The 72,089-nt window shown below is 33.9% G+C and overlaps 2 long non-coding RNA genes across 2 annotated transcripts; one reads left to right on the forward strand and one right to left on the reverse strand.

Moving 5' to 3' along the window:
• Positions 1-4,722: 4,722 nt before the first annotated feature.
• Positions 4,723-18,056, reverse strand: LOC110346277 (uncharacterized). The gene is made up of 3 exons (XR_002390214.2): positions 17,868-18,056; positions 15,525-15,608; positions 4,723-5,315 (listed from the first exon to the last, which is right to left on the reverse strand). It is a non-coding gene; the product is annotated as an uncharacterized LOC110346277 (long non-coding RNA).
• Positions 18,057-18,153: 97 nt separating this feature from the next.
• LOC110346272 (uncharacterized) lies at positions 18,154-46,663 on the forward strand. Its single transcript, XR_015453411.1, has 8 exons — positions 18,154-18,310; positions 19,299-19,555; positions 24,591-24,714; positions 25,366-25,455; positions 27,102-27,213; positions 35,514-35,588; positions 44,777-44,813; positions 46,491-46,663. It is a non-coding gene; the product is annotated as an uncharacterized LOC110346272 (long non-coding RNA).
• The last annotated feature ends 25,426 nt before the right edge of the window (positions 46,664-72,089 follow it).

Below are 72,089 nucleotides of genomic sequence, written 5' to 3' on the forward strand. Positions count from 1 at the left end.
AAATTAAACTTTGAAATGAAACAAGAATTGGTTTTACGGGTTGTATCTGCAAAGATCCCTAGAAAAATTACTAATTCCCTTCAGGAGACAATAATAATAGCCTCTTGTACCCCTTAAACTTTTCTATTTCATAAACTTGGTGGATATGAGGAAGGGGGGGAGAAAATAAATGATTATATTATAATACAAAATTTTAAGAGCAAAGCAGATAAATTTAGGGAAATTGAAATGGAGAAGAGCAATAGAAGGAGAAAGAAACTTAAAGTCAAGGGATGGGGGCAAAAGTAGTGATTGGCAGTAAAAATAACTAACTTTCCCTTCACACTATTGAAAAGTTCTTGGCATTCTGTGAGCCTTGCGTAGAAAGTGGGTTCGATAAACAGTAACTACTTCTTAGACTGTGTTCTCCCCACAGCAGTCAAGTTTGAAAATCATATTAAATTATCTAGGAAGATGGATCCAGAAAGACCAAAGAATGGAGAGAGCCCAAGAGAGAAGAGTTTTTGCACCTTTCATGGGTCAGGATATGTGATAAGTCCTGAGAAATTTGTAGCTTAGACTTGGAAGAAAAAAAGAAAACAAACGGTCAGGGGAGAAAAAGAACACTAGAAAGTGAGCTATCAGTAGGGACTAGGGAAATTAATTTGAGTTCTAAGGTAGGAGAAGTAATTTATTGTTTGATAAAAGTAACATATTTAAGGAAATTTTACTTTGTACTAAGGATGTGCACATTGCTTTATAAGTCTATTTTACATACTCAAAATAACAATCTTGTGAGTTGTGATATTGTCATCTCTGTTTTACAGATGAAGAAACTGAAGTGTGGAAGTTTGTTTTTGTGAGATTCTGTTAATGTGCTAGTAGTCTTTCTGTTGCTATAATGGAATATTGGAGGCCAAATAAAGGAAAACAAGTTTATTAAGCTCATGATTCTTGCACTTTAAGGCCATAACACTGGCATCAGCTCAGCTGTGGTGAGGACTTCAAGTAGATGGAAACCAATGACAAGGCATGTGTGAAAGGAAGAGATCACATTCCCAAACAGGAAGTTGGAGGGTGGTTCAGGGACTCCAGCTCAGATCCCTGCAATTTACTATCTTAAAAACTAACTCTGTCCCAGAAGAACCACCCTAGTCCCCTCCCAAAGCAACAATCCCAGTGATCTCCCATTAGACTGTATCTTTTGAAGGTCCTTCCACCTTTATACCACTACATGGACAACCAAGCCTCCAAAACACAAATCTCAGTGAGACAAACTACATCCAAACTGTAGCAGTTGATTTATATTAAGCACTAGTTATTCTGTTTTAGCAGTTCTGATATTTCTATATATGCCTTTCCATTAAGAGTTCTTGCTTCACATTCCAGATACCACTACAATTTTGGCAAGCAGTGAAGGGATGTTACACTCTGACAACATTCTGAAAGTACTAACAGTGGGAAAGTACATGAGCAATTTAACAAATATGAGTTATACACATTTTGAAGGCAAATGAAAGGGAAATTCATAAATACATAGGAAGTGCCATAGTTTGAATGTGTCCCTAAGGGTTTCAGTGTTGGGCCTGGTCCTCAGTGTGGTGATATTGAGACTTCAAACCTTTAAAATTTGGGACTTAGTGCAAGCTTAGTAAGAAACTGGAGGCTCTGCCCTTGGATAGGATTGACACTGGTAATATGCAGTAAGTTGGTTCCTGAGAGAGAAAATTGTTATGAAAGAGCAATGCAGGCCAGGTGCTGTGGTACACACCTGTAATCCCAGTAATCCAGGAGGCTCAATTAGGAAGGTTGCAAGTTCTAAACCAGTGTGGGAAATTCAGCAATTTAGTGAGATGCTGTCTCAAAGTAAAAATAGAAAATATAGTTGAATATAGTTCAGCACAAAGACCTTCCTAATAAGGAAAAAAACAAATAGGACAATACAGGCTCCTCTCTGCTCTGTTTGGCTTCCTATCTCACAATGTGATCTCTCTTGTGTGTGTGCTCCTGCCACTGTTCTGTCATCCACCATGAATCTATCAGAAACAAACAGAAGCCAGCACCATGACCTTGAACCTCTGGAACTACTGTAAGATAAATAAGCCTCTTTTCTATACATATGATGCATCATAACTTATTTTGTTAGCACAAAAGAAAATGTGTTAACTCAGGTAAATGTAGCCCATCAAAAATTTTGCGTCATATTAAAATGACTATCTCTAAACAATGTTTGGACTGTAATATTAGTTAAATTACTCTATTCAAAGAAATGTTAGCCTTTTAAATCAATTCACTCTCCAGTAGAAGAAATCAAGAGAAAGAGAAACACATTAACTTTCTTGATCCGTAGCCATTTATACAAGTGATGGTATGCATGAGTATAGTTACCTGTGGCCTGCATTGAACTTCCAGTATTAGAACTGGAAGGCTACTCTCATCTCTTTTCAGACATGATCAATGAGTCAGGATCTTCTTTCCTCCTAATATCAGGTTGCACTTCAAAAATTCTGGAATTAGCCCACCAAAATGCCATGATCTATCAGTAAGATATAGTTGATAAAAGAGTTGATTTTTATTTCTTGCCCATGTGATAGGAGACTCTGAAGCAAGGCTTTTTTCCTCTCAGACATGCATTTAAGTTTTCATATACTGCTGACAAATTATTATATACCCTTTCAGCAGAATATTGCTGTAATGGACACAATGTCAGCTGCCCTCAGTATTTGTGAAAGCCACTTCAACCACAAGAAGTCTGAAATCAATGATTTATTTAATTCTGAGACTTCAAGCATGTTTCATTCAAATTTTGACAGCTTGGTTTAAGTTTTAACTCTGACAAGAATAAAGTCTCAAGTGGAGGAAAGACAGGAGACAGCTTTCATTGAAAATGTTTTTGACAAATAATGCTGATGCCCAAAAAGAAGAAAACAGACTGTGCAGAATAAATTCCTTGTTCTATATCTGCTTCATTTGCAAATTGTAAACCATTCAAATCATTGATATAGAAATTTGCTTGTTTTGATTATCCACCTTGTTGTGTTTTCTGCAAGTAAATGTTTATGTCTTATGAAAAGTACAGAATATGGGTTATGTAACAGAGTGTCAAATCCTCCCAGTGAATGCATTACATTGCCGATTTTATAAGGCACTACTAAGTCGCTGAGAAGAAAAAATTACATTTGGTTGAGTGTAAACTAATGTTGGATGAATAATTATATCTCCATCTTTTAATATATTGAGTACAGAACATGTACAACACAGTTTTGAAAGTCAACCCCTTTAGCTATGGTTTCATCAAGAAGAAAAAATCTATTGTACTTGTCATGCTGCTCTGAAGGCTAATAACTAGCTTTATTGGAAACACTGTGGCACATTTATATTCCCACTGTTGAAGTGTGGTCACTGAAATGCAGCTGAGGGAATCACAAATGAGCACTCTAAAACAGAGCAAGCTTCCAGCCTTGACTTTCAATTACTCAATTTGTAGCTGATCTGAGTTTTCTGTTTCTGTTTCTCTGAGCTTTTATATGCGTAACCTCCAGAGGAAAGGAATATCAGATTTTTAATATGGCTACTTCAATGTAGGATTTGATCGAGTAGTAGTTTACAAATATGGTACAAATGAGATTTCTGATTATTTGTAGACTTCCATCAGTCAGTCTCCCTGTCCTGCAGACATGTGAAATGGCTGTATACTGCTTATGGCATTTCAGGTAGTATTCTATTCACATTTTAAATAAAATTTACAATGGAAAAAACCACAGTCATTGGTCATATTTACATAATTTGGATTTATATGACCAGTTCTTTATAAAATGTGTACAATAATTTAGCAGCTTGATAATGTGGGTCATACTTTATCTTGAATGGAATGAGATTCAAAACCCTTTTCTTCCCATTTAAAAGGTCCAGAACACACACTGTTTACCTTGGGGCCATTTATACTCTTAATTAAAATCAGTTTTCCTATAAAAACTGCCACTATATTTCACCTTAGTATTGTACTAAATTAATCATCATTGTAGAAAACCTTTCAACAGTTATTTTTATCTAATGCTTATCTTAATGCACATACTTTGAGTCTATACAATTTATTTTTTTAAACACTTGATGCTGTCAGATTTACTCAGTGAGTTCTTTTGACATTTATAAATAAGTGAAAGTAACACAACATTGTAACTCTAGAATCTTAAATGACAGGACTGAAAATAACTGTATAACTCATTTGTGCAGAATTTATAAAATTACTCGTTTTCCAACATAATTATATTTATTCTCTAAAAGTCTTTCAGTTTGTCAATATTGTTGTTCTCCCAGCTAGAAGTTACCAAGAATAGTGTTCTATTATCACCTGGCAATGATGTAAAACCAAACTGGCAAACGTTTTTGGCCCGTGAGGCTGCCCATCTACTGGATTATGTAAGGTATTCAGCCAATATGTCAGTGTGCCTTAGTTTTATAAGGCATTAGGGTAGATGAAATGTAAAGATAACTCACTCCCCCAAACAAAACAAGAATCCCTGAATAAACTATCAAAACAAAATGAAACAAAACAAAAATACTTTAGTAAATTAACTTTTACCATAAAAAATCAACAGAGTGGCAGTAGTATGAGTAAACAATTTTAGAGACTTTAAGAACTGGTAATGAAGACGTTTATATAGTCTCAGTCTCCTTTATACCCTTGGAGGCAGATCCGAAACAGTCATAATAATTGTTAGGAGCAATGGACATATTTTAAGGTCAGTTTTTTATGATGATTTGTGTATTAACATTTATCACATTTTTTTGTGAATACATTCACTCTATGGACATTTTCTTAGGCATATACATGAGTCAGAGGAGACACATACTGAGCAGCTCATATTCATTAAGGCTCTTGCCACTGGCGGCAAAACTTTTTAGAGTCATTTCTTTTGTGAAAAATCATTTTGAATAGCAAGTTGTTTTTCTCTGTGGTTAACCACCATGCCTGAGATTTGTGGTAGTACAAAACCCGTTTAGGCACTGCCAAAGCACTCAGAGAGGGTTCCAACTTCCTGGTCTGGGGAAGGTGCAAAGGGTTGATTTACATAAAGAAACAACTGTTCAGAGGCCACAAGATTAAGGAACTTTTTGATGAAGTCAAGGAGTCCTAGATAGGAGTGTTTCCACAGCATTTAGAAGGATGTCACTTTTTTTCTTGTCGCTGGCCGGTTCTTCTGTTCCCAGCCAAACTGCAGCAGAAGAAGGGTACTCTGGTGTGGCTGTTGCAGGGCAGAGTTTCACAAGTCCGTTGCCTCCTGCAGCCACTGCTGGAGTGAACTGAAGCGTGGACCAGCTCCGCTGGCATCTTGCTGAATGGGTATACAATTTATATTTTAGTATGATTTTCTGAAGACTACATTTTGATCAAGTTTAGCCATATTATTGTTCTTAGCTAATTCTTATTAGCATTACAGTTCAGTCCAATAAAAGCCACTTAATCAGAAATTGGAAATACACTTCAAACAAATCTACTATAGTCAGTTCTTTTCTGCTGACAATAAAGTAGAAGCCCAATTTTCAAGAGCAGAACAAATTAGCTCTATGTATTAATGACTTTATAATAAGTTTGATATGATTTAAAGCATAAATTTAAAAACCAGCTGATGAACTTAATCGAAAGTAAAAGTGTTATGGTTTGCTTATAAGGGGAATATTTTTCGGTAAATTAAATGATCAATGACTCCAGTCTCCTTAAATATTTTGTCCACTATTGCAATTTAAATAAGAAGCCTCATATATCCAAATGTTAATTTAAAATAATGACTAAATACTTATTTTTATGCTAAGTACTTTTACATCTGTAAAAACCCGTTTTCCCAGCACCATTTATTAAAGAGCCCATCTTTCTAGTTTTCTGAGCTCCAACCAGAATCATCTATCAGGGTTTGCTTATTATATTCTAAAGTTTCTCTAGCCTGTACCTCTAAATCTTTTCAAATTCCTACTTCAAACCATTCCAAAATCTTATAAACCACATTGTGATGTAGAGTGACAGAAAAAAAAATAAACTACTCTTCTTTTACCAATTTTTTATATTACTCAGCTTTCCCATTGCTTGACACAGTAGAGGACACCCACAAATTAAGAGGAAAGACACTTGGCTTATGATTACAGAGGATTCAGTCTATGGTCAGCAGGCTCTGAGTTAGTAACATCATGGCAGAAAGACACGATGGAGCAAAGATGATCAATTCATGGGCTGGGGATTCAGTTCAGTGGTTCTGCCCCCTGCCTCACAAGCACAAGGTCCTGAGTTCAATCCCTGGTACCAAAAAAAAAAAAATCAGTTCGACAGCCAGGAAGCACAAGCAGGGGAATACTTCCAGAAAGAAAGGGAAGAAGGATGAGATGTGCCTCCGTGACACACACAGAAATGTACCCCCCCAATAAGCCCCCTATACAGATCCCAACACCAATCAAGTTGACACTCCATCCTAATAATAACAGTTGTATTGGCAGGAAGAAGTGAGTTGCAATTTTCCATAGCATGACCTTACTTGAAAAAGTTATTCTGAATAAAAATGGTGGAGGAACAATGACTATATATGAAGGGGACTTATTTTTGATAGTAGAAATAGCAATTGCAAAGATGCTGACATATTTCCTGTATTCGTTAACTTTCTCATGATTGAGCCAAAATACTTGAAACTTGTAATTTAAAGGAAGAAAGATTTATTTTGGCTCACAGTGCATTCAATGCTAGAAATAAGGCAGAAATGGCATGTGAACAGCTTGGTTAGCTATATACTCATAGTTGGACTAATTCATTAATTATTATATTGGTCCCATGACCTAATCTCCTTCCCAAAATCTCAATGCTGAACTCAAGACTTTTGGGGGGACATTTTAGGTCTAAACAATAACAGTTTATCTCTCATTTCAAGAAATAGAAATGTGGCCTGGAGAAAAGGAAATATCACTGATTGGGATGAACCTAATAGATGAGGTCAGAAAGTCAACAGTGTTTGATCACATAGGGTATTGACATGAAGATGTGAACTTTTATTCTTAAAGATACAGAAGCTATTATAAAGTTTTGACTCAAGAATGAATGGTCCTATATTTTTATAATATCTATCTTACTAAAAAGTCAGTTAAAAAGTAATTTCAATAACTTAATGTAAAGAAGATAGTGTCTTGAACTAGAGTGGTGGGTTAAATATAACCAGAAATGGTTTGATACTATTTTAAAAAAATAATTGAAGTAAAATGTGCATACCATAAAATTAACATTCTAAAATGTATGATTCCATATTTAGTATATTCTCTTCTGCCTATCTTCAAGACATTTTACATAATCCAAAAGAAAATCCCATACCCCTTGTATGGTAACTTCCTGTAACTTCTTCTTCTTCATTTCCGGTCACCATTAATCTGCTTTTTACCTCTACAGATTTCCCTGTTTAGGAAATTTCATGTAAACTGAATAACTGTTAAAATAAAAACTTTAGGCAATTTAAATTAAATGATTTATTTGTATAATGTATGATCTATGTGTTGGGCTATACTTAGAACAAGAAGTTCACAGAGCTCCACTCACGATCATGAGTAGTGACATTTTATAGTCTGAGCAGGGAAACAAAGAAAATAAATCATTCTGATTGACTATGACTAAACATTTTCTTCATTTGGACATTATATCATTGATTGGCTACCTGTAACTAAGTGAAACTTGCCTGTTTATGATTGGCTGACACTTGGTTGTTTGTTTAAAAAGTATACTCCTAAATTAAGTATTAGTGTATTATGTAAGAAATCAAGTATGGATGCAGCCACAGCACAATGGCCTCCTGCTTATGTAGCTCAATAAACAATGTGTGATCTTTATGCCTGGGTTTTTTTTTTTTTTTTACGTAGAATAATATTTTCATGTTCTCCATATTAGAGCATGCAGCAGTACTTTGTTCATTTTCATAAATGAATAATATTCTATTGTTTGGATATACTACATTTTGTTTATCCATTCATCAATTGATGGGCAATACATTGTTTTCATTTTTTGACTATTGTGGATACATTTTAAAGATTTGCTAATAACTCAAATACAGAATATAAAAGAAAAAGAAGAGTCTGGGTTAATGCCAGGATCTCTGGGCTGAGCAGTGTAAAGAAACAGTAACCATTACCAGAAAAGAGGAAGGCAAAGTAGGGTTTTATATGGGGTTGTTGATTGAATAGTCATAATACATTTGGGATCTAATAATTGAAGAACATCAAATCAAAGTGAAGAATCAAATAAGCATTGAATATATGCGTTTGGAGTTTAGAGAAGTGTCATTAGGTGACAGCAAAAGCCTGAAAAGAAACACTTGGATCATGCAAGGACTTATTTTAGAGAAAAGAAGAAAAAAATTTAAAATTAAATTGAAAGGGAATAATATAAAAAGTACACAAAAGTGATCAGAATAAGGAAAGCAGAGCCCGTGGGAGTAACAATTTACCATAGATTATGACAATATATTTTGGCAACTGTGCCATACAAATTATTATATTAATTTGGTGAAATATATTGTTTTACATTTGTCACATGTCTTTTGGTACCTTTGGTAAATTTTTAAATTGCTGATGATTTATTGATAGGATAATGGATAAAAATGCTGTTGCTTTATTTAATTTAATTGTGTCTATATTGATACTTTAAATTTTATTATAAAACATAATGTTTAAATATGAAAAGAAACACACAAAGAAATCGATTTGACTAGTTTTAGTACTTGTTAAAAGTTCCTTCTTTCAACCACACTTCAGCTGTTGAATTGTCAAAGAGGGTGCAAACATACATGTCATATGAAGTAAAGATGCTCCAAACATAGGCAAATGGGATCTACTACACAGAAAGGAAAAATGGTGCTTTAGTCAATCCAATGGAGCCTGAGTTAATCCACTGCTTTTACCTGATAATTACATTACTGACAAAGTTAGAATCAATCCAATTTTGTTCTAATATTTTAAGAAGAAAGCACCAAAGACACGTAAGCACATGAGTTGCTGGCAAAGAGGATGACTAGTAGCCAGATTTGTTCTGAATAGTTCCAATTTACAGTTTTAAGTTCATCTTGACAACTAACAGCTCTCCCTTTTAACTCAAAAGCATCCCAATTTGAAAGACAAATGTTTATACTCTTTGTAATGAAACAATCTCATCTGTATAAAGATATGCAACTCATTCTTAAATATCAAATTATTGGATATAACCCACACTTTAAATAGTCAAGATGATGGTGATGATGATAATGATGATGATGATGATGATGATGATGACAGCGATGACAACGACTTGCAGTACTGAGGATAGAACCCAGAACCTCTGCACTGAGCTTCGTCCCCTGTCCTTCATTTATTATTTTGAGACAAGGTCTCCTTACGTCCCTAAGTTGGCTTGAACTTGTGATCCTCCTGCCTTAGCCCCCCAGAGTGTTGGAATTACAGTCATGTGCCACCATGCCTGGCTTGTTAAGGAATTATTTTTTAGGCTTATTCTTTCCAAAAGTTCCCTCATAATTAAAACTTCTTTTTCTTTGGAAGAATATCTATCACCAAAACTATGACATATTGGGCTATTCATCTGCCAGTATTAAATCATCATTGATACAAATGACAAATCCACATAGTGTACTAATCCATCAAAAATACATATGTGTGTGATTTATTATTATTTATTTATGTTTGGTGCTGGGAATCGAGCTCTGGACCTTGTGCTTGTGAGGCAGGAGGCAGAACCACTGAGCTAATCCCTGGTGCTGATTTATTATATCTCCTACTAAACTTAAGTTCAACTACCCTCCCTTACACAGATATAACTCCCTCTTTTTGCAAATGGGAGGTTTAGTCAAGACTATATATACTTCTTTCAGTCTAACATATAGGCAGATATGTTTTCTTTAATTGAGTTACTTTGCCTGTGAATATATGAGTGAAACTTTCTAGTCACTAAAAATATAATGGTATCACTCCAAATAATACATCCACAAACTTTATTCTTCTTGGAGTACCTGGAGTGTAGAATAAATGAGCTCCCTACATGTAAAAGTTGCCTCAAATCCAGAGGGCTCATGTAAACATCCCCTAAGAAATGTGTCTGTCTGGGTGAGAAATAACCCCAAAGAGCAACCACAGAGCAAGAAAGAGAGAGAAATGAATGGCTAACCAGTAAGGCTATACCTTTGCCTCTAGTGCCTATGAAGACTTTGCAAAGCTATATTTTTGTGACCATCTTGTAAGTGGAGACACTTAGAGATATATTTTCCAGATGGAGGGACAAGATAGAAGAGTTAAAATATCAACTAATAGATGGAGGTGAAGAAGCTACAACTGCAAAATCTGGCCAATGTGATGTCAAAGTTTGTTTTCTTCTGAACCATGTCATGTTTTGTGGTAAATTATAGTTACAGCTATTAAACATTTGTCAAATAATAAGTTGCAATTTCCAATGAATTCCCCAGTCATCTATAACCATATTTGAATTTTTTGTATGGCAAGATGTGTAGGATGTGAAAGAAATGACACTACAAAGCAATATTTTCTCCAACTCTCATTTCTGCCTATGTACTAGAGGAAATAAAAATTGGTGCCATCCACTATAACTTTTTTTATTATCCAGAAGAACACAAAACACTGATTACTTTGATACTGAAGGGACAATGTGCCCAAATAAGTATTGGTGAAGGACATCCAGTTTCACTAAGAAACGTCTCCCATTAGAAAAGCAGTTCTGATAGAATTGAAAATTTATGACTTTGAGCTTGATAGACACATTTCAAGAATGCCTACCTAGATAACCCAAGTGACTGTTGTATCAATCACATAATCCACTCCTCTTTGCTTTGCTATTTGGTTTATATCTAGATGTCTTTCTTCCCCAAACCTTGTGCCTCATAGGTAGTGTTCTTAGGAAATGACTGGATCATAGGGGTGATACTCAGTGAATTAGTCCACTGATGAATTTGTAGCTATAAGTGTTGTAGGGAGATAAAGTCTAGTTGGAGAAGGTGGGACACTGGGGGCAAGGCCTAGAAGGGTCTCTCTCCCTCACTGCTCCCTTGATCTCGCTCTGCTTCCTTGATTTCTCTCTCTGCTTCCTGCTGCCATGCTATGCACTGTTTCTCTTCTGCCATGCCCCATTGCCTTGCTGCCCTGTGTTGGAGCCAGCTGATAATGGACTGGCACTTTAAACAGTGAGCCAAAATAAACCTCTCTTTAACTTTTGTGTGTCAGGTATTTTCTCTCAGCAATGAGGAAGTAACTAAGACACCTGCCAAGGTTATCTCTGTCATTTGGAAACTATCACAGTTTCCACAGTTCATGTGGAAATGCTTTTTACTGAATTTTTAAACACAATATGCAGCTGTGAATTACATCTGCACATACACAGACTGCTATGTAAGCTAGTCTCAGTATTGAGTTAATCCAGTGATTGTTCTCTATTCTATCCATGTTACTTGGTATTTATTATATTCCTGTCATAGAATTTGAAGCTGGGATAGACTTAATAATAATGAAGGCACCATCCTATCAGTTCTCAGAAGTTCCAGTCCAACTGAAAAGGAGAAACTGGTAACAATATAAAAGGATATCTTAAAATTGTATAAAAATTTCCACAGGAGCCTGTAGGAGGAAATACCAAAAGTATTTTCGAATGTTAATATGTCAAATTAGGTTTGTAAGATAAAAATTTGAGATAAGAAAATATTAACATTTATTTAAGTATTTTAATATGCAAATAAGTATACATTGAATCAATATATGGTGTGTGGATTTATGTTGACATATTAAGTCCTTAAATCATGTGATATCATGTTAGTCTCACTTCACACATGGTGCCACATGTGTACTTAAGGAATTATGAAAACTCCAAATGAGTGCTGCTCTAATATATTCATTTGCATTTTAAGGAGATAATGTTAATTTACAGTTTTCATACCTAGTTAAACAGGTTTGTAGATCACATTATCTGATTGAAAGGCAACTAGCCCACACAAAAAGCAAAGGCTTTACAAAGATTGTTCCAAACAGTGACCAAATTAAAGATAATACTATTTAAAAAATAAGCAAAGAATAAAAACAAAATTGCAGAGTTTGTGTTTCTCCTCCATGGAGTATATTCAATCAAATTAGGAGGTGAAAACAACAATGATGGATCAACCAGTGCATTAAAAGTGAAAAAAAAAAAACAAAACTTGAAAATATTTAGGAACTTAAAATTTTCCAATAATAGATTATTTGAAATATTTATTAACATCTACTTCTTTAGCAGTGAATATCAGCTCAACTTTATATGGTGCCTTGAGATATTAGTAAGTATAAAAATATCATTATACCTAAAATGTACCAATAAAATTAATTAAAAATAAAAATATCAGCATTTGAATAATCTTTAATGAGCATTAAAAAAAAAAGAAAATAATCCTCCACAATTTTAAGTGATATTTTAAGTCACTCAATACCCAATTAGGACTTCACAAAATTTTATTAAGCTTAAGGATAATGCTAAAATACTCTCTTGAGGATATATATGTGTATATATATATATATATATATATATATATACATGTATGTATTTATTGAGACAGGGTCTCACTTTGTAGTAGAAGCTTGCCTTGAACTCACTATGGAGCTTCAAACTGGTGTCAATCCTCCTTCCTCAGCCTTCTGAGTCCTGAGATTACAGGCATGCACTACCATAACTGGCTTTGAGGTTTCTTTTTAAAATAAAGAAATAGAATACTGCTTTGAATTAAATTCTTCCTGTTATAGTAATATATATGAACCCATATGGTGACATGGTAACATTTTGAAGACAAATACATTATTAAAGATTTGAAGAAACTTGTAATAAGACAAATTACAATCACAGATTGTACTGTGTTTGCTATACAGATGGACAAAACTGCAGCCTTTCTAACCACTCTAAACTAATAGGGTTTCGTAGCTTCTGTTTCAATAATGAAATACACTGAAAAAATACATTTTTGCCCTTGCCCTGAAAGCAAAGATGTTTTGAAGAAAATTTGGTCTCTAGAGTAAAAAACTTGTTAAGAAAATGAAAACCAAATAATATTTCAGCACAAAATTGTGCAGGCAAAACTTCCATCAGAACAGCTGCTTTGAGTAAAATATGGTACAGAAAGAGCCACAAATGATCTCCAATCATTCTATCAATCATAAGCTAAAAACTGAAGCAAAAAAGTAGAAGTCTGGAAGGCTACTGAATATTCCTGCTATGAGTACTTTTGAAAAAGCAGTTCTAGAAACAGTAGAGAATATTTCACTATAATTTAATTAGCTAAAAATGACCTGGCATCATGTTTTCCGTGAAAAGTATTTATAGAGATTTTTTGGTTCCTGAATAAAATGCAATTTATTTTTATATGATTTTGTACCCACAAAGTTGATATAAAATTTTATTGTGAATGTTTACTTTGTATTTTGCCATAATCAACTTATGACAATAATGAACACTGTGTTCCTTCCTTTCCATTAGTTACAATTCTGTACTTATTTTTCTTCTTTTACTAAGCTAGCTAGAATATTTAGTGCTTTGTTAAATAAAATTGGTAATATCAGGAAACTTATATTGTTCCTAGACAGAGGGATTACTCTCTTCTTTTCTCTACTAACTATTCTGTTAGCTATAGATTTATCATTTATGTTTAAAAGAAGTTTAATTCTGATTGCTAAGAATTGATTTGGGGGGCTGGGGATTTAGCTCAGTGGTTCTGGCACCTGCCTCGCAAGCGCAAGGACCCGAGTTTGATCCCTGGTACCAAAAAAAAAAAAGAATTGATTTGGATGAATGGGTACTTTTCTTCATAGTTGATATGATAATAGAGTCTTTTTAGTTTTTAATGGGCAAACTTCATTTTTTTCTTATGTCAAAGTCACTCTCACGTTTCTGGGATGGCTTTATTATTGTTGTATGAGTGTATTATTGTTGCATGTTTGTGTATTTGTGTATGTCACTCATTCACAGAGATCCTAACTAGTAACAACAAAAAAAATTAGACTGGCATTAGTACTGTAGCACCATTTAGTGCCAAAAGACAAGAGATAAAATACCACAATGTTTTAGAGGAAAAGAGTATGTTACTAGAGAGTATTTTGCCTAACCAAGTTTTTATTTTTTTTGCTTAAATTCTTTTATTGGTACATTTTAGGTATACAATACGTTTACATTTATCACTGGGTGCTTGCACCTGTACATGATGTATCTTGGTTCTTATTTTTTCCCCATTACTTGTGTGACCTTCACCCCTTCCACCCTTCCCTATTTACTTAGACTTTGTTTCTTTTTTTTCTTTTCTCATAATTTTTCCTTTCCCTTCTTTCCTTTCCCCTTCCCCTCCCACTTCCCCTACCCCTTTGTATTTTTTTTATGGAGAGAGGTAGCAGGCAGGCCTTCTCAAATATGAAAAAACTTATGCAATATATTACCTGCTAAGTATTTCTAAGAAAAACAAAACTCCATATTAAAATTTAATTGGTAAGAGCAACAATAATAATTCACCACATTTGGTAATGAGACCCTTTAGAGAATTTAGGGATGGTGCCATTGTTACAGACATAGTGATTATCAACCACTCCACTTAAGTCTACTATGAATATGTGAAAATAGTGGCAGAAGAAAATATAAGTGCTATGAATTTTGTAATGTTAAATCATTGATACAATTTACAAAAGTAAGGAGGTAAATGGAAGTGAGAACAGCAAGAATACCAAGGCTTTTAACTATGGATCAGGTGGTATCTAAATTTAAAAGATATAGTTTATGACAAATGACTGAAGGCCCTTGTTGTAAATATTATTTATTTTTACCCTTGGAAGGATATTCTCAGAAAAGACTATTTCCTCTGATTAGGAAATTAGTATTTAAATTTCAGCAGTTTTACTGAAATTCTATATTACCGAAATTCTATTTTACCAGAGATTTTTCTATTAAATTAAAACAACTCCAATTTAATATTATTAAAGCAGCATAAATTATATAATCACATTAAAAATGTCTTTTTACCTTATTCCTTTTACCTACATATGTTGTATCTCATTCAGGGTTTAGCTCAAAAAGTGGAGTTCATGCCAGGTAATCCAAAAGAAGGACTCGAATATGGTAGCAATTTGCAAAGATATTTGCAGAGCTAAAAGGCAGGTAGGTACATTAAGGAAATCTACAGATTAACAGCACCAAAAATCTGGTGGTGTCCCTCTCCCTGGAGGGTGGGATGAGAGATGTAGTGGTTCCCTAACCAAAAGCTGATGTCTGCAGATTGGGGTGTAGTTGTTCACATGAAAGTTACATGGCAATAACCTGAGCCAAAGATGCAGGCACTGCCCATGGTGAGCTGGAGCCATGAGGAGGGGCAGCAATTGCCAGAAAAGCAGTTCAGTATAGAACTAAGTAGGTGGAATACCTCTGTTTCTGCTTCCTATCTTCATAACGCTATCAGTCCTCACAATAACTAAATCTAGCCCTAAACCAGCAATCAAGGGTGTCTAGAATATTGGGAGAAGGGTGGAAAACATACCTGAGCAAGTGCTAACAGCTTGTACAGGTCCAGGAAAGGGGTGGAGAACATATCTGAGTACACATGTGCTAGCAGCTAGAACATCTGCAGAGCAAAACAAGCAAGTTGATGATTATGCTTTGCTTAACAGTGATAAATTCTAAATATTGGAGTTTTTGATGATTTTGTTTTTCCTTTTTATTGCTTCTGAATTATAGAAAACTTCTAAATCTTGAGCTCAATATTTGAAAGCAGACTGATCAATGAGAAAAAAACATATATTTAAAGAGTAGTGTACTACAGTTTGGAGAACTGCAACACATTCTGAATGTTCCCATATGTTACCTAGAAGCAGTGAAGGTAGCAGAATGGGAAGATAGTGAGGCATGTATAAAAAAGGAACTTTTCTGCCAAGAAATTTGAGTTTTTCAGATTGTATTGGACCATTGTAGCAGTTAGCAATTAAGAACAAAACACAATCACAGATGTATTTTAGATCTATATCCAGAGAGCAGCTACAGAATGCAGTGGAGGAGAATATAACTTCAGACAATATTGCCCAAGTCCATATTATAGTTAAGGAATAGTGTATTATAGTATATTTACGGCACACTTATTAGTTAGTAATAATCTTTAAACTTGCTATGATATATATATAGTACCTGGGATTGAACTCGGAACCTTGTGCTTGTGCGGCAGGTACTGGAACTACTGAGCTATATTCTCAGCCCTACTTGCTATGATATTTGATAGGTGATCAACTTAGTCCCAGAAAATTCACTTGTATTCACTTTAGCTTAGGTACTTAATTTAACAGAGATGTTATGGGAATGTAGACTTATAAAATACTTTGAAAACTTTGTTGCTTTTTATATTTGGCAAAATATTCATGCTGAATAGCTGAGCTCTTCATCTCCTAAAACTAGTTAGCCAATTATTCCCTCTTAACTGTCCCCAAATTGCACAATTTTCATGTATTGTTTAATGCCTAGAATGTGTATTTAGTAATAGGTAGCAGAGAGGAAATGTGTGTTTACCCTAATAAATGTGCAAGATAAATGGAAGGTATAATACTATTTAACATTATGTTCATTTATGTTATAAAATCATATATAAAGAAAGGTAAATTCAATAATTGACCCTAGGTATTGTAGAGGCTCAATAGATCTGTATGGTACAGAATAGTTGAAAAAAAGCATGAAGTGAAGAAATCTTGAAATCTCCCAAGCGTTTTATGACTTTTGTTCTTTATTATTCCTAAATGACTAAATATTTCTGCAATATATTGATATGAATGTATTTATTAAGAAATGAAATGCTTGTAATAGTTTTCTTTAGCTCATAAGAGAAGAAATAATTACGATCCAAATGTATTTGGAGTGTCTACATTTGTTTTCCAAATTCTTTCCTCTCATTTTACTTATAATGAGAATATATTCAACAACACATTAAAGCATTGATAACTCAAATTTAGTTTTATTAAACTCATCACATATCCATATATTGAAATATCTCTAAGTCATTACAACTATTAATTAATGAAGTACAGTAGTATAATATTGAAGAATGATGAGTTTTTAGAGAAAACCTTTAGCATAACAGATGATATGCTTTTTTTTTCTGATACCAGGAATTGAACTCAGGACCTTGTGCTTGTGACGCAGGTGTGGCACCACTGAGCTACATCCTGAGCTAGATGATATATTTTTTTCTTATTTATCAGTGAATGAGAAGAAGAATATAAGAAAAAAGAATGAGTCAATTTTACAATAAGATATTTAACCATTATACTTTGAAGTTAAAAAAATGACAGTAGGATTTAGTAGGTTGATTCTGCCTTAAGTTAAAGATGTATTGTTCTGAATTTTAAGGAAAGACATTTAAGTCTTGGTAAGTAAAAAGTTTTCTCTTTTTCTAATTTTAACAGTGTGGTTGATGAATACTATGAATGTTTTTGTTCTTCAATGTCAATCACCATATGTTGGACAGATGCATTCTTTACCTACTAGTTAAAAATTACTGTTAATTGCAGGTACAACCCCATCTCCAGCCCCAAGCAGCTAGCAGTAGACATGCCCTGCCACACTATGTACAGTTGGACAGATGCCACAGACCTGGTCCTATTTCAGTACTATGTGAGTTGTGTAAGCATTATCATGTGAACCTAGCAAAGTAACAGAGTAGTTTATGTAGTATATTTCTATGTGGAGCTGGCAAAGGAAGGCCTCTTTCTTCTCTGAAATAAGATGCAGACTTAGATCTGCAGAAGGTCCTGTCTCCGTCCATGCAGAGGAGTCTGCAGGTAGCCAGCAAGTTGCCTTGACTCAAAATTTCCTGGCTGAATTTATGTTATTCTGAAATTACCATAATTCTGTATCTTTATTCTTTGAGCAATTGCAGAGTCTTTCCACGGATATCCTCTTTTACTTAAGTTAATCTGAGCTTATTTAGAAGTAAAAGTCTGCTACATCTCTTCATCATGACAGTATGTGGGGTGGAGGGAGAAAAGCAAACATTTCCTTCTACATCTTTAAGGACGGAGATGGTTCAGAATTTACCATTGTCAAGTAAAATTCCATGGCTGTCAAGGCAGCACTCTGAAGTTAAACTCATTAAGATTTCTATTGTGACATGAATGAATATCTACATACTACATGGGATTAAAAAGGGCTCTGAATGTCCTGATATCGATTCAGGTCAGTTTTGTTTTCAAATGAGTTTCGACATTAAATGCAGGGAAACTTGTTTTCAGGGCTCTTTGAATTTTGGAATTGCAGAAAGGAGTGGATAGCTGATACTATTGAATGGTAAGTCCTCTTTTGATTTTAGTGATACAATGTAAAGAACCTTCTTTAGTGCAAGTTCCTAATAAGTACCCATTTCTAGCCTCCAGCTACTCTTTCCCTCCCAAATGGAAGTTCTCCCCAGTAAGCCATTATGGTTATGTTTTGAAGAAAAGTTGGCTGTCAGAATTCAGGAACACCAGAGCTTAATTTCTGCAGGAACAGCACTTTGATTTGGAATGGCTAAAAGTCTACTTTTCAGTGAGAGATGAAATATACATAGGAATAAGAACTATCCAGTATAAAATGTCCTGCTGAAAGACAATGGAGAAGATATTCTTTTGGACAGTAGAGTTTATCTGTTCAGTCCCCATGACAAAAATATTATAGACCCATGTTAATTTTGTTTAGAAAAGGCATTTGGTGAGATAGTAACAAAATTTAATAACACATGTGTCTATTAATTTTGTACTTTTCCTTTTTTCAAGAAATAAATCTTTAAGCAAATTTAAGAAAGAGAAAAATATTCATATAGAGAAAAATGAGAAACTTACATCCCAAAGATCCAGAAGAAATTTGTTTTTGTCTTAATAGTAGCTGAGTCAATAAAATAATCCTTCTTAACAAATATCATAAATATCAAAATCATAAAAGCTAATATCAATAATGAATTTTTTATTCTGTCTTGGCCCTCTAATAACACTTTACACATATTGTTTTCTTCAATCTTCACAATGGCCATATATGAAAGGGTATATAATTCTATTTGTTTTACAAAACAAAATAATTATGATTTAGGACACAGGATTGTCTAAAGCAGCATGTGGTAGGGGTTCCTAATTTCTATTTAAAGGTCTGATAAAATTTGAGTATGAGGTAAAATCTAATTTCACATCTGAAACAGAAATTAGTTGTCTTAAAAAATAAAAACAAAATTAGGCAGAACCAAAAGGTAGAAAAAAAATGGCACCATTGAAAAAATGGAAAATAATTTGGTATGGTTCTTGGACAGGTGACAGATGTTGCAGAGAAGGCAAGAAGAGACACTGGAGAAGTAAGAATCGTCAAATTCAAGCAAAGTATCTACATTAAGAAATTTGACATGATTCTGAAGGCCATGAGGAGCCACTGAAATGCTTATGCTAAAGAACAAACTCTATATCACAGTTTGCATTTGATTTATCTTTCTGGTTGCATTACAAATAATGGGTTTGAAAGGGGCAAAACAGAAGACAAGAAACTCAAATGTATTTGGGAGGAATAACCTAGGTGAGAGATCAGTGGCATAAATTATGGTAGTGGGCAAAATTGGAAGGATTCTAGAAATTTTAATTGCAGAATCTATCAGGACTGATGGTTTGTTGTTTACATAAAGGGTAAGAGGAAGAGGTGAGGTCTATACTGAGGATTTAATCAAGGGTCCAGTACAGGTAGCAGTGCCATTTACTGAGCTCAGAACACAGGAGCAGAGGAGCAACTGAGATGAAGATGAGAAGGCCCTTCTTCTAAAAGGAATGTTGAAGTTGTTTTAAGGCAATCCCTTAAAATACACACCATTTAGAAATGCTGATCCACAGCTCAGGAGAGAGAATAGGCCGAAGCTTCTAACTTAGAAACATTGGCAGATACTAGGACAAGAAATTGTGGGATTAGATAGAGATGGATCACATTCAGTGAAAGGAATGAAACTGCAAACACCAACAGTCCTACAGATGGGACATAGAAGCATTAGAAAAGCCTTTTACCAATTCTCTATAGTGAATGTAATCACTACATTCTGCAAATGTGTACTGATAAAAGTTAAAAAAAAAAAAAAGAAAAGCCAGTGAAAGAGAATGTTTCAAATATCGGGGGTTGCCCGACCACCTGACTGAGGGTACAGTAGAGGATGAAGGAATAATATATAAAGAACAAAGAATAAAGAGCAAACAATTGTTTATTATTGGGGGACAGCATTTGATCTTAGCTGTTCCTGGCTAAGGTCATATTTCCCGACTTGTCAGCACTTACTGTTTACACAATATAGTGGTCAGGGTGCATAAAGGCAGATGTAAGTAACATTGGGCTAAGGCACTAGTGAGCTAGGCTTGTAAAAGGGAGAACTATTTCCAGGAATGAATTTGGGAGTATTGCTTCCCTTTCAATTTCATTGAAGAGTTTAAACAGTAGTGGCAACAGTTCCTCTCTAAATGTCTTGTAGATTTCAGCAGTAAAGCCATCAGGGCCCGGGCTTTTCTTAATTGATACATTTTTAATTACGTTTTCAATTTTATTGGTTGATATTGGGTTGTTCAGAATATTTAGGTCTTCTTCGTTCAACTTTGGTAATTCATATGTATCTAGGAATCAGTCCATTTCTTCTGTGTTGTCCATCTTATTGGCGTACAGGTTCTGGAAGTAGGTATTGATGATCCTCTGGATTTCTGCTGGGTCTGTTGTCATTTCACCCTTTTCATTCCTAATTGCATGGATTTGGGCCTTTTCTTTCCTTTTTCTGATAAGGTTGACTAAGGATTTGTCAATTTTGTTGATTCTTTCTAAGAACCAACTCTTGGCTTCATTGATTTTTTTGTATCATTCTCTTAGTCTCCATTGCATTGATTTCTCCTCTGATCTTTATTATTTTCTCCCTTGTATGAGCTCTGGGGTTGTCCTGCTCTTTTTTTTTCTAGAAGCTTGAGGTGCAGCATCAGGTTGTTTAATCGGGCTCATTCTGTTTTCCTAATATGCATATTCACTGCTATGAATTTCCCTCATAAGACTGCTTTCATTGTGTCCCATAGATTCTGATATGTTGTACTGTCATTGTCATTTAATTGAAGGAAGTGTCTGATTTCTTCTTTAATTTCCTCTGTGACCCATTGGTTATTCAGAAGTATGTTGTTCAATTTCCACATGTTTATGAAATTTTTTGAGTTTCTTTTGCTATGGATCTCCAATTTCATCACACTATGGTCTGATAATATACAGGGGATAACTTCAATTCCTTTGCACTTACTTAAACATGTTCTATGTGTGAGTATGTGGTCTATTTTGGAGAATGACTCATGTGCAGCTGAGAAGAATGTGTATTCTGATTTTGTTGGGCGGAAGACTCTGTAAACATCTGTTAAGTTCATTTGTTCAAGAGTTCGATTCAGTTAAAGTATTTCATTACTTATTTTTTGTCTAGCTGATCTATCTATTTGTGACAGTGGGGTGTTGAGGTCCCCCACTGCAATTGTATTAGTGCATATATGACTTTTCATGTCCATTAGTATTTGTTGTATATAGTTGTGCACACTAGTGTTTGGTTCATAGATATTTATGTTTGTCATCTCTTCCTCTTGGATTCTTCCCTTTACAAGGATGTAGTATCCTTCTTCGTCTCTCTTAATCAGTGTTGGTTTGAAATCTACTTGATCTGCCAAGAGGATAGCTACTCCTGCTTTTTGGGGGGTTCCTGTCACATGGAGTATTGTTTTCCACCCTTTAAATTTCAGTCTATGAGTTTCCTTTTGAATTAAGTGTGTTTCTTGTATACAGCATATTATTGGATTTTGCTTCTTGACCCATTCTGCCAGCCTATTTCTTTTGATTGGTGAATTGAGACCATTAACCTTGATGATTATAACTGAAACATATTGATTTGTCATTGCCATGACTTTTTATTTTTGTTGGGTTCTCCCCCTTTACATTTAATTTCTTGTCATGCCAGATGGATTCATTCTGCTTTGCTTCCTGGGGTTGTGATCCTCAATGTCTGTTCCTAGGACATTGTGTAAAATTCTTTGGAGTGTTGGTTGGGTATTCACGAAGTTCCTAAGGTGCTCTTTGTCAAGAAAGTATTTTATTTCTCCATCAAGTTTGAAAGATAGTTTTGCAGGTATATCAATCTGGGTTGGAGGCTGTTTTCTTTTAGGGCTTGGAATATGTCACTCCAAGCTCTTCTTGCCTTGATGGTTTGTGTTGAGAAGTCTGCTGTGATTCGGATGGGCTTTCCTTTGTATGTGATTTGTTTCTTTTTTCTAACTGCTTGTAGAACTCTGTTCTTCCGTTGAGTTTCTGGTATCTTAACAATTATATGCCTCTGTGCAGATTTTTTTGATCAAGGCTATTTGGAGTCTTATATGCCTCACTTATCTGTATGTCAAGCTCTTTTCCCCTGCTTAGGAAGTTTTCTGCCATTATTTGTGTGAAGAGATTTTTTATGTCATCTTCACTCTCTCCTGTTTCTTCATTGACTCCAATGAGTCTTATGTTATTCTTCTTTGCATCATCTAGCAGCTGCTGGATGGATTTCTCATGTTGCCTTATAATTTTGAAGCAATTTTCCTTTTCCTGATCACTAATTGCAATCTTATCTTCTATGTCTGAAATTCTGTCCTCATATTGTCTCATTCTGCTGTGTAGACTTTCAATGGAGCTTTTCATGTCCTGGAAATCTATTTGCATCTGTTTTATGGATTCCATTTGTTTCCTATGTTGGGATTCCATCATGTTCCTGAGCTCCTCTCTAGATTTATTTATCATGTCTTGCACTAGGAGCACAATTTCTTCTGTTATCTGAGAAATTATTTCTGATTTCCTTTTTTCCTGATCCCCTTTTGTTGCCAGTTCAGTGGGTCCAGGTGGTTGAGTATCAGAGTGTTCCATCTCATTTCCCTTTGGGGTTGCTGCAGGTGATCTGGAATTCTGGTTTTGAGCCTTATTTACATGTTTTCTCATTTCAACATGGGTGGGGGAGGAGTTGTTGGCACCTGCACAGATTACTTCCTTTGAGCTGAAAGAGGTGGGATAGGGGCCAGGAGCAGCGGTAAGGATGGTGGCTGGGAAGCCCCTTCCTCTGGACCAGAAACAGTGGGACGGTGGCTCAGAAGCCCCTACCTCTGGGCCAGGAGCCACGGGACTCAGTACCGTGGTCTGGTGGTCCGGTGTCCTCTGCATCTTTGTAGTGTGGAACCAGGTGGCTGCCTGTCTGCAGCGGGCTTATTTGGCGTGTTCCGAGTGACTCGTGACCTGGGTACGGTGTGTGCAGACCTGCCTGTCTGCAGTGGGCTGATTCCGTCTGTTCCGCATGACTCACGACCTCAGTAGGGCGTGCATAAACCTGCCTCAGCATTTGATCTTAGCTGTTCCTGGCTAAGGCCATATTTCCGGACTTGCCAGCATTTGTTGTTTACACAGTATAGTGGCCAGGGTGCATAAAGGCAGATGTAAGGAACATTGGGCTAAGGCACTAGTGAGCTAGGCTTGTAAAAGAGGGAATTATTACATTCCGGTGAAGGACAGGTCATAGCTAACAAGCCACCTGTGTTATCTTTAGCTAGTGCTTGATCTGGGACAGTGGCTGCACAAAAGCCATAAATCCCCAGCTGCAGTGTCATTTTGCTCTTAAAAACATCACAGTATCATCAATCAATGAGATCTCAACTGTTACCATTGGCATAGGGAATTCTGCTTCTGTATGCCAGCCAATGGCTCATTTAGCAAGTCACACAGGCCTTGGATTGACTCATAAATTTAATCAGCAGCTAAATTGTAGGACAATTCAATAATATTTTATAGCCTACTTAGCACAGTTTCAAGCTGATCTCCTGCATTCAAGAGAGATGGTAATAAGAAATCAAGTTTGATACTGACAAATGACATTTTAAAGCAATTTCAGTAGGGTAACAGGACCCAGAACTCAGGGATTATGGAGAGAATGAAATAAAACAATAGAAATTCTTATTGAGAAACTTTGGTGACCCTAAAATTCTAAGTATTAAAGTTGTATATGAAAATTGAACTAAAATGCTACCTTTAAAAATAATGAAAATGAATTCTAAAATTTGAATAGCTTCTTTTTAAATCTGTTGCTATAAAATTGTGTGAAGTTGATCTTTTATCTTTTAATTCTATATTTTTTTTCAATTCCTACTTTAGTACGTTAAACATTTGGCTCAATATTTGAAGTAAATAAGTCCACAGTGTAATTGTGATTACCTGAAAAAGCATGACTGTCTTTTTCACCTAAGAGTATGGCCTCAATATGCATCCATTTAGCTAAAAATGTCTCAAGTTTCTCATTCTTTATGGTTGAGTAGTACTCCATTTTATAGAAAAACCCCACATCTTCTTTATCGAGTCTCCAGTTGATGGGCACTTGGGCAATTTCCAAGCTTTAGCTATTACAAACTGTGCTGCTATAAATATGGGTGCACATATATTGCTGTGGTGTGATTCTTTTAATTCTTTGGGGTAGATACCCAGCAGGGGAATAGGGGTCAAATGAGACCTCTAGTGCTAGTTCTTTGAGGTTTCTCCATACTGATTTCCACAGTGGTTGCACCAGTCTGCACTCCCAGCAACAATGGAGAAGGGTTCCTTTCTCTCCACACCCCCACCATCAACAAGAACAACAACAACAATAAAATACTGGAAAGAGCAGAAAGAAATGCCAGTGGGTAAGGTTTTTATCTTTGTTTGTAAAGGGAGAGAATTAAAATATACACACGTGTATTTTATAAAGGTTACATGACAGGAAGAAATTAAAAACAGAAAAGATAAAAAAAGATGAGTCAACCAATTACCCAAAGCAAGAAGGTACTAGACACAGAAGCACTAAGTCTAATATCCTTGGATAGGAGGCAAGTTATTTTTTATTATAAAAGAGGGAATTATGATAATTGTAGGTGAATGCTGAGGTTTGGAAATTTAAAATTTTTGTTACTTTTCATAATTTATTTTATTGTATGGTGGGAAGCTGCTGAAAGTAAGGAAGTGGGGTAGCAGTGTTTAAAACATTGATAAGAAGCCCAGGGATTTAGCTCAGTGGTTTTGCCACCTGCTGCGCAAGCGCAAGGACCCGAGTTCGATCCCCGGTACCAAAAAAAAAAAAAAAATTGATGGGAAAAACACCTGAATAATTGCGAAGAATGGTTGAAATTGCTGACTATTACCACAAGGTTGCCAGGCTGCTCTGAGGGCTCAACAGGATCAAGGAATATTACTTGAGCATGTGCTTTATGGTTCTCTAGAGAGACAAAACCAATAGAATTAGTGAATGAAGAGCATAGAGAAAATCTGCAGAGCTAATATCTCCGTCAAATCTATAGGTTGGAAGCTACTATGGGACCAAGAAAAAATGATGTCTCAGTCTGAAGGTGATCTTTAAGGTGGAAGGAATTCCTTCTTAGGAGCTGAGGGTAAGCTTTTGTTCAATTTTAGACCTTCACCTGTCTGGATAAGACACACCCACAATATAGAGGATAGCCTGCTTTACTCAGTTCACTAATTTAAGTGCAAATCTCATCCAAAAACACTTTCACAAAAACACGTAGCATAATGCTTGATCAAATATATGATCCCATGGCCCAGTCAAACTCATACATAAAATTAACCACTGTAGGCTAATTAACAAATATTCCTATCTCAAAGTCTTTAGAATGAAATATGTAAGTATCACATATAAGAACAGTCACAATTTTCTTTCCCATTATGTTTTTGCTTATTCTGCTAAAATGAAAATAGAGGGAGTGAATAACAGGGCATGTAATGTATCTGCAAATCACACTCTTTTGCTAAAATAATTTGTAAATTTAATAAGGTTAAGAATGCATTCATTGCTATTGATATCCTGCTATGGTTCCTCTTTGAATTATCAGTTTTACTCCTTAAAAGAGAAGTTGACAGGTTAACTGGGTTAATATGCACTAACTTATTTTTGTGAAAATCAGAAGTTGATAGATGATAGATTCTCAGAACAGTGTCTATGTTTTGATCATAAAGAATTCTGTTGAAGAAACTGATACATGAAGTTTTGTTTTTCTACTTACAAACCTAAAGTAAAAATGAGATTAGTTTTTTATTTATTTTTCTTATCCAATGTTGATTTTATCAGATTAATGTGATATTGTTACTTATATGTTATATGCTTTACATCCTACTTCATACCCTAAAAAGTTTAATGTAGATATAACCTTAAAATAGTTTTTAAGAATTGAATTTATTGCATCACACACTGATGTGTGCCTCTATTTGGGCTTATAATTTTATTTTACAACATTTCATGAAGACATATTCTTTAATTTTTCTCAGAAATCAGTGAGAGGTGTGAAAAATCCCTGTGTATTAGAAGAATGCTTTCTTCAAGTATGACAGACTTGCAATCTGCAATGAAAAATTGCTAGATATAAAAATAATGTACTGGTAATTATTTATAATATTTTTCTCCAGTCAAAATAATTATGACATTATTTAGCAACATTATAAAAATAAGTAACTGTTATTACCCATAGTATCATTCTTATGCATAAAAATCATAAATGCATTATTGAATCAAAAGTCACTATACAGTTGCCTACTGTTAGTTGATTCTTAGTTCAAAACAAGTATGAACATAATTCCTCATCATTAAGCACTACAAAAACAAAGGTAAATGTGGCTGATATGGTCCTTGTCCATATACAATTTAAATTGCAGGACAGGTCACACTTCATTTACTGAGATCTATCTGTTTGGGTTTTCTAGTATGGCCTGGTCCTAGTGCTTTCTTCAGTTATATTCATTGCTCTAATTGCTGTTTTACCAATTCTATGAAATATTTCTTGAAAGCTATGCTGAAATATTAAAAATTCTGTGCCTTTTTAAAGGAAAAATCAGCTCACATTTATTAAATTTTGTAGATATACAAAATTTCAAAACAGTATTTTGATTTTTTTTAATGATATATTTTTTACTTTTACACATATGAACAATTGGCTTTTATAATCACCATTGCTGCATGTTAAATAACACCTTTAAAGTTAAGGCATAAAATAGTTATAAGAAATTTAAAAGCAGAACATTTTAGTTGCAGAACAGCAAGAGACCTCCCCTACTGGAACGTAAGCTGATTGAAGATGATAACCAGATACAAACAAGAAGCAAAACTCTAAAGATTATATAAGGGCATAATGGAAACTGTAAGTCAACAGGGTAGCTAATTCTTAGTCCATGGAAGTACAGATATTTAAAGGTGCAGATGTTTAAATGTCCAAATTTGAAATTTTGAGCCCACTCCTCTACTTATTTAAGGGGGAACAGTTGCTAAATCATCATGCTGGAAATTGAATGTTGGGTCCAGAGCCGTGTTTGAAGTTTAAATATGGGCCAGATTTCCTGAATTTTGATTCAGACATTTAAAAAAAAAATTAGATTATATACATAAGACCCATAAGATTTCCTTTCCCCCAAATCCTTGGTTTTTTGAAAAACAGATAAAACTGACAAATATTTAGCTAGACCAATTAAGAAAAAAGAGATGAGATTCAAATAAAATCATAAATGAAAGAAACATATAAAGTATACAAAAACATAAAAGATTACTATGAACAATTATATGCAAACATATTGGATAACCTAGAAGAGATGAATATACCATTAAAACATAAAAACATATTAAGATTGAATTATGAAGAAATAGAAAACTGAAGATACCCATAACTGATTTGGCAGTGATATCAGTAATCAAGGACCTCTCAGAAACAAAATGCCCATGACTCGATTGCTTGATGAGTGCATTCTAGCCAACATTTAAAGACAAATTAATATCTTCTTAAAACTCTTCTTAAAGAACTGAAAAGGAAGTAAATGAAAACTTACCAATGTCTTTACCAGGTACAATCAAAAATAGTATGTGAATGCAGCTACCAAATGCCACCCAATGGATATACAGGCTGGTTAAAAACATTACTGTGTTCCTCATCCATCTTATTCATCAAATCTGACATTGTACAAATTCTGGTTCTTCTCCAAAATCAAAATGATCTTGAACTGTAAATGTTTGGAATTGAATGAGGCCATGAAAGTAGCCATGACAATACAACTAAAGACACCCACGAAAGAGGACTTTCAGAACTGTTTCACAAAGTGGCAAGAATGATGGGATGAGTATGTTCCAAGGGAAGGGGAGTATTTTGGGGAAGGTAATCAGCAATGTGTCTTTTACTACAAACATTTTTTAACTTAAACATTCACCATATTTTTAGGTCACATCTCACATTTTATGAGTCAGCATTACCTGGACACCAAAGCCAAATAAACATGTCACATGAAAACTATAGGTCATCTGTCCCTGGTACCGCCCCCCCCCCCAAAAAAAGTCAATGGGGAAAACTATAGGTCAATATCCCTGACAAACATATGGGCAAAATTCTCCAATAGAAACTAGCAAGCTGAATTCAACAGCAGGTTAAAAGGATCATACATCATAACCAAATTGGATTTACCCTTGGGATACAAGGATGGATCTGTATATGAAAATCAGTAAGTACAATATACCACATTAATAGAAAAAAGAATAAGAAAAATCACATGATTATCCCAATAGGTGTGGAAAAGCACTTGACAAAAATTCAACCCTTGTGCATGAAGCAAACTCCCAACACACTAGGGATAGAAGCAAAGTAGCTCAATATAATAAAGACCATAAATAAAAAACCCATAGGTAATATCATAGTCAATGCTGAAAAAAATCAGAATTTTCCTTCTAGGAGTTGGATCAAGGCAAGGACAAGCCATTCTCCCACTTCTATTCAACATAATGCTGGAAGTCTTACTTAGCAATTAAGCAAGAAAAAGAAATAAAATACATCCACATTTGAAGGAAAGACATTAAAGTCTCCTATTTTCATATAACATAATCTTGTATAGAAAAAATCCATTTAAAAAACTTGTTAAAACTAATAGAGAAATATAATAAAGTTATAGAATTAACATATAAAAATCAATTGTGTTTCTACATATTAACAATGAACTCTAAAAAATTAGAAGAAAATCACATTTGAAAAACAACAAAATGAATAAAATACTTCAGAATAAACTTAATTGAAGAGATAAGTTCTGTACACTGAAAATTAGAAAACATTACTGAAATAAACTAAGATCCAAACTAATGGAAAAGCATACTTTCTTCATGGAATGGAAGACATAATGTTGCCAAGATATCCATGCTATTGAAAGCAATCCATAGATTCAATGCAATCTCTATCAAAATCCCAATCTGGTTTTCCAGATAAATGGAAAAATCTACTATAAAATCCATAAATAATCACAAAAAAACTCCACTGGGAACGTAGCTTAGTGTGAAGACCCTGGTTTCAATCACCAGTATGTGCCCTCCCCCATCAATCTTGAGAAGAAATACAGCCAGAGACATCTCACTTACTGATTTTAAATATACAAGAAAGCTACAGTAATTAAAGCAATATGGTACTAGGACAGAAATGGATATACAAAACAATAGAATAAAGTCCAGAAATTAATCCATTCCTAGACAGTCAACTGATATTCCAAAAGTGCACCAAGAATCATCATGGGCAAAGGATCTTTAAGAAATGGTGCTGGGAAAACTGGATATGCACATGCAGAAAAATGAAACTGGAACCCTAACTCAGACCATGGAAAAATCAAGTCAAATGGATTACAGACTTAAAAGTAAGACTTGTAACTGTAAACATCCCAGAAGAGAACAAAGATTAAGCACAAGTGACAAAAGTAGAAATAATTGAGTGAGATAACATCACACTAAAATTGCAGAATAAAGGAACCAATCTATATAGTGAATAGGCGATCTATGGGATAAAAGAAAATATTTCTAAACTGTATGCCTGATAAAAAATTCATTCCAAAAATATATAAGAAACTCTTGCAACTCAAGAGCAAAAAGGTGGACTAAAGAGGGAAGGAAGGTGTAGCTCAGTGGTAGAACATTTGTGTCTTAGTTACCTTCTCATCACTGAGACACAATAAGCAACACCCACAATTTAAAATGAAGAAAGATTTATTTTGGCTTAAAGTCTGTGGAGGTTTCAGTCCATAGTTGGCCAGCTCCAAGGCTGACAGCATGGCAGAGGAATATAACTCATGTTATGTCAGGCAGGAAAAAGTGTAGATTCAAGGGAGGAGGGAGCAGAGATTCAATGATGATCTCCCAGGCCACGCCTCCAGTGACCACCTCCACCAACCAGGCTTCGCCTATCAACATCATATTTAACTATAAACCCATCAGTGGATTAGTTCAATCACCTATGATCCAGTCACCTCCCAAAGTCTCACCTATGAGGACATGAGGCTTTGGGAGGACATCTACATATAAACCATAACAACCTACCTAACATGCATGAGGACCTAGGTTCATTCTCCAGCACCACAGGAAAAAAAAGCGCAAAGAGTTAAATAGACGTTTCTCAAAAAAGATCATAAAAATAGTCAACAGGTACATGAAAAGATGCTAAATGTTACTAATTGTTTAATAAATGAAAATCAAAACCACTATGTGATATCATTTCCGCACCCATCAGGATGATTATTAACAGCAACAATAACAAGAAAGAGACCAAAAATATTGGTGAGAATGTGGAAAAATTGGAAAGTTCTGTGTGTGAAATGCAAAATGGTGCTGTCACTCTATAAAATAGTGTAGAGGTTCCCTACAAAATTAAGACTAGAACTATCATATAATGCAACAATCCCACTTTTGCATACTTATTCAAAAAAATTAAAATTGAGATTTTTAAGAGTTAGCATTCCTATAGGTATTTCAGCACTACACACAATAGCCAGGATATGAACACAACCAAAACATTAATAACTGATGAAATAAAATAAAGAAAATGTAATATAGAGAATGCAGAGTGGAATATTATTCAGCCTTAAAAAGAAGAAAATTTGCAAGATGAATGGATGTTGAGGTCCTCAAGCTAAGTAAATAAGTCAGTCACAGAAGAAAAGATATTGGACAATTCCACATATATGGGGGATCTAAAATTATTCAACTCATTGAATCAGATTGCAGAATGATTATTGCCAGGGATGGGGATTAGGGGTGGAGAAATAGAATGTGCTAATCAAGGACATATTCTTAAGTGAAACCAATAGGACACACATATGTAAATACTGAATAGTTTCTCTAGTGTGAGAAACTGAAAGTGTAAATAATGATTAAAATGAATAATTGATAATGGGAAATAGGAAGAAAAGGTCCAAAGAGGTAAGGGAAGTGGGAGAGGTAGGGGAAAGGAAAGAAGGGAAAGAAAAAATTATGAGAAAAGGAAAAAATGGAAACAAAGTCTTTGTAAATAAGGAAGGGTGGAGGGGGTGAAGGGAGGACAGGAAATGGGGAAAAATAAGAAACAAGATATATCATGTAAAGGTACAAGTACCCAATGATAAATGTAAATGTATTGTATACCTAAAATGTACCAATAAAAGAATCTAAGGAAAAAGAAAGAAGCATTATGTTTCATCTATGCAAGATGAATAGGTCTAGATAGAATACACTTTAGAGATCTGTTGTAAACCATTATGACTGTTTTATTGTATACTTAAAAATTTGCTGAAAGAATAGACCTCAAATGTTCTTACAAGAAAGAAATGAAGAGATCCCCTGTGCCCATAAAAGAATTCATTGGGCACACAGGGCACAGAATCCTTACTGTAGACCTTGCATAGAAAGCAAAGAGGACCAAGACTAGGTCTCCTGGGTAGGCTAACATTGTGTGGACATGTAAAAGGACATGTGACATGCGATGCTAAGTGAAAAAACCAAGGTCCTTACACTGAGTACAAATGGCATAATTAAAGAGAATGAGTAGTTTATATATTAAATAATTTAAAAATGTGTTGACCATGGAAACACAGCAGTACAAAGGATGTGGTAACTGGGATAAAAGACTAGGTTAATCAGGGAAGCTTTTGTGACAGATACTGGGAATTTTTTCATATGTCAGAACAGCAAATGTTTTGTTTGGTTGGTACCAGGGATCGAACTCGGATCCTTGCGCTTGTGCAGCAGGCAGAGAAACCACTGAGCTAAATCCCAGGCCCCAACAGCAAATGTTTGATGGTAAACTAGACCAATGTTTCCTATGAAAAGTTTAGAGAATTGGATTAATTAGAAACATCTTGGTTCTATCAATGGACAGCTGCTATACAAACTTACCCTAATGCAGAAGCCCAGGGTAAACAACTGAGTATTCCCCAAAAAGCCAGACGTTTTAAAGTTTAATAGGTTTCCTAAAATATAAAGATAAGAAATGATGGAAGGAGAATAGATCCATTTTGAAAGAGTATTTCATATGAGGTTTTCAAAATTCCTTGGTTGGGGTTTATCTAATAGGTAAGGAGTTAAGTTATACTTTTTTATCCTTGAAATTTTTATGTGGATGATAAATTATGATCTTAGTTGTTTAAAACAGAAGTTTTAACTTTGGTTTTCTATGTTATTATTGGGGTTTTTTTTTTCGCTTCTCACCGATTAATTTATATTGAAACAAAGAAGTCAGTAATTTGTAGCCAGATTCTCCCTTTTCCATTCCAAATTTGCAAAATTGAAGGAAAAGTTTGGTCAACATTCTGACAGAGATGCTTATGTAGGAAATTTTTTTGTGTTGATTTTGATAAAAAGGAGTTAAAAATCTATTTTTTGTGCCTCCATAAAATTTTGGACTATTTGACAATCTTTAAAGCCAACTCCAATGTATCACATTCCAGAAGATGATTTTTTTCTGAAAGAATGTCAGTTTTGTGTGTGCATATGGCTTTAGAAAAAGCACTTATCATTTCATTCAAAACTGCAAGCATTCCCCAGGCTAATCTATAACCTTGTTTAGCCACATGTATAGTTTCTGAAACTTAGTTAAGATCACTGCAGCTTGAAAAGCTAGTATGTGGTCCTTGGTAACTATCTGCTAAATAGATCTCTTCTTCTTTCACCATTTTCTCAAGTGCCTTCTGTTTCATTTTTTCCCACCCAAGCATGATTTCCTATGAATCTTGGTTAGAATTTGGAAAAGAAGAGATCAAAATACACTTCTCATATCCCATCACAAGTTTGGGAAGTGATCCGGTGTGCCTGGCTTGGTATCTCAACTTTTTTGGAAATTGACTTTTGAAGACAAAATGCTATTTTTGTTTCTGTAATTCTCCTGCAACAGTAAATTCTGGAACATCATAATAATAAGCTTTTCTATTCTGTGTATAACTTATTTTCCATCTTTGGTGATGGTATGATCTGATCCCAATGTGGTGAACAGCATGCTTCATAGACAAAGGCAGGTGAAGGCAGGGACACAATCTGTCTCACACTGTGCTGCCCTAACCAGGCTCCTTTCTCCAGTGTTTTTGTTTTCCTGCTCTACTCTTCTCTTGCTTATTTATAACATTTCTAAATAATAAAATGTTATCTGCATTTCACTGCTAGAATGGAAGAAATGCAAGAATGTATGGAATAGACAAAAGCATGAATGGATGTTAATTACAGAGCACAGCCAAATGGAAAAACTATTTTAAAGTCATTAAGTTTTATTTCACATAATTACAAAGTATTATTTTTGTCTTCTGACAGAACATTGGATTGTAGAACTTCAGCTTTTTTCTTCAATAGGGTCAGATATTCTCTTTGCTAGTTGCCAGGCTTAGTGCTAATTTTGTGACAACATTTTCCCATGAAGATTTGTGTAATATAAAAACACACTTAGAAATTTCTAAGCATGAAAATATTTTGTTTATATTTACTCAGGAGAAGGTAGATCCAAATTTCCAAATAGCTGTGTATATCAAATACCATAGAAAATAGAAAAAATGTAAGAAAACAATAAACATTTATTAAAGAAGAAGGTAATGCACGTGAAAGTCCTAATATCTAATAAAAGTCTGAGAAGAAAAATGAGCCATCATCATTGTTTTCTATTCTAGAAGGGAATTATAGGATAAAATTTGGGAAGGAAAATGTGAACATATCTTTTCCCTCTTCTAAAGATTCCAAAAGTGCAACATTTCCAGTTGCTGACTATGAGACTTTCTAAGCATTCTCAACAGGCTTTTGGGATTATTTCCTTATTTTCTATTTTAGTGTTAATTAGCTATAAAATATTAATTAATATATTAGTTCCTTATAATTATGCTCTGTAATTGATATAATTATAAAATGTTGATAAATTGATTGCTACTAATTAAAATATTCTGATAGAATATTAATTAAGTGAAAAAATAACTCTATACTCAGAAAATTTATGTGACAGGGGTTGCCAAGTTCTATTTTTTTGCTCAAACAGCTATTTATTAATAACTTTAGAGTTGAAAGATCATAAATAATTTTCTTTTTTTGCTTGTTTCATTTCTATCACACTAGTATTTTAGTGGCTAACTGTACTTCATATTTTTTCAAACTTATACAATTTGTTTCCAGGTTGAAGCAATTTCAAATTCTAGATAAGTGGTTGAAGTAGAAACTTTTATCTTTGTTAGCAATAAATCAACAAATTCAATTAGGAGAATGTGTAACTCCAAAAATTTGACAAGACACTATAGTCAGCTTTCAGTTTTATAGAATCAGCAACTTAGAGCAGGTACATATAAAACAAGCTCAAATATATTATTCAAGAAATTGGTCATAAAATTCAATTGTTTAATCAGCAGAAAACATTTGCCAAGGGAATAAATTATCATTTGGATGCTTTTAACTTAATCTATAAGTGCCTTTTGGTTTGTTGTGTAACTGACAGCTTACCTTAAGGCTTGCAAGGATGATCTCTTCAAGGACCAGAGGAAGAGAACATTTCTCACCTAGTTTAGTTGCCTTGGTCACTGTCTTTTAAAAGAGAATAATGTATGATTAGATGACTTTTTCAGGTTAAATATTGGTTTTATACTCAATAGAATATTTTTTTCTGAATTCTCTTTAGATAAAATATACTAATTTTATGAAATATAGTGACATAACAGCCATCAGAAAAGGTTTTTCTTTCAGTGTTTTGGTAATTTTATATTTTATAATACTTATTTCACCACAGGTATAGTTTCAAACTTAGGTAATATTGCTGTACAGTCTATGTTACTGTGCTAATATAAAATTATACTATAATATAATTGAACAGAGTGGCTGTCCATTGCATTGTCAATATCAAATACAATAGTCTAAAGAAAGTGATTTAATGGACTTTAATTTTTAACAAAGCTTCACTAAATAATACATTGGCATTCTAAGAGGCACTATATATATGTAAAGAACATTAAAAATATTTAACTCCGTAAGGCATTATGCTACATTAATACGGTATGATAAATTTTAATCTGTTGTTACCATGCAGTGAATAGTGATCATTTCAAGGCAGAAGTCTTTTTAAACTCTATAGCTTAAATTTTGCTAAATACATATGTAGAGGAGGTGGAAGTAGGTGAAAATGTAGGGGATTGATATTGTACTTCTTTCTTTCTCTTCTAGGCTTATCTCCATTCAATTTGTCCAACTAGGAGAGATTCTTTCCAGCATCATCTGTCAGGAAGTAACAATTTGATGGTGAGAAGTTCAACTTCACACATAGATCTATTACTTAAGCAGATGATCGATGGGTTAATGGAAGACCATGGTTTCCAATTATATCTTTTCCACTGGCCATTTGAAAATTCCCCAGTGTGCACTTTGGAGATGAAAATGCAAATGTTACTTGATGTTTGAGAATATTAGCAAATGGAAATAAATCCAAAGGCAAATATTCAAGTTCATGAGGGTCTAGGAAATACTTCATGAGACATAATTAAAAGAAAGGTCTAGGAAATGCTTCATGAGACATAATTAAAGGAACTGTGATATTAATAATATACAAAGTAGAAAAATTTGAAAAGGGATAGCTATTTCTCAACTGGGGAAAGACTGTCATGTGGAGGAGAGAATGTGGGCTAATAATTCTGGGTAACATCAAAGTAAAAATAGGATTAATATTATAAAGACGTTGATATGAGTGAACATAAAGAAAAGTTTGAGAGATTGAACATTGCAGACTTTCAACATGAAGGTAGGGGGCCACTGTCCAGGAATGCAAATAGCCTCTACATCCTGGAAAGAGAAAGAAATTATTTATTCCCTTACAGTCTTTGGAAAAGAGCACAGCCATGTTGACACCTCAACTTTAGCCTGTATGATTTGCTCTGAATTTTAACCTTCAGAACTGTAATATAACAAATTTATATTGGTTTAAGCTAAAAAAAATGTACAATTTCAGTAGTTGAAAATGAAATACAATGCCACAGGAGATAACTGAATCTCTGTAAAATGGAGTATAAATTAAAAACCATATCCCAGGGATAGTGGAGAAATTAAGGATACAATATTGTATATGCTAGACCTTGTTGTAAGTACTTAACATATTAATATACTCAATCCTGATAGCAACTTTAGAAGATAAAGTCTACCATAACCCAACCCTATTTTATAGATAAAGCAATAAGAACATGTAGTAAATCTATCCTAGATTTACAAAAGTGGTATGTATGGAGTTGAGGTATGAACTTATGCATTTGGCTCCAGGATAAATTCTTAATCAAACTGAACTATATTGATTCCAAAGTAGTCTATGTTACTATTGCTGATGCTAATATTATACGAGTATTTATCAGTTCTCCAGTGTGATAGAATTGGCAAGAGCACAAACTAGTATACAAATGAAGGGGAGCCAGAAAAAGGTCAAGGGCATGGAATATTGCTCAAATACTGCTCAAAATGATATCTCTAGTAAGATTTAGAAAACACTCCCAAAGCAAGCATTCCAATATATATTCAACCAATCACTGTTTATAAATTATTTTTTAAAATGGCAATTGCAGTTTTTCTCAGATGGTGGACAACAGAACAAAATCTCTCCAATAAAATGAACTTCAAAGGAGTCTATTTGCTTCATATTTCCTCACTGCTCTGTAGTGTTCCATAATTTGAGTTAAGTTTTATGCCCCTATGTCTGACCCCACTCTATCAGTCTAATCTTTGAGTGTACTTTTTGGCTCACTTTACTCCTCTTTCCACATTCTTCATCTCATATTATTTTAGGTTAGCCTCTTTTCTTTTCCTTATTTTACCTTATTAAGCTAAAATTAGCCCATTCGTTCAAATCCTCTCACCTCCAAGTGCATACTGATTTTGATCCCTTGAAGTTTTTCTAGAGTTGCCTACACCACTTCTTTTATCCTAAATTATGTTTGCAAGTATAATTGGTAGATCTAACACTTCTCTTTTTTGGGTACCCAGGATCAAACTCGGGCTCCTTGTGCTTGCAAGGCAGGCAGTGCAACCACTGAGCTAAATCCCCGGCCCCCGATCTAACACATCTTAGTTCTTTGATTTAAGTCTATCCATGTAGAATGCAGACTATTAAGTGTTCTTTCACAGTTGTATTTCAATATTAGTATTTTTGGTGCTGTAGATAGCTGCTAATTATTTCTTCTAATTTTCTGTAGTTATTGGAAGATGGTTTTTCAAGATATTAACAGTGAATAATTTTTATCTTCCAACTAATTTTTGTTGCATCTTTTAAAAATTTTTGTTAACCTGGGTGTGGTGTCACATGCCTATAATCTTAGCACTTTGCAAGGCTGAGTTCAGAGGATCATAAGTATTAGCTCAGCCTGGGCAACATAGCAAGAGTCTATCTCAAAGAAAAAAAAAATGTCTTGGGGATGTAACTCAGTGGAAAGAACCTTGGTTCAATTCCCAGTCCAAAAAAGAAAAAAAAAGTTAAAAATACACGTTCTGGTATTCCATTTACTTGTCTACTGGCTCTCAGCTTCCTTCAAATACTTCTTTGTTTACCTGTGTAAGACAGGGTACAGGAAAAAGCCAAGTAATCTTCCCAGTATTCCTTGCCAGCAGATTTCCAGGAAAATCTGGCCAATGGAACACCCTGACTGGAGATTGGTAAGAGGAAGGGAGGGAACGTGTTCCTTAATTTAGATTTCTGAGATTTCTCTGGTGGTAACAGTGACAGCACAGGGAGATGATTATAGGCTCCAGCAATTGTGGTGATAGGGTCACCAGCATATCAATGGGTGTTTCAGCAACATCAGTGGAATCCATGCTTCTGCACTGCTCTGATGCTGTAGTTAGCCTCTCTGGAAGGCCAGCTGGAGGGCTGCCTTGAATGTTTTGCCCAAAGTTACAAAGACATGCCTGATTTCCCAGGAGCATTTTCTTTTCCTATTTCTCTTCCAGTATATTTCCCTTCTTAGTTCTGCTTCCTTTAATCTTTCAACAGACTTGTAGGTCATTCCATGCATTCAAATTGCTCTACCTAAAATGCTTGCAGTGGTCTCTGCTTTTGTGAGTAGACACGAACTGTTAGATCTATACTTGGATTGTGTCTGTTGCTGAGATCTCTGCAACACTGTCTGGAACAAATATCTGTTCTGTGCTACACTTCTGCCGTTGAGGTTGGAGAATCTCCACAATACATCTTAGTATTGAGCAGCCTGTTTTGTTGACTTGAGCTTTCCCATTGTATTTTCCTCACAGTTCTATTTTGGGAGTTCAGGGCATCTAACAAAGCATACTCGTTATCTAAGACTGGATTCTGAGGTTATTAGAGTTAGATCACAGACACAAAGAAATGAATATAATATAATTTACTCAAATGCTGACCAACTGAATTTTTAATGAAGGTTTAGATCTTTTGAGCAAATGGGCCTGCTGTTATTTTTTCCATGGTATGAATTTAACCACTTTTTTGTCAAAGTAGCAGATTAATTATTGCTCACTTAGCAGATGTTTCTTGAGCCCACTGTATAATCCAGGCACATTTTAAGCAGGAGGCTAATGCCAGTGAACCAAGGAGATTAGTTTCATAAAAAAAGAGAAAAAAGGAGGATGAGATGACCACACCTGACTTTTTGTTCCAAATTCACAGGTTAAGGATATTAGTCTTCTTCTTCTTTTTTTTTTTTTTTTGGTACCAGGGATCGAATTTGGGACCTTGTGCTTGCAAGGCAGGCAGCGGAATCACTGAGCTAAATCCTTGGCCCAGAAATTAGTCTTCTTTTATCTATGAGGAAGGAATGAGTATTGTGGATAAAAATCAGGAAGAAATCTCAGAAGTCAAGTGGGAGTCTCATTTTGGAAATGTAATTCAGGAAGACTGAACCTCCTTTTGGCTTTAAACTAGGAATGGCCTATGTGAAAATGTAAACATTATAGGGGAGATAACAAATTAAATCTTACCTTCATTTCAGAGGAGGCTCTAGGAACACTGAAAGTAATGATAATCAAAATATTTAAGAGTTTTTCATGGACACTGCACAGTTGGAGTGGACACAGGCCGTAAACTTCCCCACGGTCACCCCAGTGTATATAGGAGAACTTGTCCCTGGGCACTGAGAGCTGAGGAGAGAAGTGCAAGGTGAAGGAGAGGAAGAATATTCTGGAGTTACTAAAGATGTAGTTGCCTACATTTGCTTACTGAAACCTGGCCTAAACCCAACACAAATCTAATTATAGTAAATTAGACAATCAAGAGCCACTTTTACTCTAAAATCTAAAAGATTGCTTTCAACTTTTAATTATTGCAAACATAGTCACTTTCTCACATATTATAGATAAAACATTTTGTTTGAGATTAATGAATGTTTATTTAGCTTCTTAACTGATTAGAATTTTGAGTAATTACTAACTGTGCAAGTAGTCATCAATATATATGTTCATTCTCATTCTAAATATTTTTTAATTTTTATTATCTTTGAATTTTTAAAATTATTTATACTATGTTATGGAAATATTTGGTGCAATTTAAACCATCTTAATTTGCTATTACCATCCATTCTGGATCATTTTAAAGCATTTTAAATTGAGACACAAGCCATCAAAATAAATTTATCTGAAGCCAAGTTTTCATTTTATAGTGTAAAATATTGTAACTGTATGACTCATTTTCAATATGATTTTTTATCTTGTTTACAATTTGTATGTTTTTGAATCCTGTCAAAACAGAATTATGATTTGCTTTCATAATTAGAAATATTGCATCATGTAAATCCTCTGTGCATGTAATCTGGTCACACTAGATTAACTTCTTTTTTAAAAATCTGACATATTTTTTATTACAACAAGATAGAAGAATTAAATAGTAAGCATACTTTTATTTGGTTGCAGTATGTGAAGAAATTGTATTCTCACCTATTGTTAGATATATATGTGCTTCAGCTAAGAATTTACAAGATTTATTATGCAGTCAGTAATAGAGTGAAATTTCTTTTTAAGGGTCTTGCTAAGATGTACTGATCTAGTTCAGTATTATAGTTTAATGCCTGGGTATCACAACAAGAATAAAAAAAAAGGTAACTATTAGCTTCTAATTAGAAAAACACATAAGGGCATTATTTATTATTTTCCTCTCTCTTTTAAATATAAAAACATGTATATTTCACTTTTGTAGCCAAAGAATTTTGGTTATAACTTATTTAGTATTTATTAATTTCAGTTTCAGTATCTGATGATTTAATCATTTAAAATTTTATATCATGATAATATATAAGGGAATATTTATTTTTGTAACCTAAAAACTTTAATACCAGAAATTGTGATCTTCAAAATAAAAAGCCTAACTTGTCAATTTAAAAGAATGGAGCTATACTATAACAGAAAAAATTTAACTTTTCAGAGGATTTCTCCAAAATTCCCAGTTAGAACCTGATATAAAATGGATAATTTAAAGCGTGAAGAGCTACTTCATTTGTACTCAGGCATACAAATTCATGTATCTCACAAAAAAATTTGCAAAAATAGCATTGACATACATTCTGTGTATAAGTATTCTAATATGATTTATTTGGATAAATTAAGCAGCACATTACTGTCATAATATTAAAATTATTGGTTCTGTGTGGTATAAATTATGTTTTCAGACTTTACTATTGGAATGCATGTCTTATTTTATGGATTTTCCTTAGTTCTGGACTGCTCCAGTTCCCCCACTTAATCTACTGCCATTGTTGTGTTCCAGGACTAGTACATGCAAAAGAAAAGAAGGATGGGTCAGAAGAGCTTTGGAGAATCCTGGCACTTATTTGATTATGTTTCCAAAGACTCTCCAAAGTATATAGAGCCTATATAAAAGATGTTTGGTTATGCAGCAATTCCTTATCTTGCTATGGGAACCATATGTTGTAGTGGTTAAAAATATAAACTTAAGTATCACATGTGGGTTCAAACCTCTTCAGCATTTAGAATCTTAATGAATTTGGTTAGGTTAACCAACTTTTCTGTTTCAATTTTCATAGTTTACAATGGGGATTTTAATGGTCTGTAATGTATAGGTAGGAATACTGGGAACAGTAAGCATACAACACTCATTATTACTATTCTCAATCACTGAATAGAATAATGTGGATATTCAAAACTGGTCATCACTATGAGTTTATTTACCACTGTAAACAAGTTTAGCTACTTTCTAATCACTTGATTTTTTAACCAATGAAAATTGATTTTAATCATCTTCACAATTGTGGCTTACTCATTATCTCTGAAATATGATTTGAGTCTATGTAGTTAAAAGAAGGAATGAGATTTATTACTGAATGAAGTTAAATAACGTTAATCTTCAATTTCCCTTTTCAGTTTTCTAGTTTCAAAAAATAGAAATATCAAAATTCAAGTTAGGAAATGTTTCTGTGTTTCAAAAATATTTAGAGCATATCATGGAATAGCATGAAAATTAAAAATAATTATATATGTCTTTATGTTCATTGCTTAAACATTAAAGACCCTCTTTTTAGATGTCAAGTTGTACTGAAAAATCACAGTTCTTTAAAAATAATTAAGCTGGATTTTTTTAAGCTGAGATAATGTGATTCTTTGATATTACTTCTTCTGAATCAAAATTGCAGCGTGTCTTGGATCAAATCATATCCCACTTACCAAGAAAAGATACATTCAAGTTGTGGAGCTTAATATTTTAGAATAGGAACTTACTTACATACAAGGTTGTGACAGAGGTAATCAAGGTAAAATGAGGTCATGGAGGTAGATCCTAAGCCAATATATGTGGAGTCCCCATATAAATGGAAAACTTGGACATGCAGACAGATGTGCAGAGGGAAGAAATCGTGAAAATGCACAAGGAGTAGACAGCCCTGTAATGGAAGTAATTTATCTACAAATAAAAGAATACCTGGGCTGGAGAAAGGAAGGGAATAGGTGCTTTCCTCATCATTTTAGAGGGAACATAGACTTCCTAGCATCTTGATTTTGTACTTCCAGCCTCCAGAACTGTGAGACCATAAATTTCTGTGTTCTGAGCCAGCTAGTTTGTGGTACTTTATTACCGCTACTGCTGTCTTAGTAAACTAACATAAAACTTCTGGTTAAATTTTGAGCATAATTGGGAAGACTTTAGATCACTTCCTTACCGAAAGAAGAAAGAACAAGAACTTTGTGGCTTTTATCCATTTCTGGACAATATTCAGCAGACAATGTTGCCGGAGAGCAAATTTGTTATGAGTAGAGTTCATGAAAATTGTTTTTTCTTACTGTTCTTTCACAGCTTCCCAAGAATTCAGGACTTTGTATCAAAGAGGGGAAAAAAACCCAGTCAAGAAATCTTTGGAAATGTCTCATGCAATCAGTAATTTACCAATAATTTAACAGTTGTATTAATTTCCTACCATTGTTGTAACCAATGGCCACACAAACTCAGTAGCCCAAAACAGACATTTATCATTTTACAGATTTGGAGGTCAGAAGTCCAAAATCAGTCTTGCTACATGAAAGTCAAGGTATTGGCAGAATTGATGCTGGAAATAATAGGGGAGAATCAATTTCCTTACTTTTGCCAGTTTTTACAGAGTACTCACATTTTTCATACAGTGGCTTCTACTTCCACCTTCAAATCCAGTAGCACAGTATCTTCTAATCTTTCCTTTTTCTTTGCTTCTGTTATTGTACTACAGAATGTCTATGAATATTCTCCCTCCCTTTTATAAGGGTTCTTGTTTTAACCTGGTTATGTGGGTTCTTGTGTTTACATGGTTCTCCTGCCAAAATGATCCAGGATCTTTATCTCAAGATTATTAACTTCATCATACCCCCAAAAGTTTTTTTATAGTGTAAGCTAACATGTTCACAGAGTCTAAGGATTAGGATGTGGGCAACGCCGAATTACCATTGGATGAAACTATCTGCAAATTATTTTGATGTAAATATCAGTTAAATTCTGGTGGAGAGTGGCTGCAATTACAGATTAATTACTTCATCTCAGCTTTACAGTCGTAATGCATCCTTGAAATTAGTATTAAAATGCGCTATGAGAAGCTTTGATTCTTGTGAGTCTGACTTGCAAAAACAAAAATAAACTCTTCACATTTTCTCATTCTCTAATAATTTTTCTAAATAAGTACTATTAAAGATGTATTATTATTTAATTTAATATTTATTTAGTAGATACCATGCTTTATCCCAGAATCAAATATAATCTAAATGCATAAGAAATTAATAAAATAATTACCATACCAAGGAGTTTATAATCTGTTCACTTGAATCATTTCAATTATAGGTGCATAAGTGGCCAGGCATAGTGGCACATGCCTGTAATCCCAACATTTGGGCGGTTGAGGGAGGAGATCACTGCAAGTATGAGGCCAGCCTGGGATGCATACTAAATTCAAGCCAGCCTGAATTACATAGCAAGACCTTGTCTCAAAAGAACAAATAAATGACAACAATAATAACAAAAAAATCTGCATAAGTGCCAAAATATTATGTTTATTTTCCTCTGCACAAGAATGATAGTCAAAGAAACTATGTGTTAATCTCAAAACATGTAACAAAAAATATCTTCTAGATCCAGAAATCTATGGAGACTTTGACTCTTCTTTCTGAAAAACAAGAAAGTTAATCAGTTCTAGGAAGTGGTCCACATAGACAAAAAAATTTAAGATTCCATTGTTTTTCTGTGAGCCCCTGAGACTTTTGCACATATTAGGACTTAGAGGGCTCTTTGTTGTAGCAGAGTCATTACTGAGGGTAGAGAGGAAAAATAATTAAGCCTGACTCATCATACTCTGAATCTATTCCCTTTATCAATGTAACAAGAATAAAGACAATTCAATAAGGTAAAAGGCCCAAACCTGACAGGAGGTCAAGAATATATAATCATGAGCTCTAACTTATCATTGTTTCTGAGGAAAAATTGAGAAAACTGATTTAGAAAAAGTGATTCTACTTTGATATGTAACGATCAATTAAGTTTTGAGAAATAAATCTTATTTTGTGATACCACAAACTCAATTGGTATAAAAGTCTGAGTTGAAACACCAAGGAGAAAAAAATTAAAAATTAATTTGTCTTAAAGTTCTGAAAACTACCAGGAATTAATATCTGCTTAAGGTTCCATAGATTAGAACAAAAAATAACCTAAGTAATTAACTGAGATTATTGATTGATGCATGTAATGTAATGCTTTCTTAATGTATGTAATGATTAATTACAAATAAAAATATTTCAGAAATAAGCTAAATTGCATTGTATCTACTTAGCACCCTGTTTGTTTTTTGTGTATTACTCTTGATATTTTTGCTTGAAAAATTAAAGAAACTCACAGTGAATTGAGTAGTATGTCAAAAAACACTTCAAAGCAAGGATGATAATAATAGGTAACACTTACTGAGTGCTTACTGTCTGTTGGGTACTACATATTTTATGATTATATGCAATATGTCATTTATGTCTTTCAGCAACCTGAGGTCAATCATTCTCTCTGAGAAAATTAAGGTAAGACAGACCTTTCTTGCTATTTCTCATTACCTATCTTTTATTTTGTTCTTAATTTATATTTTGGGTTCCTCATATAAGAGAAAATGTCCAAGAGATGGATGAGGGGGATGGAAGGGGAATGAAAGGGGATAAAGAAAGATTTAAGTTGTGTCATGTGCATATACCAGCTCCTCATGATGAATGTTATCATTATGTGCTAGAAATGTGTTAATAATAAAAATATAAAAATGGAAGGCTAGGTTATTTGCCTTAATATACATCCAGTACATAGAAAACTTGAATTGGAATCTTTACTCATTACAGAAAGTGCATGCTTTTACAGCAATCTATATAACTTCTTGCTTCTTGTTTGTCCCATTTTCCCATTCTGTCCACTCGGAAATGTCAGGGCAGTTTAAGCCTCAGATCGTAGATCGTTTCCCATCAGAATGTTGCTCTGACTCTGTCAGGCACAGTCCATGCATTATCCTTTGCTGATCTATAGAGAACAGAATAAAAAGATTGTTTAAACTTAAGCTTTTCTATAGCTGAGAGCATTATTTGATAGCAGAAGGCCCCCTCATGAGCTGATAAGTACAGAATTACTGATGATATATGATTTACCTCCAGAATAAGAAGGGCCAAACAGTACTTTATGAAAGAGCATTGAATACCTTTAATCATTTTGAAGGATTTGTAGGCATCAAAATGAATGTAAAAAACACAATGAATTCCAGATAGTTAGATGTGACTTCTGAAATGGCTCATTGTTCTGACTCTATTAAGAATTTCCCAATTTATACATCACTTTACACATTCTGCTTCACTTTCAATGTGCAACTCTAATAGCACACTCTCTCTTATTCCCACTGCCACTTATCTCTTCATTTTTCTGTACCTTTCAGAGATCCCTGCTATACTAAGTAATTTGTTAAAAGATTAAATTTGTCTTTAGCATATTCTTTTCCATAACCCACACAAAGTGACATGTTGGTCTTGTAGTTAACTCTGGCAGCCAGTAAAATACTGAGATTGAAAATTCAAACTAATTAATATAATTTACCTCCAAGCATCCTGAATGTATTAGAAATGATTTTCATCGTAGTTGAAACTTTAGGATGATTTCCAGTGATTATCAGGAGTGAATGTCTTGAAGAATATGTTTAGCTCTAGGATCAAATTCACACAAAAAATTTTAAACATGTCAAAATGTACATTAATACATAAAATAATACAATGAAATTTAAATGAAATGAAAGTATATTATGCATTTCTGTTATCTTAGGGTGCTGTTCTTATGCCTGAGTAGGAAGTAATACATTGTCCTGGAAGCACTGCATGGACACCTGGGTGCATGCCCCAAGATCTTTGGCGTACTAGCTAGGTCTGGGTGCTACTGTTGAATTGAAGCTATGAATTATTAGACTGCAGCAATCTGCAAAAACCAAAATTTGATGAAATAGGTCCATTTCCCACACTATTTCAGGGCCATTTTCTGCAAAGGGCAGTGTTTTCGTTCTTCGTAATGACTGTAGTTACTCTAACTGACAAGTGATAGCCTTTTGAACAGAACTATAACCAGCTCCTAATGGACATTCAGCATTTCCTGCCAGAGACAGTTATTATTACAGATTTTCTTGCAAATACCTCAGCATCTCTTCACTGATAAGTCTTTCTATGTCTCTTATTTTCTAGCTCGGCATTATGACCTTTGAAGAGATAGCATTTTCCTTCAAATTATGACATGATGACCAAAGCAGGATGTGAGGCCTCAGGAAGATATCTGTGAAATAACTAAATAACTAACACAGTGTGACACCCTAATGTTACTGAAGATCTAGATCATGCTTGAGAAGTATATTGAGAAAGTCAACCATTATTATTGTAAACTGAGAATGACTTTCTCAACTAAAAAATATCTTTTAAAAATAAGATCAACACTCTGATTTCTTCCCCCTGAATCTTTTGATCTATTAACAGGACCATTAATATGCTCACTTTGAAAAGAATGATATCAGTATTACCAAAAACAAAAACAAACAAACAAAAAAACAGGGCTCAAGTTAAAGAAAGTCACTGTATTATCACCTTCATGCTGCCTTTGTTCATCCAGTTATGGTAACGGCAAAGAAATCCTTGCTTAAAAGCTTAACAAATATCAAGTGGCCTTGTTCTTTAAACCCAGGTTGAAACTTGCAGTTCTCAAAATGACTTTAGAGTAAACTTTCTTCAAGGGCATTTTTTTTTTTTTTTTTGGTACCAGGGATTGAACTGAGGACCTTGTGCTCGCTGGGCAGGCAGCAGATCCACTGAGCTAAATCCTCAGCCCCTCAAGGGCATTTTTTTAAATGTAAAATTTGATGCTTCAGTTTGGTACAATGCTTTTCGTAACAAAGAACATGTAGATATTGTGAAATAGTTATAATTTAGGAACTGTGGACTTTGAAATCAATTCATACAAAATAGGTTATCATATAGATGCAAATGTGTATACATAATGCCCAGATATTTAGATTTGATTTGTGAAATCAGATCATATATATAACTGAATATGTTTTCAAAATATCTGAAAATATCAAAATCGATTTTCAAAATTTTGGGTAATGTATTAGTTTCCCGGACATGACATAACAGAAAAACTCAGAGTGCCTTAGAACAACAGAATTTTTGGTTCAGGATGATAGAATTCTGAAATGAAGTTGTCAGCAGGACCACACTTTCTCTGAGACATGTAGGGAAGTGTCTTTCCCACCCCTTCAGCTGCCGCTAGTTCAATGTGCAGCAGCAGCACTCTAACCATCATGTGGAATTCTTACTCTGTTTCTTTGCCTACTCCTCCCTCTGGGATGTCTGACTCTGTGTCCAAATGCTCCCTTTTTATAAGGACACAAGTCAGGGTGACATTGAATCAGAAGTCACCCTAATAATTTCACTATAACAATGCAAAGACCTTATTTCCCTATAGTTTACATTGAGGTACTGAGTTAAATTTCAATGTATCTTTTTTATTTTTTGGTACCGGCGATTGAACTCCCGTCCTTGCGCTTGCTCAGCAGGCGGTGAAACCACTGAGCTAAATCCCTGGCCAATTCAATGTATCTTTTTTTTTCAATCTACAGAGACATTTCAACACTTACTAGGGTATACACATTTTAATTTTAATTTGAAAAATTACCTGAATTTTTCCTTAAAATCCTCTACATTTGGGCTGAATGTTACTCAATGGTAGAGCACTTGTTTAGCACTTGTGAGGCCCTGGGTTCAATCCCCAGAGTCACTCACACACACACACACACACACACACACACACACACACACACACACACTCCTATGCATATTATCTTTTTTTTCTTAAATTCTTTTATTGGTACATTTTAGGTATACAATACATTTACATTTATCATTGTGTACTTGTACCTGTACATGATGTATCTTGGTTCTTATTTTTTCCCCATCACCTGTACACCCTATCTTTTTGAGGCACAGGATAATATCAAGTTCCATTGACCTAATATTTCCATTGTTTGTGACATATGAGAATTCCATCTGATCATAGCTGAAATATTTCCTATACCTACCTTTGTTCCATAGACATGATTTGAGACAAAGTATAATGGAATATTATAATGGCTTATCTGAATTAAATTATAAATATTTTAGGTAAGTCCCTATTTAAATAAATATCTTTTGTCTAATAATTTTACTCTGTATAAATTGCTGCTCTTCATTTATATTATTTGCAAACGCTTTTATAAATCAATGCTTATAAACCTTTCACTTTTTGCATCAACTGTGTTATTTCAGCTATATTTCTGGTTGACTAGATTTCAAGGAACTAGAAAAGCACATTTGGTCTATTAAATGTTCAGGTGCTTATGGAAAAGTCATCTTCATCCTTTCCGTGCCAGTGAAGCCTACCTCTGGATGTGGCACTTAGCCATTCAGGTGCCATTTTCTGAATACTAGTGCAAGATCACTGAGGACAGTACTTCCTAACTGGGTATTTTAAAACAGCAACTTGACCTTCATCTTTTTTTTTCTGTTATTGTCAAAATTTATGTATTTGGTCTTAGTAAAGAAATTACAATTATTGATTTGACCTTCATCTTGTAGTGAACTGAGCACACAGCTTTTATCGTGACATAAATGAGCAACATTTGTTTTTATCAATTGTCTTCTGAGTCTTCTACTGAAAGTCTGCACCAGTTTGGATTCTTTGGAAGCAGAATTTATGCTGCAATTTTTCATGCAGTGTGTTTATTAATGGGTTCCCCTTGGGATCAGCTCTTAAAGAAGATGGGAATAGGCAGGATTTATTGGGTAGGGAAGCCACTGAACTGTGATGCACAACCAAGACAGTTTTGATTGACCCAACAGAAAATTCTAGAACAGAAATAGCCCTTTAATGTTGTTTCTGGTTGGACCAAAACAGCAAGTCCATTATAGTCTCTTAGAGATTAGTCTTTGGATGTTGGCCAAGTGAAGCAGTAGTGAAGCCTTGGAAAGATGGTCTCTGCTAGCTGAAAAAGTCCATGAAGGAGCTGACAGCTCTCTACCTAAAGGCCCCTCAGCAACTGCAACAACACATCCTCTTCTGCTGGGGCAACCTCTCACAGTGTGGGCCCAGAGCAAACCCGATAATTTGAATCCTTTCAACCATTCTTTTGCTGGATATGTACATTAATATGAATCCATACAAACTATGAAAATGTTAAAGTTGTATTTATCACAAAATAATAAAATGTTTAATTTCTGTTTTTTTTAACTTCATTTTCCTTATTAATTATCCACCAAATTACTGGATATTGCTTCACCTCCATCATGACTTCTGCTCAGTGAATTACAGGATATAAATATGGCCATATTTCTAGTAAAATTTGCTAAATCCCATAAATTATACCACCATCCTGATTTAATATATTTCTGAATATGAAGAAATGTATGTGTTTGTTGAGAAGAAGAGGGAAGGGAGAGGAAGACGGTATGCATGTAATCCACAAAAATAGCTTCTTACCACAATATGTCAGAGAATGTATTGCTGCATTACCAAGAAATTTGCGTTTGCCTGTCACCACTGTAGAAATGATCATGAACAAATCTGGATAGTCTTCTCATATTCCTAATACTGTCCCTGAATTCCCTTTAAATAAACAATTTCTTGGGCTCATAAAGTCCAAATTTATTTTATCTGTTTACATTTCTACCTTAAATATGTACAATGCCTTTTAAAAGGTTGGATAGAGCAGTAGTAAACATTTAGCTTTGTCTGTACAATTGTGTGAATTATGTAAAAACTAAAAGCTGAACAAACATGCTTGCATGCCAATAGAAAAAGAAGTGAGTTTTTTTTTTTTTTAGGGTCTCCCTCTGTAGTTCAGCCTGGCCCTGAACTATGTAGCCCAGGCTGGCCTCGAACTCAGCCTCCTGAACCCTTTAGCCTCCCAAGTGCTGGGATTATAGGTATGCAACACCATGCCTGGCTCAAGAGAAGTGATTCTTCTTATTTTTTTGGTAATGGGCATTGAACTTGGGTCCTTGAGCTTGCAAGGCAGACGGTGGAACCACTGAACTAAATCCCCGGCCCTAGAAGTGATTTTTTTAACGTAAATAATTACTTTTAAACTTGGGAATCAACAAGCTTGACATGAAAGGCTTAAAATGGCAAGTAAAAATACAACTCTGTTGCCAGCTACTTATCATTTTTCCTGTCATATTAATCTCTAATTATATAAGAGAAAATCTGGTCAGTTGTAATTAGGTAGTGCTAATATATGACATCTGTTTATTATTGAATGTTTTCTATTTTGAAATTCAGTGAAATTACATTTACATCTGAAATATTACAAAATTTTCCATTCCAATCAAATGAGTTAAAATGCCTATCTGGATTATTAAAATATATTTCTATCTTGGTTCCTTACCTTTTCACAAAATCAAAGCAGATCAATTTTCTAAACAAGCAGCAGTGTTTGAAGCACATTCCTGCTCAAAAACTCTACCTCAGAACATACAAAATAAAGTAGAATGTCCTCATCTTAAACTCAGGGCCTTTTTCATGATTGTTTCCATTTGTATTTGAGCTTTTAGTCTGTGTTTTTCTTTATGGCTCCTACTGTATCATAGCATTTTACTTCCTATCATGAGTCCTATCAAATTAAGCATAATTAAATTCTCAAGTGTGGAATTAAAAATTTATATGATACTCTTCTCCCCTTCCCACTCTGCCATCTTGACCAAAAGTTAGCTGCATTTTTATACATCCCTTAACTCTAGTATTATAAAAGTTTTTTTTAATTATTATGTTGAATCATCTAAATTATACAGTTCCTTCTTTCTTTTCCTCCTTTTATTTTTCGTTATGTATCTTGTCCTACTGTGAACTTCTTTCAAGTTTGAGATTTCATCCCTGGAATGTAGACAGCAATATTGAATGGACTCTTTACATAGGTGAGTGAACTATAGAGAAGCTGTTAGATGTGAAAGACAGAAAGAATGTATTTAGTATAAAAGAAACTGACTATTTTTAATATAGAGAATCTAACAAATTTAACAAAAAATTATTTGTCATACGAATTAGCAAGATTAAAATTCTCTTCATAAAGAACTTCCTGTGGATGAAGCTGATCTAAAGCTGCTTTCAGATCATCCCTTAATCCTTTGTTAACTTCTGGTGTGTGGATATCTATTTTTCTTAATCATTGAAAAGCATCATAATTGGTTTCTCCAACTAGTCTAATTGGTTCTCCTCTTTCAATCTTTTGACAACCACTTGCCACGAAGAGTCATGGGTAATTTTTTTCTCTGCCAGTTTAGGTTCTAACACTGGATTCCATGAAGACAATGGTTTCTAGTCCTCCTCTTTTGACTGTATCTTACAGCCACACCTTTCAAAATATTCTTCCTCTTCTTTTTTGCAAGTTCACTACATTTAAAATATTTTTTGTTTTCCACTAACAGGTTCTTTTCCTCACCAGCTGCTGCTTCTGAAGAATCTCTGATTTCAGAATATCCATCTTGCTTGCCAGCTTTAAGCTCAAGTTTCTATAGCCAGTGCCTCAGAGATACCCTTATGTAGCTGCAGCCTCAAACCTATAATATACTACAAACCTAAATACTTCAGAATAACAACTAAAGGGGCCACTTATGGTAAAAGTTAAGGTGAGCCCAGAAATTCATTTTAAAAACTAATACATAGCCTTAATATAGGATGTAGCTCCTAATGGAACATTCATCTGATTCAATATTGTCAATATTTAATATAAAACTTCTATACTTCCTCAGAGTGCTTGCAATAATATCTAAAATGTACAAAATGTGTTGATTATTTCATATTTCTAAAGTCAGATGACAATTTTACATGAATACACATGTGATCGCTGATTTAGGCAGTAAATTGTGTTAATTTACACTGATTTAATGGAACAAAGGCAGTTTTGTTTACACAAACTGAGGCAGGTTCATGGTATTATTAAGCAAAAGCTAAGGATTTATATTCCTTGATAATATTCAAATTATATAGTATTAAAAATATAATTAATGGTTTCTTTTTAAAGAAAATATTCTATATTTAAAAAGTAAAATAGATATAAAAATGATAGGATTCTGATAACACTCTAACATCAATTGATTTATAGTTTAACCCATCAAAATGTAGTATTCAAGGTTATGATACAATGACAGGCATGTAAAAGAACCTGAAAACTCCCTGTGAATGATCAACTCTATTTTGCTTAAGATACATTGTCAATATTGTTATAATGTCAATTTCATGAACAAAAATTAGCTTTCTTATTTATATTATATTCAAATTTAATCTGTTACCACCTTAATTTTATAAATATAATGTCATAGTAATAATTTAGTTCTTGTGTTTGCTTTGATGTATTGCTTTCTCTTGCTTTAAAAACTAAGGTTGAAATAGTGACACACAACTGTAATCTCAGCTACTTTGAAGGCTGAGGCAAGAAAATCTGTAGATCAAGGCCAGCCTGGGAAATTTAGCAAAACCCAGACTCAAAATGAAATTAGAAAAAATATAAAGGGATAGAGACATAGTTCAGTGCTTCCTTGGTTCAATCCCCACTATCATACATATACACACGTTTTTCTTTTCATGAAATATTTGTGATGTCAAATTGCAATATTAATGGTGCTTGACAATGCATGATATCCTAGAGATACAATCATATGGATAGCTATCATTCCTGTCCTCACAGGACTTTTCACAAAACTTTCAACCTAGAATATGTAGTTGCATTGCCATCAAGGTTTTGTATAATAAAATTTTTTTAAAAGTCATTGAAAATGCAGGCAAAAAGGCAGAAAGTGGAAGTAAGATTTAGGTTCTAATAGTGTTCTTGCCCCAAAAGATTCTGTGATTCTGAAAGACTCATATTTCACTTTTGTTTTCTTATTGAAAGGACCAATTAGTAGTTTCCAAACTGAGTTCTGAGGAGCACTAGATGTTTTGTCTCCATAGCCAACCAGAGCGTGCCCAAATGAGCAATACTGCAGCTCAGGGTGACCTGAAAGAAGTTTGCAGCATAATGACAAGCACAGACATCTACAGGTGAACAGAAAATAAGATCCAGAAACGGAGATTGCAAAGCAAAAACCATAGGGGTAATAGTTAAAACCTTACAAGAAAAATAATAACAAGTTAAAAGATTTTCTGAATTCTTTTCAAGTTATTAAAAGAATCTCAGACTAGATGTAAGTAAAACATTACTTTTATAAATGAGATATGGGAAAGAGGAACATTAACTTATTAGAGTCATGCTAGTAAGGAAAAATGACCAGCTGAGACTTTTGTGAACTTATCTACCATAACATACCATAATAGCTCTTGAATATTTTTGTGCTTCTCTTTAATAATTTTTTGTATGTGATTTCTTACATTGTAATTAAAGATTAGTAAGTACTTAATGGGGAGCATGTATGTAAGCATTTACATAACTGTTGAAAAACAAAGAGAATCTTATCAAACAAAACTAAAACTCAAAAACTTCCTCAAATACTTTTATGACATTACCTGAAATACTATATACAGTAATCCCTTGGTTCACAAATGCTTTTGTTTGCATTTGGCAAATTTTTGCTTCTTTAGAGAGCTCCGCATCCAGTAATGACCATAAACTCAGCCATCTTCTTCAGAATAGTGGAAGAAATTAAGTTTGTGTACCAAGGTACCACCGTACTCATTTGGATATAAGTAAATACTGAAAATATGTGTTCTCATAATTATTTAAGGGAGTATAATGAGATTTTGAAAATCAGTCCTAAATAGCTAAAGTATCTAAAATATATAATTCCTTACATTATATAATTATACAAACATAATCTCTCTCTCTCTCTCTCTCTCTCTCTCTCCCCCCCCCCGCTTTTTCTAAAACCAAATACAGGTACTTCAGAAGGTCTAAGGATATAAACCCTTATCCACAGCAAACACCAAATTTCTTCTGTATTATTTTAAAAAATCAGAGACTTACTTTCCATCACGGAATATATATTCACTTTTATATAAAAATGAGGTTTTTTCTAGATTTGCAAAAAATTTGACTCTTAAAATTTTATATTGAAGTATTTGCTTACCTCCAAATCCTGATTTGAGAAGTTCAGCTCCATAAGGTAACTGTGCTTTATACTTTCTTCCTGCATATTTCTACCATATCAATTATCCTATTGTCCCCATTTCAAATTCACTACACATTTTATGCACATTTTATTTCCTACTTATATGTATAATGATCCCTTTATCTGGAACCTTTGGAAACAACCTCTATCTTCTGAATATAAGGATTCTTGTTTGCCAGCCAAAATTGTATCTATACTGCAAAGTTCACCTTTGGGATATGCTGACCTTCCTCACGTAGACAGAGTTAATTATGCCTTCTCAATCCCCAGAGCATTCCTTGAACAATTCTATTAAACTAATAATATCTTCTCCTCTACTTTCTTAAGCACCTAAGAACAACATATTTCATGAATATCCATATTCCCAATACATAGCACAGTGACTGGGAATTTGTTGATCCTTAGTATGTAATTTTTATAATTTGATGAAAAAAGAATTCAATAGAGAACAAGGAGAAAACGTAGGGGTGTAGTTGATACTGGAATCTCCTAAGGTAAGAATAAATGGACTCAGCAGCATCTTCAAAATGATATAGATGATATTTAATGAGATAGATACATGCAAAACATCACGGCTAACATCATACCCAATGGTGAAAGGTTGAAACCCTTCCCCCTAGGTTCAGGAACAAGACGATGGTATCTACTTCACTATGTCTATTCAATATAGCATTAGAAGTTCTACCCAGTGTAATTAGAATAAGAATAAAAGACAACCAACTGTAAAAGAATTGAAATCATCTTTGTTCATAGGTGACATGATCTGTGCATGGAAAAATCCTAAAGATACCACAAAAAATCTGCTGGAATCCACAAATGGATTTGGCATTGTTGCAGTATACACAATCAACATCCAAAAAAGTTAATTGTTTTCTTATAAGGTTAACTCTGATCAGTTCAAGGATTGAAACAATAAGAAAATTGTTATTATAGATGGATAAGAAAACAATTCCACCTAAGTAGCACAAAAAAGAATAAAGTATACAGAAAATAAAACTATAAAATGTTGCTAAAATAAACTATAAACCAATAAAGGGAAATGTATTCATTCTGTATTCATGGTTGGGAAGATTTAATAGTAAGGTATCAATACTATGTAGAGCAACTACAGGTTCAACACAGTCACCATGCAAATCTCAACAATGTTTTGAGTTTGTTTTTTTTTGAGAAATCAAAAACAAAAACAGTAAGAAAATTCATATGGAATCTTAAGGGAACCTGAATAGCAAAAACAATCTTGAAAAAAGAACAAAATTGAACACCTTAAACATTCTAATTTCAAAACTTATTACAAAGCCACTGTAACCAAAACAGTGTAGCATTAACATAAAGGCAGATATATAAACAAATGAAATAGAACATATAGCACAGATATAAACCCTCAGGTATGTATTTAAATGATTTTCAACAAAGAAGCCAAGATCATTCAGTGAGAAAAGATGTTCCTTTCAATAAATGATACTGGGAGCTGTATATCCACATGCAAAGGGATGATGTCAGACTTTTTCCTTACATCAGGTAAAAAAATTTTAAAAATAGATCAAAGAACTTAATGGAAAAGCAGAAAACTTAAGAATATTACCAAGAAAACATAAAGGAAATCTTTTTTATCATTGGTGTTGAAAATGATTTCTCAGATATGATACCAAAACTACAGGTAACAAAAGAATAGGTAAATTGTATTTCATCAAAATTAAAAACTTTTGTACATCAAAGGACACCAACTCATCACTTCTCAGCCTTTTTGCTAAGATAAAGTGTAAAGGACACCATCTCCGAAACAATCCTAAAAAGGAGAAAATTTGTAATTCATATATATGATATGGTGATAATATCCAGAATATGTAAAGAACTTTTTACCATATCAACAATAAGCAAAAAACAAAACAAACCCAATTAAGAAATGGGCCCAAGATGAAAATAATTTTTTCAAAAAAGGTAAGATAAGAAAAGATAAGATATACATGAAATGATAAGTCAACATCACTAATCTTTAGGAAGTTATAAATTAAAATCACAGTGAAATACTGCTTCACTCACATTAGGATTATACTAAGGAAGGAAGGAAGGAAAGAAGGAAGGAAGAGGAGGAGGAAGAAGAAGAAGAAAAGAAGGAGGAGGAGGAGGGGAAGAAGGGGAAGAAGGAGAAGAAGAGAAGACAAATGTTAGCAAGGATTTTGTCTTAGTCTTTTTTCTCATTGCTGGGACACAATAACTTATGCCTACAACTTAAAGGACGAAAGGTTTATTTTGGCTCACAGTTAATAGCACATGGTCAGCCTGATCCAGGACAAAAACAGGATAGCAGAGGGACATGGCAGATGAAAGCTGCTCACATCATAATGGCCAGGAAGCAGAGATATAAGGGGAAGCTGAGGAGGGCCATATACTCTTCCAGGTCATGCCGCCAGTGACCTACCCTTTCCAACCAGACCCTACTATTCCTAAGAACAATATCACTCCCAGGAGTAAATCACCTTTCAAAAGCCCTGTCTTTGAGGAAGCCTTTGGGGGACATTCCTGATCTAAACAATAATAAATCTGTAGATATTGAAACTTTGTGCATTGCTGGTAGAAATGTAAAATAGTGCAGCCACTGTACAAGATAATATTTCCAAAATTCAAACATACAATTTAAATATGATTCAGCAGTTCTATTTGTGTGCATATACCCCCAAATTTGAAAGCAAAGACCTAAGCAAATATTTGTATATTAATATTCTCTGCAGGGTTACTCACAATAGCCCAAAGTGGAGACAGCCCAAATATTCTTTGATGAATGAGTGGATAAACAAAATGTATACATACATAGTATGAATTTTATTCAGTCTTTAAAGGGAAGAAAACTATGATATGTATTGTAATATAACTGGAGTTTAAAAATATTACACTTAATGAAATAAACCAGACAAGAGAAGGAAAGCATTGTATAGTTTATTTATATTAAGTACAGTACCTGGAACAGTCAAGTTTTCTGACGGAGCCAGCCATCACTAGTCGAACAGTACCTGAGGAGAGGGATGAGGATTAAGAAAAACAACACAAACTCGAGAGAAAAGAAAAGGAGGAGAGAGCGAGGGCCTTCTCCTTCCCATTTTATTGAGCCTTTTATATATCCTCCTTCATTACCCACAGCCTCCCTCCCTTCCTCCCCTCATGATCTCGTGACTAATTATTTTTACAGAGAAAAGGTGAAATGTATCTTTACAATTCCGGGAATGTTACTTTCTTGTCCAGCAGACATTCAAATCCTTTCTATATTCGTTGTTTTCTTTAAAAGTCAACATCCTTGTTTTTGTACCAGTTTCATATCCTGGCTCATTATGTTCTTATCTGACTCAAGAATCTCAAGGGGTTTAGGAGTCTTTCAGGGTTGTTTCAACCCTTCGCTCTCCACAGTTTTCAGAGAAGGAAAGAAGAACTGAAGTCACTACCAGCTAGACGGAGACAGAAATGAAGAATTGTTTAGTGAGTAGAGAATTTCACTTGGAGATGAGGAAAAATGTATACAGATGGGTAGTGATGCTTGTCCCAAAACAATATCAGTATTCTTTTTTTTTGTACCGGGGATTGAACTCAGGACCTTGCTCTTGTGAGGCAGGCACTGGAACCACTGAGCTAAATCCCTGGCCGATATCAGTATTCTTAATGCCACTGAAGCTTATACTTTAAAAGTATTTAAAATGATTTATTTTATGTATATTTTACCACAAGGAAAAAGAATTGATTTGAATCTAAATCCATAGAATTTAGGAAGTATGAACACCAAATCTTTAAAATGGAGATATTAAACCCACTCATTTCACATGATTTTTGTGAGAAACTGATTGCTGTAAGACATACAAACAATTGTACTAGTACTTTTCCCATCATTGGGACAAAATACCTGACACTTGAAGCTTAAGGAAGAGAAGGTTCTTTCAGTTTACAGCTCACTGGTTTTGGTCCATGTTTAGCTAACTCCAAGGCAAAAACAGCATGGTAGAAGGGCATGGTGGATGAAAGCTTCTCATCACATGACAGCCGGGAAACACAGAGAGAAGGGAAGAGCTTGGGACAAGAATACATTCTTCTAGATCATATTCCCAGTGATCCACCTCCACTAGGTCCTACCTCATAAAAGAACATTTAGCCATGAACTCATTGATGAATTAATCCACTGATGAGTAAAGAGCCACCATGATGAAATTACCTTCCCAAACCCCCATTTCTGAGGGCATGAATGACACTTCTGGTGGACACCTTAGATCTAAGCCATAACAATGACGTAGCATAATATCTAGCAGATGCTAGGAACTGAGGAACTGTTAAGTTAAATCTGTTGTTATTTTTCATTAGTTCAGATAAATGTCTTTTCACCTTTTTCCTTATAGTCAATTTTTAAAATACACTGTCATTCTTAAAGATGAAAAAACCTCCCATTTTATCTTAATTTTAAATATTTATTTGATTTTCATTCTCTGAGCTCCAACTAAAAAAGAATATCCTTATTATGTTTGGAAACTACTTGTAGTGGTCATGAAAAATATTTGAAATTGTTTCTTCATAATGTAATTTGCTTTTGATACTTTGGGCAAAATGTTTAATAAAATGATTTTAAATAATAACTTTAAATGTCAGAGCTAAATTTGCAGCTATGTAGATAACATATATTTTAATGACAAAACTAAGTTCTATTATTTTGATTTTACTGTACATGTCTGAAGAAGAGACGAAGCATAAAATTAAGTTAAAATGTAGAAACAACAAGACTGTTATCAGACAGGGTCTCAGAGGTTCCCAAAATTGAAATCAGGAATTTAACCCATCCTTTCCTAGAATAACTTTGCAAATTCATTGACTCCCATTGCAGAAAAAGAATGTTCAAGGCACATCAGTAAGAGGCACTGGGAGGATTTATTAGGCATAGATTTAGGATACACTCAAGAAACATGCAGGTGCTCAGAAAAATGAGACACATTATTTCCTGGGCCAGGAAATATTCATGCTTCTTTTAAAAAGGTAGAAACTCTGGGAAAATATGATCTAACTCCCACAAGGGTGCTAGCCCATTCTATAGGTATGGGCAGTTTTTTTAAAAATAGGTAATTTAAACATTTTTCTATTATTTGAAGCTGTTTTTAGGACCAGGTTTCTGCTCTTTACTTTCTCAATTGAGACAATTTATTGACTTTCAATATTCCTGAGGAATTTTGAGTGTGATGTATCTGGTAGGAAAGGAGCTTAAATTTAGCCAAATGAATGCTGATATAGATCACCTTGGATAACTTTGGCTGGATCCTGGAAGTTGCAGTGTTCTTAAAAGTACAATTTTTAGTTATAATTTCCTTGTGTCCTCTCTACCTTTATTTTTTCTATCCTACCTTAAAATAAGGTGTAATTACACCTTAAAATGTTCAGCAGTTACTAATACATATTAGTTTAATTAAGAAAGCCATTATATTGACAGAAAACCATTCCTTAATATTGTACATTCACATTTCATCAATGATCTCCAAGTAAAGATTAATCAGAGTTCTTAACGTTTTCTAGGGCATGATTCTTAACTTCAAATTAGGCCAATGTGAGTGAGCCAATCAAACATTTACTAAAATTTACTCCCTCTACATTACCTCTGTGCCAGGCATTGGAATAAGAATCTTATGTATAGTGCCTCTAATCTTGAATGAGCTGTAAGAGCTTAAGAATGGAGGTGAAGTTCAATTTATGTAATATGCCTAAATCACACAAGTACTAGAGGGCATATAAAGATTTAAAGCCAAGTCTATTTACTTTTTATGCAAATGTTTGCTCCAGGGATTCACAACCTCTTTCTTATCACTTCCATGATGTATATTTATATTTATTTTCATCTCATTTTCACTCAGAAATTTGGCAGAGTAGGTAAAGCTATCTAAAGTTCTCACCATGAATTACTATGCAAAATAAAATTATGGATCCCTCCATAATATAATTCAAAGTAAATGTGATGAGTTTCATGGGAATCATTAATCAAAACATTCTGAATCAGAACATCTTTTTCTTTGCTACATTAACCAACCAGTTTGAAACTAAACCTTACTGACCACTTTTGCCATACTATTATTGGAAGTACCAGACCCTTGCTCCAGAGTATTTTATGGTATTCACATACCAGACCCTTTAGTATTTTCTCCCTACCCAACACCCTTGTCTTTGGTGTAGCATGCTTTTACAGGTGGTAAGGCTTTCATGAAAATTTCACCTATTGTTATTCAAAGACTTGCTATTCTGTTACCAGGAAGTACGAGTAAGGGTACCTCATTGAGATGAATTATGCATAATTAAATAAAAAGCAAGTTTCCTTATCTACAGATGAACTGGAATTCCTAATCATAGGCAGAGAATTGTTAAAGAACCGTAGTGGTCACAATCTAATGCCCTGAGTTTTAGATTGAAAAAAATTAATTGTTGTAAGCCAAAAATTATCTCTAAAACTAAACAGACTTGAATCAAACTTACTATATTATTTTTATTTTGCATGATAATTAAATTTATTTTCTGATCGGTAGGAAGAATTAAACACTATTTTGCAGCTTTTGCAATACTGAAGAGGAAAATTGCAAAAAGTTCTTCTAAATAAATAAAATTCTTGGGAATTCAAATCTGCTGAGTCAAGACTGCTTTTCTGAGCTCTGATCATTCTTTATAAAATTACACATATAAAACATAAAATGAAAGAACAGCATTATTTTACTGTGAAAGTAAAAAGCTATATAGTTAAATATAAATACACAATGATATACATATAAGTAAAATGTTTCTTAAGTTAATTATCCAGCTTTTAAAAGAACCAAGTAAATGTATTGCTAAAAAACATGAGTCATTATTTCATATATTGTCAGAATAAAATGTATTTGTTTTTTTCTCTGCCCTCTGAGCATTTACTCAGAGGTAAAATAAGCAAGAAAATCCGCCTGTCATATAACTTCCATAAATAATGACTTGGTATTTAATGACTCCAAAATGATGCAGTTTCATGAGATTAGAGAGTTATGTGCCTTTTGATAACATTATCCTAGAATAGGATGGAAAGCAGGAATCTGTTTTCTACTTTTCAACTCAGTGTGCCCTACATTGTGTAACCTACTCAAGAATATTATATTCTTTGGGCTGGGGATTTAGCTCAGTGGTTTCGCTGCCTGCTTCGAAGGCACAAGAACCCGAGTTTGGTCCCTGGTACCAAAAAAAAAAAAAAAAAAAAAAAAAGAATATTATATTCTTCATATTTTGAATAGCATGTTTCCCTAAGATTATGAGAAAGATGAAATATAGCAAAATAACACATCTGAGAATTTATCTTTATTAAGTGGAGAATATTTGTCAGCAGTATAAAGAACATAGACATAAATAACATATCACATATGATTAATCATTTCTAATGATATCCTCGTCCATTATTTCAAAAGTTCTTTTTCAAAATCTTAGAAATATGATTTAATATATAATCACATATTGTGCTTCTGATAATTATATCAGTGTCTCAAAAGAACATAACTCATTACTTACCACCCAAAAATAAGAACAATAATCTACAATATTCTTGTTTTTGTTTATTTGTTTTGTTTTACTGTGGAGACCTGAGATCTCAGGAAAAGTTAATGGTCTAAATTATGAAGCACTGTATAAGAGACAAAAGAACCATGACAGATCTCATCACCTAATCTCTGGTGGAGTGGTGGTAGAAGAAGCTTACCGCAGAGGAGACAAAAAGAAATTATCCAAAACTGTAATGAGATTTTTGTGGCTGCATTTGGGCTGTTATATTATGACAGATTATATTATAGAGAAGCTACAACCACAATGTAACTATGCACCGAGTTACCATTCACTCCCTCAGATTTTTAATGTATGCCTTGGGATGTTCTCCAAAAGACTGGGTTAGGATAGCTTAAATCCTCCCAAAGCACTCTGGACTTTAAGAAACTGAACAATGGGAGTGTTGTGGACAAACTCACAGAGTTGCTCCCAACTTTTTTTTATTTTGCAGTCTGTAAAGCTAAAGGCAGGAAACTTGAGAGAAATTTTTCCTAAATATCTTCATCTATCTCAGAGTGTAAGGTATCTTTACTCCAAAAGCTAGAAGGGCAGAGAACCTCAGAAATATTCAGGGAGCCAGGACAGGAGTCAGAGCCAGAAGCAAGCCAAAACAGGACTAGAAAACAAAAAGGCGATGCCACAAATGTAATAGCCGATGAGCCTGCAAACAGAACAAAGGAAATATTCATAATCAAATGCAAAAAGAACAAAGAAAGAAAAAAACAAGAAAATAAAAGAAGAAAAAAAAAGCCAATATTTCCGGCAAAATAACAAATGTTGAACTATAAGTGTAATTAGGGTTAAGGAAGAAAAGAGTGAATGGTTCAGAAAACTATTTAAAGAGAATGTTTGAGGACTTGTCAAAATTATTTCTTGGTATCACATTACACAGTCAAGAAACAGATGTATAATTTGTAGCATGCAATAATCTAAGAAAGAAAACTAAAAAGAAAATCTCATTTTAGAACATCATAGACAATACCCAAAACCTGAAAATGACTGATAAATCTTAGAACAGCTAGAGGGAATAATAATTACATAAGGTGGAACAAATATAGAGTAATGACTGATGGCTCATTAGAGACAATGGAGTCCAGAAAATGTTGAAATGACTGAAAATGTTAGAAGGGGTTAAAAAAAACCCCTAGTATTCTGCACCAACAAAAATACTCTTCAAAATGGGAAAAAAGTGATAATTTCATGTGAACCAAAACATAAATATCTGTAGCAGAAATATATTGAAAGAATGAAATGAATGATACCAAATGGAATGTTAGATTTGCAAGAGAATATAGAGGACCTTATGAGAGAGAGGAGGAGGAGAAAGTGAATGTTGAATGTAGATGTATACTACACATTCATACTATACCTATAAACATACCTCCATAAATTTTTAATAAAAATAACAAAACTGTATATTTGAATCCTTAGCTAAAATATAGATAAAATAATAGAACACAAATGACAACATTAGGATCACTGAAATAATGTCAGATTTTTACAGTGTGAGATAGTGAAATAATATTTGAACATAGACTATGATAACATATAATAGCTAAAATAAGCCCCAGAATAATTAAAATTTAACACAAAGAAGGATAGCCAATATGGTAAGAAAAATATGAAATTAAAAAAAAAACTATTCAATTCACTCAAAAGAAGAAAAAATAGGAATAAAAATGATATAAGTATAAAATAAGTGGCAAATGCTAGACTTAAAACTAACCATGTTAGTGATTAAATTACATATAAATGGACCAAAATATCTCAATTAAAAGAGAATATTTGTATGAGGAACAAAAACAACCTATAGGGGAAAGGTGTCTATAGGAAAGGAAAGGCCTCATTAGGTTTTCTGGCTTAACCTGACGAGAAGATTTAAAGCTTCACTGGAGGGAAAAATTAAGGAGACAAGTGAGAGCTGATAAACAGAGCATGGAGCACAAGTTAGCCATCCCTCCCCACCTTCAATAAAATGGAAAGGAGAGAACAGGTGGTCATTTAAAAGAAGTCTTATTTTGTTATATATAATATACATATTTAGTTACATCTAATATATATTTAGTTATATATAGTTATATGTATAAAGCATATGTATATATTTTTCCCCATACTCATGGGACTATATAACTGCATTAGACCCTTACATAACCATTAACTTGACTTTGTATGTGAGGTTCCTGTTAACCAATGTATAAATTTCAGAGGTAAGGCCCTGACAAGGAATGTGCACATAGGCAATGATGCTGGGGTTAGGGTCCTGTGGCCTGAGGTCAGTCTGTGACTGTCCAGAAAGCCAATCAGGTTGTGACAAATTCCAGGTAATGACATGGTGGGGGAGGATTCCCCAAAACATGACAAAAGGAAGCTGAGTATAAATCCCATGGGTATTAGCCTTTCTGGTACTCCCTGCTCTTTGGAGTAGCTGTCTGTCTTTCCCCTTTCCCTCTTTTCAAATAGTGTTTTCCCTTTTAAACTTCATTCCATTAATTCATTACTAGTGCAGAGCTTATGATCCTTGTGGGATGCTCAGACAGTGGAGCAGTAGAGCTGCAGTGCATACCCTCAAATGTGAAAAAGCTATTTTTCTTTCTTTTTCTTTTTCTTTTTTTTTTTTTGGTACCGGGAATCAAGCTCGGGACCTTGTTCTTGAGAGGCAGGTGGCGGCACCACTGACCTAAATCCCTGGCCCAACAAAGCTATTTTTCTAAACTTAAAAAAGCCATGAAACATAAAGAAATAAAAATTTATAACAAATGAAGGGTAAAGGATAACATGAGAAGACAAAGCTATGACTGAATTAATACAAGACATAATATGCTTCATGGAAAATAATATCAAAATATCATTAGAACCAAAAGACAATTTATAGCAATAAAAAATCACTACTTCGGTAACCACAGCAATTCCAAATATGCATGGACTTAATAAAATCACTGAGAAATATATAATTGAAAAATTTACAGAAGAAAATGAAGATATAGAAAAAACCATTACATGCAGATTTCAAAATCCCTTCCTCTAAATGAAATAGACACATTTTGTGAAAAATAACACGTAGATGACTTTAATAGGATTGTAAGCCAACTTGAACTAATTGGTATTTATAGGTCATGATACCCAATTGTTCTTGCATTCTTAATCTGAAGAAAACCAAACCAAAGATGGAGATGCAATATCCAGGCCTGGAAACCTCCCCAGAGATACATACACATGTAATAATTCCTCATAAATAAAAATGATTTTAGATTGCTAAGAATACTTGATTGCATTCACACTATATTTAAAACAAGTTTTAAATGATATTTTGATGACTCAAGTATTTAAAAATTTAATCAAAGGAAAAAACTGCAAAGAAAATAAGAAAAGTTTTTGAATAAGAGAAATCTGTAGATCCTTCTAACCGGACTTTGAAAAAAATTCATAGCAGCATATACTTATATTTGAAAAGGAGAAGGTAAAGTCAATGTGCTAAGTACTCAATTTAAGAATATAAAAAAGAGAAATATAAAAACAAATAAATGTGAACAAAAGAAATATTAAAAATTTAAAATAAATACAAATAAAAACTGTCTTAAATTTAGTCAAAAATGAAATTATACAAGGAAAAATAAAATTTTTGAATGAATATAAAATTTTGTGTAATGATTCTAATTGAGCATTAGAAATGGTCTTGTCTCTATGCTTATATTTGAAAAGAAGAAAAGAGTAAATTTAATAACCTAAATCTTAATTCATAAAAAAATAGAAAAAGAAGAGAATAATAAACTAGAAATAGGAGAAAGAAAGAAAGAAATAAAAAGTTGTAAATAATTGAAAGAGAAAATGCCATAGGCTATGGTGGGATGTGTATTGACTACAAAGAATATCATAGTCCGCTAAGTTAGATAGATAATGGGCAGTCAGAGAGGGACTGAGTCCTCAAGTAAATCAGCACAGAAGATGAGACATACAAAATTGGGGCTGGAGGCAAATCTGAAGAAAACCAAGCCAAAGATGGAGATGCAATATCCAGGCCTGGAAACTTCCTCAGCGATAAACAGCAATTTGAGATTATACTGTAATTAGCAACACCTGGTCAAGTGAGCACAGATGGGCATCAGATGGAAAAGTGGTGGCCAGAACATCTGGATCCAACCCTTCCGAAGAATACTTTTGTTCTTTTCATATACTCTTGCTATGTGTTTCATTTCCCTATTGGATCAATATTAGCTAAGTGACTGTTCTTGCAATCCTATAGGTTGATTGTAGTTTCACTCAGGTTGAATCCACATTGCTGTATAAATTACCCCGGACAAAAGGCCTCAGTGGCCACCCACTCAGTACCCCTCCTGGAAATCCAGGAGCTATTCTTATTATTTCCAGGGAAAATCTCTTAACTTACTCCTTTGGTTCATAGCTTTATCTCTTGATGTTGTGAGACCACCAACTCAGCACATCTGACATCTAAAAGGTCAGAAGTTATTTTTCCCATAACAGAGGCATGAAAAACCTTCTTGAGATCATAAAATCATTCTATATTTTATTTTGGGTTTGTTATATAAGAATATACTCATATAAATGACAAAAATTATGGATTTGAACATGTAAATCCGAGTAATTTATTGTAAATCAAAAACCTCAATAAAATATATTCAATTACATAACATTTTTCCCCCCTTCATTAGCTAAATGCAATAAATCTTTTGAAGAATTTGAATCACTGATTTATTTTGGTCCTATCATTTCATCTAAGCAGCTGAAGTACTTGTACAAAAAGATTTTACCTTACATAGTAGTTATATTCAATGTTCTTCAACTAAAAGTTATTTCATATCATCACACTAATAGTTATTTCATATCATATGTATACATTGGCTCTGAAAAGCTGTTCACTTATTTGGAAGGATATCTTCTCTGAAGTTTGACTTAACACTTGGAGAACAGAATAGCAAAAAAAAAATAATAATAATTAGTGGATGAACAGATACCTTGAAAGTTTTCATTAATCGTGTTTACATAAATAATTCAATGAAAAGAATTGAACACAGTACCTCAGTTCACAAACACTTCTGTTTGCAAACAATTCTGTTCACAAACAAAAGCATTCAGCACATTTTTGCTTCCATTTGCAAACTCTGCATCATGTGGCAAACAGGTTCACCGCCATCTTCCTCACACAACCAGAAATGCAACCATTGCCCCCCAAATCGTAAAAGAAATTAAGTTCATAAACTGAGGGACCACTGTATATGCATATAAGCTTGACTTAATATGAAGTAAGTGAATATTTTTCTTGTGTTCATTGTGTAAATGAGGAAACTTGGTGAAGACGGTGGTGGTGATTTGTATTTTAAAAGGCAGCAAGAAAATAGAATAACATTCTCCAAATTTTGTTCTTCTAACTCTGAGTTTTACATGATTTACTTTTTCTTGCTGTTTTAAAAAAAAAACTGAAGGAAAAATAATACCCTTATAAAGCTGAAATTGATAAACAATATAATTTAGAAAAACAACACCAATCACTTATTCCCAAATTCTTCCTGGAATAATATATTCAGAAACGATTCTTGAACACATTTGATATTTATATGATTATGACCCTGAGTAATTTTTTCTGCACAATTTGAATAACATTGCCAAAATATGCAAAGTTGAAAAAAATTTCTTAAAATTTTAAATCTTCTGTTAAAATGTTGGAGGAAATCTTTCCAGACAAGAAAATTATATCAAACAAAAAACTAAACTGAACAAAGGAATAAAGAGCATTAATAATGGCAACTACATAGATAAATACACAAGATCCTTACCTCATTATTTAAAGCTCCTTACACATTAACAAAATATCATGGATACTATTACAGCAGCATTCACTTTAAGGAACCAGAAATAAAAGAAAAAAAAATTCATCCCAAACTCAGTAGATGAAAATACCAAAGTGGTGATCAATGAAAAAGCAAACAGAAACATGCTAAAGGAAATTCATGAAAGCAAAACCAATCTTACTGGGATAATAGTGTCGATGAATCATTATTCATCAAAACAATAATAGAACAGAGAAGATAGAAAATACTAATAAAATTCACCAATGTATAAAAAGGAAAACACATGGTTACAAATACAGTTTATCTCAGGATAACATTAACAACTAAAAATCTATCAATATAATTAGGATTATGTTTCATAAAAAGTTAAATATATGCTCATCACATTACCAAGCCATCCCACTCCTAGGTACATTACCAAATAAATGAGAGCTTTTATCTCTACAAAGATTAGTACATGGATATTCACACCAATCTTATTTTATAGTCTGAAATGTAAAAGCAAATCAAGTATCCATTATGAGGTGAATGGGTCAAATTTGTATTATATTCATATAATGAAATAGTCATAGCAATGAAAATTAAAGAGATATTGATGCAAAGAACTTTTATAAATCTCAGAAGTATGCTGAAAGAAGGCAAAAATAATATATATATTCATTATATTCTTGGGGGGTTCTAATACAATTTTATTTTCAAAAATAGGCAACTAGTGCACTGTATTTTTTCTACCCTTACTTTGTATTTTTAATTACAAGCACTATGCTTGCTCCCATATTGTCACTGTGTCACTAATCCAGTTAACTACAACTTGGTAATATTAATTTTAGCCATTTTCATTATGTAAAGGAAAACAGTCATTCTAAAATCTTCACAGTTCAATACAACAAATCCAGTAAGAATTCATTCAGTAATGAAAGGAGTGCACAAAAATGGATATAGAGAATGTTTAAATATTATTTATAACAAAAATCTAAGTTTAATACAGATTTTCATTTTTAAAAAGTTCGTGATTATTCAGCTAACAAACTACTTGGAAAAAACAGACAGATATTGCAGTAATAATGTCCTAGTAACTGTGAAATTTCCTTCTAATTACCAATAGAGGGAAAAATCTGAGACAGTGTGAATACATATACATAAAATTTTTATATAAAAATATTGTGTGAATATATAAAAAATGTAAAATGCTTTTTTTGGGGGGGGTGCTAGGGATTGAATCCAGGGGCTGTCTACCACTGGGATATATTCTGTTTATCTACTGGAGACAGGGTCTTGCTAAAGTTGTTCAGACAGGACTCAAATTGGCAATCTTCCTGCCTTAGCCTCCCTCAGTGTAGGGATTAAGGGTGTGTGCCACCATGTCCGACCTGAAGAATATTTCTTAAAAGAACCAATGATGGAAATAGCTGAATGACTTGGTAGTTCAGGAGAGTTTTTGCATTTTGAGTTCCCTTCATTAAGTTTGTTAAATTCTGTATGTTGATTAAAAATTAAAGAAAAATTCGGCTAGTATTAGAAGTCTAGTAGACAGTTGTTGACCTATTGCTATTAAAGCAACATAGCTATAAAAATCCTTTTGTATATTGTATCATGTATAAGAATCCTATGAAGTAACGATTTCCATAATAAGATGCTCATTTATTTCTAAGATTCCTCCAAATTGGATCTCCAAATCTAAAGTAGAGATGAAGATTTAAGCCACTCTTAATAAAAGTTCTCATGAATTTACAAAAATATTTTTTATACTATGGAAGTTCCATCTTTTGTGAACTCTGTCTTTTTTTTTTTTTTTGAGACAGTGTCTTGCTGTGTTGTTCAGGCTGGCCTTGAGCTCACTGTGTAGACCAGGTTGGCCTCGAACTCACAGCAATCATCCCGCTTCAGCCTCCCAGTGCTGGGACCACAGGCACATGCAGTTGTACATGGCCATCCATCCTTTTTACTAGAAGAATGTGCTTTAATACCTAAAAAGTACATTCCTTAATTCAGTAACTAAATATCAAGTGAGAAGACTCTTACCCTAGGAAAATTTTCACACGAAGTTCTTTTTCAGTCCTTGAGATTGCGTTCAATGTGGCAATTTTTGGATCATAACAAAATCCTCTTTTTGCTGGATTTTCTACATTGCAATTAACCATTACCACATCACTAACATTTAGTTTATTCCATTTCAAAATGGTTCTCGCTCGTGGTTGAAGATCCTTGACATTCATTTCTAGACTACCACTTTCTGAATATTCATCATACTCCATATGATAAATAACATCTTCATCAGCAGCAACACAGTCTGAATCAGACGTAGAGGGGGCATTGTCCAATTTATGTGTGTTCTCTTTGGAATTACGATTTACATTTGGTTGCACTATATGGTTGCACTCACGTAAAATTTTACAAAATTCAAACTCACATGTGTTAATTTTTAATCAAGTCCTAGCAATTTGGGGGTTTTTACAGGGATTATTGTTTGGTTTCTTGGATTGATATGAGATAGCAGTCAGATTTTCTGTAAGTGGGACTTACACTAAGACCATTTCCTGGGCTATAAATAATAGCTTCCTGAGTAGATATTATAGAAGATAATGGGCTTCCTGGAAGGATTTTTACAAATCCGAGTTCTATTTTTATGTATGATCTAGCTATTTTCCATTTGTGTATTCATTCTCTCAGTGGTATAAGAGTTCATGATGAAAGATGAGTGTATTTAATATTGACATATAAGTAAATATCTGTGACTAGCATGATGATGGAATTAATTTATAAATCAAATATATGAAAATAAAACACACAGTAAGAAGCATGATATACAATAGGGAAGAGATGTTAATTTCCCTTTTCTTTATTGCAGGAATTCAATCAATACTCTATAAAGCAGAAAATATTCAGTATAAAAACATATTGATTCTCTCATCTTAATGCTTTTTGTAACCTATTTTTACAATCTAAGGGAAATTTACTGTGGTAAAGAATATTTGGTTGAAATCACAGTATTTTTTCACTTTAGTTGTTTTTCTTTTTCTTCTATAAATTTTAAGTAAACAAATGTAAGGTTTTTAACCAGTCCTCATAGATCATACCATTTTAATAAAATAATTTCTAAATATCTTGCAAGATGGTTCTCCTTTCTTGAAAAATGCTTGAATACTTGGGCTTTATCTGTTGCTCTTCTTGCATGGCAGCCACCATGGGAATAGCAGGTTCTGTCTGCTGGAAGGATATGAGAGATATGCATGTGGGAAAGGGTGGAATTGTCCTTTCTACCCAAGTTGTTCTAGGAGTCTGGAGCTGAGGTTTTCCTAGATCTCATAAGTAGGAGTCCTGCTTAGACCTGAACCCAGACTCAATCATCAACCTTATAGAGATATTAAATAAAAGTGTTACCAAAGTCATATAAGCAGTGGCCTGACTTCTGGAGTACCCGCTCACTAGATTTGACCACTTCCATGAAAAGATAAACTAACAGAGAAGTTACTGGCCATACCAGGAAGATCAGCCTAAGGGCTAACATGGATCATCCATAGCAACCTTGAGGTTATAAGGGTGAAAGGACAAGGGCAATAGTTGAGGGAGTTTCCATAGCACACAAAGTCTTGTGGAATGGGGGAAATCTATTGGCACTGAGGAAATTGTCCCTATTTGTTGTTAAGATATTAGGCAGCTAATTAGACATTAGTGGGCAAGAGGGACAAGGGGGAGTTACATATGTCCAAAATATCATGGTTTGCCAGACAAGAAAAGAAACAAAACTTGAATATATAAATACATTTGTAATCATTTGTTAGGTCTCAGACCTGTGGGTCTCAGACCCACAGAGCACAAGGACATTTTATATTTAGACATAATACACATTTATTTTATAACCAGCTCTGCCCTTCTGGTTTCGTGTCCCAAGAGTGGTGAAGAATGATGCTGACAGGACTGCAAGAAGTAGGGAATGGTACCTGGAAAGAACAACAACAAAAAAGCTCTCAATAGTTAAGGGAAGCAAGGAGGGGGCCCAGGAAGCTCCGGAATTTAGACACTTATATATACAGCTTTTTGGTATAAGTGTGAAAAGGCAGATAAAGGGTCAGAGGACATACAAAAATGCAGTTTTGCTGCTGCTTGCCAGGCTTTTTGTCTTCAGGAGATTTTATTAATCTTTTGTCTTCTGCACTCCAATTTTCTTCAAAGCTTATTTCACCTTGCCTTTAGTTTACTCAGGCCCTTTGCATTCTGTCCTTTTATCTCCTAGTCTCACTTTCAACATCTGGTCACCTGACTATCTATTTCCAAAATAAGACATACTCCATTCCTAGGT

Source organism: Heterocephalus glaber, unplaced genomic scaffold (genome assembly GCF_053883595.1).
Source record: "Heterocephalus glaber isolate CG9 unplaced genomic scaffold, H.glaber_assembly_v1.0 deba00001461, whole genome shotgun sequence".
Classification (NCBI taxonomy): Eukaryota; Metazoa; Chordata; class Mammalia; order Rodentia; family Bathyergidae; genus Heterocephalus; species Heterocephalus glaber.